Consider the following 72089-nt stretch of genomic DNA (forward strand, 5'->3'; position numbering starts at 1 on the left):
ATAAAATGTTGTATAAACTAAAACGTCCATAGCATATTCTAACCGCATAAGTTACTTCAATCCGATTATCCTTTCAACATTCAACTGTTTCATTATTATATCAACACTTCGAAAGTCCGACATTCATAACCTGCACTTTCAAACATACTCAATAATAACTTGGTTAGCCAAACCCGTAATCTCAACATATTCATTTACTACATCTTCATAAAAAGGACGTCAACCATTTAAATGCATCCATTTAACTTATATTCCAAACCCAAGGGCATTATTAGTAACGCTAATTCTCAAATGCATCCAAATCATGCATTCGCACATACTTGCACACATACAAACTTACAATCATACACATCTACATACCTAATATACATTTAATCATACCTACAATCATGTATTCATATCTACGTGTTCCGTACGTATTTTTGTATACATTTACATGTAATACATGTCCAACTTCATTACATACATCTATCACACTCTTATATAAATTACATGAGGCTTAGACTTGGGTTTACAACTTATAATCGTCAAGGAAACACTCGAAATCATGTTTGGGAGGCCCGTCGTAGTTCACGGATAATATACCGAAGCCTACGGCGCATAAATCACATAAATAATATTTTTGACAGAACCTTCACCCGGCCGTGTCAGTTCACCACCCGGCCGTGTCAACTCTGCACTTTTCCTAGCCATTAATCCTTACCGTAACGGACATAACTCTCTCATTTTTCATCCGTTTTGCGTCACGTTTCTTCCTATATGATTGTAATTTAATATTCTATCATGTGATCTTGAAGTCCAACATCCGAGTTAAGGAATTTCTTAACTTAAACGTATTCGGCTTGTTATTCATCTATGAATTATTCGACCCATTCGTGCATTTATCAAAATAATCTATTGATTTGACCTCAACTTCATATGAACTTAATAATTAAAACATTATATTACTTAAACAACTAAAGAAGTGATTATAGAAATCACTTACCTTGAGTACTCCAATAAGTGTATTTGTCACCTTGCCTTATCTTGACCCGTTATCCTCCTATGCTTGAGCTCACCTTGACACGTTCCTATTATCTCATTCCATTACATCCATTCAATAGTTAGTATACGTAATCATACGCATCACTAATCACACTTCTATTCACGTGTCAATCGCTTAACGAGTTCAACATGTATCACAATACTACAATGCTAATCAATTTAACAATTTATCATTCCATCATCACAAAAGTCATACATGAGCTTCTAGCATGCATAATTATGTATTTACATCATGTTCATTATTCTTTCAAAATTCCATACTTAGAATGATAACATTTTCTAAGTTAGGCAACTTGTTTCATACATTAAACATTTCATACCATTTCTTAACACCTTGGTTTTTACACATCCATTCTACTATTTTCTATCAACAACCCGTTTCGATCCGTTGGTGCAATCATATGCATAGACTAGTTGGTAAGTGTTTTAGACACTTAAAACAATCAAATAACTTACTAATAATTTATTAAAATCAGTAGTTCATGATTCATACAAGTGTGCATAACAATACAACTATTTTTACTTAATATTTATACTAAAAATGTGCAGCAACTTTCTGCGCAGCAGCTGTTCACGACACATTTTAACCCATTTATCTTCTGATTCAGTTCTTCATGTTCAAATATGAAATGATCTACACTCAGAGATCTTTCTAAGCATATAAAGATCGTAACAATCGGACATTCCTATGATTTTATATGATTTTTACAAAATCAGCACAGAAGCTGAAATGCTTCCAAACAGCTTGCTGTCAAAACGAATTTACTAACTTTTCATGCTGTTTTGACCCACTAAATCTCATAACCAGCCTCTTATGACCAAATATGAAATGTAATATGCGAAACAACCTTTTCAACGATATAAGGCTCGTTGTCTAACTCTTAATAACGAATGAGATACGGCCTTTACAAGATGACTATCTAAGGCTGTCAAAAGTAACTATTTTACACAAACTTTGTAGGCATTTTATCAAACACTTGGCGTGCATGCCATCATTTAAGCATAAGTACAAGTATTTTATGCATACTCTTCCTAGTTCATAACATTGATTATCAATTTCAACTAGAATTATATAACTTTTATACCATTATCTAACAATTACTTCTTACAATCAACATCAAGTATCAACATCACACAAGCATTGAACATGTATAATCATCCATATCATCATCTCTACTACTACAAGTAGGTTTATAAATTTTTCTTTCAATTTAACTAAAATCAAACATGATTTTCCACTCTAGGGAGTAACCCTAACATCTAATTAACACAAATCATACCACGAATTTATGATTGGGTTGAAACCCTTTTTCTACAATTCACCAAATCCAGAAATTCGACTTACCACTTCACTAGGTATGCTTAGATGATCGATAAGATGGCTCATGCACTGGATTTTCTTATGATTTTAGGCTTCAATTGCTTGATTTCTTGAGTTTAGGGTTTCCCCCTCCTCATTCCTTGTTCGATCGTTCCCCCAGACACACTCACTGTGTTTGGGGTTTAATTTGTTTTGTTTTTTTTTTAACTAATTTAAGTTTAATCACTTTGCACTTTACCCCCTTCACTTAGTTGCTAATTACAAATCTAATCTTTAAACTACATTTCACTACCATCTTGCCATAAATCCTTAATTATGTTAAGTTTGTTATTTATCCTCACTTGTTTTATTGAGTTCTCATTTTTGGGGCGTTACAAATCTACCCCCCTTAAAAGAGGTTTCGTCCCCGAAACCTTTCTCATTTCAACTGGACCAATTCTATTCCTACTTTTTCATCTTTTCATTCACGAGGCTTAACACCACATGGATGTATTCGAGATCTTGGCAAGAGTTTCATTCATTCATAAACGTCTTTGTACGCATTGTCCCTCCGTTCTTAAATCAAGTAAATTACTTTCTTAATCGCATTAAAGTCAGAATCTGATCCAGAGCTCTTATTAGTGTCGTTTTCACTTTATACTGCTAGCTCCTAGCACATACCATCACTAGCGCTTCATTCATCGAATTTATTTCAATTGTATACAATTATTAACCATACAAACTAAGTCTATGGCTTGTTTCTAACATCCTATTTAAGCATATTACATTCATATGTTTACTAATTGAAATAAGTCGATTTATTTCATTCTACTCATACATCATATGCTATCTTTCATTTTGTTCACTATGAGCCATCCTAAACATTCCATTACTATCTTTACTTCTGATTACCCTTAAGCTCATAGGAGGGGTCGATATATTATCATACGCATATTATAATCATTCAAAGACTTATTGTTACAACCAAAATCACCTCTCTTAAACTCAGGTATCCATACTTAACACGAAAACTAAGCATTATTTCCATGGTTACTACTGTTATTTATGCCATGCTTATCTTTTCTACAATGTCTTGTTCAAATGAACATGACCAACAAGCCGAGCATCAAGGTTAGTATTTCTTAATGATACTTGCCGTCTCTTACATTCTATCAGAATTTCCACAGTTACGAGCATTCAAGTTCTATACCACTCGACAATCATCACGAACATACCTGACGGAAGTAAATTCCATTGATTCATTATCCATGCCTTACGATGATCATTCCTTTCCGATTAGTGACATTGCGTCTCTATTCTTCAAGCTCATCTATGAGTATAAAACTTAACAACTCAAATCATTAACTACCGAGTTCAAATGGCGATCGCCATCTGACCCGTATGTCCCATTTAATACTTCTACCATACTTGCATACAACGCATTTGCATAAATATATTCATGTATATATATATATATATATATATTTATATGTAAGTTTAAACATAATTTGGGTCATATTACTTAAGGAATATTTACTTGTTCGGTCCGTAATTACTTACACATTCGAATATTTTCATTCTTATCGTTCTTTTGCTCATTTGCTTTGTATTTACTTAACATGGTCAAGCTATCGACTTCTTCTTATGTAGACTAGTTTCACCCTTTTTATACCTTAAGTCCGCTTCGCGGATTTGAACATTGCATTCATGCCTTTCATTCCTTGAACCCGTCTCACGGATTCAAGCAGTGCATCCATATATTTCATTCTTTGAATCCGTCTCGCAGATTCAAGCATTGCATTCGTATCCTTCATTCCTTGAATCCGTCTCGCGGATTCAAGCATCGCATTCGTATCTTGCATTCCTTGAATCCGTCTCGCGGATTCAAGCATCGCATTCGTATCTTGCATTCCTTGAATCCGTCTCGCGGATTCAAGCATCGCATTCGTATCTTGCATTCCTTGAATCCGTCTCGCGGATTCAAACATTGCATTCATACATTGTTGGTCTGTACTTTTTACGGATTCAACATTTTATTCTTATCACTTGCACTTTTTACCCTTACGTAATACTCTCAATCTCCCGAGAGTCTTACTACTCATTTCACCCATACGCCCACCTGCTACCCAATTCTAACGGACATACCTGTAACAATTACCGCGGTCTCACGAACGTCATATATTTCTTGTGTACTGGCCAGATACACAATCCACGTACTAGTTTCGTGTCTTCGTGTAATCGCCACATTATGCCCGAAGAATTAAGTTTCGGCACGTGTTACATTTTTAAAACTTCCTTACCATGTTGTTATTATATTCATTTAGAATTTTCTTTCACTTGCCTAATCATACCATTTCATACATCCACGCGTTGAGTTTACGTACCAGGGGTCAATTCATCTTATTACTTACCTTGATGTCGGTCCTAGACCGCGTTCACGGATCATCCCTTCCGCCACTTCTGTGATCTTGTTGAATAATGCTTCTTGACGAATAGTATCATCATCATCATTAACGTTGCTTGCATCAGCCATCTACACAATATCATGTTTACATTTAATACGGATCATAAGCTTTCAACACATCATAGTTCATTAGTCCGACTTTACTATATTCACATTCTTATATTCTAGACTTTATCATTTGTTCGTGTCCTTAGACACCTTACTTTCATCTTTTACAATTTCGTTCCATTGTAACCACTATGCGTGGTCTCACATATCTTATTAGGCCTTATATGGCCCTTACATGAGCGTTTAATAGGTCTTTAAACAATTCGGAGACTCAAAATACGATAAACAAAACAAGACAATAACTGAGATTTGTGCATGGCGTCGGCGACGGCCGGAAGGTCCGTCGGCGACGGTTTCTGTAAATGTCCGTCGGTTAGAAAAGCCCGTAAGCAGCAAATTAAGCCGTCGGCCATTTGGGGGCGTCGGCGACGCACAATAACGGCGTCGGCGACGGCCTGTCGAAATGCTGAAACGCTGCTGTGTCATTTTTTTGTTACCTTGTCCATTTCCTGTGCATATTTCCAGCCATACGGTTCTCGAAATCTCCGTATGGCCTCCCTATCTATTCATCTATAAACTTAGCTTCTATTTTGCATTCGAAACATATTACACATACTATTATTCTTACCGAGAACTTAGTGTATTACCTCATTGGCGATCTTGGAGCGAGCACACTTTTGCACGAGCCTTCGGTTTGAGTTCAAGCACTATTACTCTTGCTCGAATCCCTCAAACCTAGGCTCTGATACCAACTTGTTACGTCCGCGTTTGCGTCTAATAAAAGACGACTAAAGGACACTAGAAATATAAAAATTTTCTTAAAAGTGTCCAACTTTTCGGAATTTTAAATGATAATATCAATAACGCAGGTGCATTAATTTAACAAAAATTGGGCATGACCCGTCCATAAAACGAGCATACCCCTGTTTTAAACATAAACAAACTAGATACAATTCTACGATTCATTCGACAAAATACTACTAAGAACCAAAACAACAAATTTTGGACTAAAAACATTTGAACAAGCTAGCGGAAGCGTTTGGTATGACATAACATGAACACGCGCTCGCTCCGATTCTCCAAGTCGCCTGAATTGAGGATTTACCTACATTCAACAACAAAGCTTTAAAAAGTTAGTCATTTACTTATTTACTTATAAAACCGTCACTTTAGTTCCATTCGTGTATGTACTTTCATTTCTCTCACGCATTCGATTACCCAATTAAATGGGTATGACATATATTTCAAACAACTAACCCGTTGGTAGATGATGACGACCAAACATAAAATGTTGTATAAACTAAAACGTCCATAGCATATTCTAACCGCATAAGTTACTTCAATCCGATTATCCTTTCAACATTCAACCGTTTCATTATTATATCAACACTTCGAAAGTCCGACATTCATAACCTGCACTTTCAAACATACTCAATAATAACTTGGTTAGCCAAACCCGTAATCTCAACATATTCATTTACTACATCTTCATAAAAAGGACGTCAACCATTTAAATGCATCCATTTAACTTATATTCCAAACCCAAGGGCATTATTAGTAACGCTAATTCTCAAATGCATCCAAATCATGCATTCGCACATACTTGCACACATACAAACTTACAATCATACACATCTACATACCTAATATACATTTAATCATACCTACAATCATGTATTCATATCTACGTGTTCCGTACGTATTTTTGTATACATTTACATGTAATACATGTCCAACTTCATTACATACATCTATCACACTCTTATATAAATTACATGAGGCTTAGACTTGGGTTTACAACTTATAATCGTCAAGGAAACACTCGAAATCATGTTTGGGAGGCCCGTCGTAGTTCACGGATAATATACCGAAGCCTACGGCGCATAAATCACATAAATAATATTTTTGACAGAACCTTCACCCGGCCGTGTCAGTTCACCACCCGGCCGTGTCAACTCTGCACTTTTCCTAGCCATTAATCCTTACCGTAACGGACATAACTCTCTCATTTTTCATCCGTTTTGCGTCACGTTTCTTCCTATATGATTGTAATTTAATATTCTATCATGTGATCTTGAAGTCCAACATCCGAGTTAAGGAATTTCTTAACTTAAACGTATTCGGCTTGTTATTCATCTATGAATTATTCGACCCATTCGTGCATTTATCAAAATAATCTATTGATTTGACCTCAACTTCATATGAACTTAATAATTAAAACATTATATTACTTAAACAACTAAAGAAGTGATTATAGAAATCACTTACCTTGAGTACTCCAATAAGTGTATTTGTCACCTTGCCTTATCTTGACCCGTTATCCTCCTATGCTTGAGCTCACCTTGACACGTTCCTATTATCTCATTCCATTACATCCATTCAATAGTTAGTATACGTAATCATACGCATCACTAATCACACTTCTATTCACGTGTCAATCGCTTAACGAGTTCAACATGTATCACAATACTACAATGCTAATCAATTTAACAATTTATCATTCCATCATCACAAAAGTCATACATGAGCTTCTAGCATGCATAATTATGTATTTACATCATGTTCATTATTCTTTCAAAATTCCATACTTAGAATGATAACATTTTCTAAGTTAGGCAACTTGTTTCATACATTAAACATTTCATACCATTTCTTAACACCTTGGTTTTTACACATCCATTCTACTATTTTCTATCAACAACCCGTTTCGATCCGTTGGTGCAATCATATGCATAGACTAGTTGGTAAGTGTTTTAGACACTTAAAACAATCAAATAACTTACTAATAATTTATTAAAATCAGTAGTTCATGATTCATACAAGTGTGCATAACAATACAACTATTTTTACTTAATATTTATACTAAAAATGTGCAGCAACTTTCTGCGCAGCAGCTGTTCACGACACATTTTAACCCATTTATCTTCTGATTCAGTTCTTCATGTTCAAATATGAAATGATCTACACTCAGAGATCTTTCTAAGCATATAAAGATCGTAACAATCGGACATTCCTATGATTTTATATGATTTTTACAAAATCAGCACAGAAGCTGAAATGCTTCCAAACAGCTTGCTGTCAAAACGAATTTACTAACTTTTCATGCTGTTTTGACCCACTAAATCTCATAACCAGCCTCTTATGACCAAATATGAAATGTAATGCGAAACAACCTTTTCAACGATATAAGGCTCGTTGTCTAACTCTTAATAACGAATGAGATACGGCCTTTACAAGATGACTATCTAAGGCTGTCAAAAGTAACTATTTTACACAAACTTTGTAGGCATTTTATCAAACACTTGGCGTGCATGCCATCATTTAAGCATAAGTACAAGTATTTTATGCATACTCTTCCTAGTTCATAACATAGATTATCAATTTCAACTAGAATTATATAACTTTTATACCATTATCTAACAATTACTTCTTACAATCAACATCAAGTATCAACATCACACAAGCATTGAACATGTATAATCATCCATATCATCATCTCTACTACTACAAGTAGGTTTATAAATTTTTCTTTCAATTTAACTAAAATCAAACATGATTTTCCACTCTAGGGAGTAACCCTAACATCTAATTAACACAAATCATACCACGAATTTATGATTGGGTTGAAACCCTTTTTCTACAATTCACCAAATCCAGAAATTCGACTTACCACTTCACTAGGTATGCTTAGATGATCGATAAGATGGCTCATGCACTGGATTTTCTTATGATTTTAGGCTTCAATTGCTTGATTTCTTGAGTTTAGGGTTTCCCCCTCCTCATTCCTTGTTCGATCGTTCCCCCAGACACACTCACTGTGTTTGGGGTTTAATTTGTTTTGTTTTTTTTTTCAACTAATTTAAGTTTAATCACTTTGCACTTTACCCCCTTCACTTAGTTGCTAATTACAAATCTAATCTTTAAACTACATTTCACTACCATCTTGCCATAAATCCTTAATTATGTTAAGTTTGTTATTTATCCTCACTTATTTTATTGAGTTTTCATTTTGCGTTACACTTACCTCTGGGTTGCCACAGTTAGAAGGTTTGAGCGTCAAACAAATTTAATTATGGGAGCGCTATTCCAAAAAAAAAAAAAAAAAAAAAAAAAAAAAAAAAAAAAACCAGCATAATGAGATAATCCGGAATAGTAAAAGGAATCTAATGAAAAATTGGAGCGTACATGTGTGGGTGATCATGTGTCGTCCCAACTCTCTTCTTGTGTCTAAAGAAAAATAGTTCTTAGCGAGGTGCACTAATAGTCACGTGATACAAAATATTACTAGTAATGATTGTTTCCCAACACATCACCTAGATGGTATGTCATGTGAACCCTATGGCGCTCAAGTATTCTTAAATACAGATGTAAGAAACGGTTGCCACCAGCTTCGGATGAGAGAAGGAAATGAAGTTCGCATAAAAGACCAAGCACGACTTATACAGTTAGACGATGATGCATTCAAGACTAAATATCACTTTTCAGTTATACTCCCTTCTTATACGCCATAAGAGACCGATAATGCTTATCATTCAAAGAGGCCATTCGTCTTCATGGTGTGCTAAGGAGCCTTGTATATAATCGGGACTCGGACTTTCTAAAGTCTTTTTTAACCGACATTGTGGATATTTTTACAAACGAAACTATGAATATGTACATCTCAACATGGGTGGCCAAACTAAAGTTACCATTGTGATCTTGGTACATAATTTCATGGATTACAAAGTAAAACCACTAAAATTTGATGCAAGGATTTCTAAATAAAGAATTGAAGATTATATTTATCATTTATTTGATTTTTAATATGGTTTATTGTTTAGGGAACTTTTTGGTTATTAATTATAGTAAGACCATAGGTAATGGTTAATGCCCACTAAGGGGCATTTTTCACCACATCATCATCATAATGCCCTTTTAAAAAAGGTGTAATTGTTAATGCCCATTTCATTTATTACTTTCCATTATTTTTCTTCTCTTTGGGCATTATTATAGAAATGCCCCTCACTCTTCATGCCCCTATAATGCCCATGAGTAATGGTGTAAGGGCATTATCAAAATCTTTCATGCCCTTATAAAGCCCCATTACATATGGTCTAAAGAACACCTGTGAGGTTTATTTGAACGATTTTGTTCATTAAGTAATCACTGAGTTATTTAAGACATTTGATTGTTACTCGTTCCCACATCATTTGGTATTAGAGCTCTAGGTTAATAAAATCGTTGTTCGGGGAGTTCGATCCCACCGTGACCGTAGATCCATCAAACGAGGCAACGATAATGGAAACCGTGATTCATGGGATATTAAGATCAAAAGACTCTGACAACAGGTCTGTATTCTTCAAATACAACTAGTGATCAAACGGCTCACATGTGAGTTCAAGATCTTGAGTTACAGTGGGAGAGGCGTGGTAAAGAAACAAAATAGGGAATTGTTGAATCCCTGAACAACATATGATGATTCCGTCGCCGGAGATCCACAGTCGTTCGCCACTCATTGGAAATATCCTACAAAAAAACACTGTTAGCCTCGTCACAGAGGACCCGGGGGGTGGGGGTAATCCGTGACCAAGCCCCGGCATGAGAATAAGTCTCGTACCTTGGTATTGTAACACCTCGGAAATTAATGATGAATAATATGGCAACACGTGTCCGGAATACTCTCCAAATATTCTAGATTTGTTGGAGGAGAGGGACAAAATTCATATATATGGAAGATGTGTAGGATCGTTTCGCGACCCGAATGAGTCGATCAGAGGCGTTTTCGTTAATTACAGGTGCAGAAAACAAGTAATCAACGTAGGAATAGCTTGCGATTCACTTTAAACTCTTTCTTTATTGATTTGACAGCGATTACAATCAGTTCTCGATCCGGCAGCACTTCGGTACGAGATTCAGCAAACGTTACAAATGAGATCGCTCAAAGGCTATATATAGGCCACTGGGATCGCTTATTGGACATGCCCAATAAGCGGTCCAGACATGTGACACTCGAGCGGTCCTACATTATGTCATATGAGCGATCCAGACATGTTCATTCGAGCGGTCCATGTTAACTGTCGTTCGAGCGGACCTCACATATGTCCGTTCGAGCGGTCCAAACACTAATGGGCCTAATGAGCAATCCAACAAGCCTAACTCTATACAATCTCACAATTTCTCGTATTTCGTGCCCAGATCTAACATCCTAAGACTATGACTCGATACAAGACGTAATCAGCAGATGTAATGCACCAACAGACTCCCCCTCAGATGTTGATGGAGTCGACTATCGAGTCACAACAATGTTGTGTCTTCACATCTTCAGTCTTGATCAGTCTTTGGGCTTCTCTCTCTCTATCATCAGACTCCCCCTCTCGATTTACTGGTATTCCTTTGTTCTTCAGTAACATCTTCAGGATCGTTGTCTGGCTTTCCGTCTAACAGCTTCTTATCTTATCCTGCATAAGCTCTACCTCAAAGATAAGATTTATGATAAACGTTTAAGCATAAAATCATCACTTTTTACAAACCAATCAATCAATCAGATACTGATGAACCACTTGGAATTGTGACATTTTTCTTTTTCAAAACAAACACAAACACCCAAACCAATTTTTCATCATGTTTAGCACTTCGAATTTTGAAAATCAGCTTTTCAATATCAGTCGTCGAAAATCTTTTTGACTTTTTCAAAAATTTATGCTAAAACACCCGAAATTCTTTTTGAATTTTGAAATAAAGAAACTTGAAATGCAGTAACAAAAAATATTTACAGACAATATTTTTGTGAGCTCGTGCAAGAGGATCATATCAGTTTTTGAGACAAATCACCAACACCGTTAAGCTTTAAACATACTCAGTTATAAACAATTTACCTAGATTGTCAGTATGTTTGTCCACTTAAATTTTCACACAGACTTCAATTGATTCGATATACGATATTAATGTTTTAGAGACTTAAACTTAATTGTGTATCACTCCACTTGAATATACTCCTGTATCCAGATCCCAAATATTCAGTCTTACAGGTGAGTATACCACAGATGATATCTGTAAAGGGGTAGATGCGAAACCGTGAGAGCTCAGGTCAGAACTTCCGTTCAGCAGAGAGATGACGGCTCGACTTTTGGTGGGTCCCCTTTAAAGGATCTTTTTTTACAACAGCAAAGATTATCAATTTTATTGTTTAATCAGTTTGCTGAGGGCGGCGCTATGTTTCAAGCATTTTGCAAAAAGCATTATCCGGGGACTAGGTCAGTACTTCCATACAGCAGAAGTCCCGGGATAATACCCCAGATATCACTGAGTATAAAGACCTAGTATCTCAGAATACGGGACCTTTCAAACAAGATTTCGGGGGTTACCCATATATTCAAGAATAGTTACCCACGAATCAAGCAAGTTTGATTTAGGTTTATATCTCGTTTCAATTTACTAAAATGTGCGAAAATCTACTGACACATCCGCAGTAAGATTGTTTATCACTTTTAAACATTTCATATCTTTAGCGTGTTGTGATAGTCCACTGATGTACTATCATTTCCTCTTTTTTCGCAACAAAACTCATTTTTGATTTTATCATGTTTTTTGTTTTTTTCAAATTTTCTAATGTTTTTGGATTTTCTGAAATTCTTACTCCCCCTAAAATTCAAATACATCTAATGAAAATTGAAAACAAACTGTACAGAAAATGACAACTGATATCAAATCACCTCAAATCGCCATTCACTAGGCATAAACAATCAGAACTCCCTCTATCAACAAACTATTTTCCCATTTAGATTTCAAAACACTTAAGTTTGTTTTAATCAAAATGGTTTTTCCAGAAAATAAGTTTGATTGATTTTACCAATTGTAGGTTACCATTTGTACGTTTAACAACCAGTGTTCGAGGGTGTGGTTCATCATCTTGTCTATCGACCAATGTAGGAAAATACAAGTACAACTTAATGTCCTTGATTTACCATTTTCAGTTCAGAAACCTCTGTACCAATTGTAAAAAATACACAAACAAACCTCTTTACCGTTTGTATGATTGACGTTACCGAATAAAACTTTAAGAAAGATGCCGATTCATGCCCCACGCTTACCAACCTGGGAGCTCCGGCAAGTCCTGAGACTTATTGTTCGAAATATGTACCATCCCAGTCACAAACCAGGGATGGTTCAATTTTTTCTTTCTCTGTTTTCTTCTCATAAAACTCCTTAACCCCTTTGACTTTTCGATCAATCATTTTGCCAAAGATGTGTTTTACCTTGGGGTTAAAGACCTTCTCAGCATCAAATTCCTGTTCATCATGATAAAATTGGTTAGAAGTTTCAACTTTACCAATTTTCTTTTTATAATTCTCAGCCCGAAGTAATGAAACTCCTCATCATTCACAATCGGAACTGAGTTCTCATCTTTTACATCAGCTTCACATTTTGAAACAATTTGTGGCTCAACTGACTTTGTGGAATCAGTTTCATCGCCTGAAGATAACTCCTCTGATTTTGATCCATCAGAATCATCGCTAGAGCTTTCACCAACCTTCTTAACAACCCATTTCTGATTGTCAGATTTGGCTTTCTTCTTGTAAAACTTGTTCGAACTCTCACCAATTTCAAAAATAGAATCTTTAAACAATTTTGTTCTATCAAGTGGTGATTCGAAAGCAAACACTTTATCTGTGATTTTACGAAATACTCCCTGTTTTGATTGTATCGCATTCGAACAATCTTTTGCAATATGTCCCACAGTGTTGCATCGGAAACAGGTTCTCGTATCTCCCTTCTGCTCAGCTATCTTCTTCAACTCAACTTGCTTCTTCGTCAGAAACTCACTGTTTGATTCTTTCCAGAAATTTGTCTTTTCTTCTTCATCAGTTGATGTGCCTGAAACAAATGACATTTTGGATTTAAAATCACGAACATATTTTTCATTTTTCTGTTTTTCTGTAGGAATAAAACCTAAACCTTTCTTTTTGAAATTACCGTTATGGTTTGATCTCTTTTGGAAATCTGAACCAGAACCGTAATTCTTTTTCTTGTTTAATCTCTGTTGAAATCTTGAGGTGTAAGGTTTAGGTTTATCAATAAGACATAAGCCTTTTATTTCAGAAATATTGATTTCTATGAGTATGAAAACCTTTTTAATCAGTTCAGTTTTGACACCTCTTATTGGAAATTCCTCATCAGAATATAATTTGTCCGAATTATTCAAAGTATAAGCAACTTTAAACAACCCATCATCCAAATTAGACTTTGATAACAGGAATTTTCTATCATAAACTAATTTTCCCTGTTTTTCTGTTTGCCCCGGAGTTTTTGACTCAGATTTTGACTCTGACGCGGACTCCGACTTTGACTCTTCACTGTCATCACTATCTAACACATGATCCACGACTTTCTTCATCAATTGAGACTGTTGATCAGTGTCAGATGGTGTAAACATAACATCAATATTATCTGGAAGATTGACCGACGACTCAGACTCCCACTGTAGATTTGTGGCCTTTTTGACTCTTTCATCGTTAGGATGTCTAGGCAAATATCCATTTTCCAGCGGGGGTGGACACTTGTTATAACTGACACCTTTCTTCTTACCAAATGGCGTCTTTTCAGTGTCTTTTTTCTTGTCATTCTTCTTCTTGTCAGCATTTTTTTTCTTTTCAACAAGTTTTTCATCAATACTAACTTCAGCTGCTTTCTCTTTAGTTATCTCATCTTCTTCCCAGACCTTCATGCTTTCAACTGTAGGATAAATCCTGTCAATCACATAGGAAGTACATGAGTAGCTTTTTAATAAACGATTAACTCTCTCCGTCTCGATTCGTTGCAGCTCAAGCTTTTGTTCTAAAGCAGCACACTTTTCAATGTAATTGTTTACAACTTTTTGTTTTGTCATAAACGCTCCCTGAAGTGTCTTCATAGCAACTACTTGTTCTTCACTCGTTTGATTGTACTGATTCATTGTCTTGTTCAGTACATCATATGACTCCTTCAGACTGTTTAAGTTGTAAATCAACGTGTTGTTCTGCTTTTTCACAATCTCACAGTTTTCACACTTCACCGGAACCTCTTTTGCATCAACACCTTCTTCAACCTTGAACTTAGGCACTTCTTTCACAATATGCCTTTTCACCACCGGCACTTCTTCATCATCACTACTCACCGGCGTTTTGATCTTTTTCTTTTTCTTCTTTGCTCTTTCATCTTCACTGTCACTCTCAGCAAGCAACTTCATATCTTCTCTGTATTTTCTCGCCCAATATTCTGTATCATCATCACTATCATCTACAATATTTGCTGTAAATGCAGTGTAAGCTGTGGTTTGATCAGGAATGTAATCATCCCAAGTGAAATTTGCCCAGCTAAAACCTTCTGCTAACTTTTCATCTTCTTGATCAATCAAACAAGCTTTTCCATTTTCTGGAATGTAATTATCCCAGTTAAACGACTGTTTTTGATTTGGATTAACTACACATGCTCTTTTTCCGGTATCTTCAATCACATCTCTTCCATGTGCAGTCTGAGCTTGATGTTTTTGTTGATGAGATGATTGAACAACTTGGTGATAGATGGCTTTGCGATAGTAATCGTTGTTGTTGTTAAACGGATTTTGAGCTCCACTTGCTTCTCGGTTTGTGCACTCCCTCTTGAAGTGTCCTTTTTCCCTGCACCGAAAACACGTGACTTTAGATTTATCAAAACCTAAAGTAGAAACATTCGCATCACGAAGATCATCTCTCCCCGTGATTTGTTTGAACTTCTCAGCTCTCCGTAAAACACTAGCCATACACCACTTTATATCCATCAGCTCCATCTCTTCAGCATCTATCTGGTCGTAGTCTTCTTTGGTCAACATTGGATTGCCGATACGACCTGCAACAAAACAAGTGTAAGATTCCAAAACCATTCCTAGTAAAGACATTTGATTTTTGGCAACTTCCTCAGAATAATCTTGATCATTTTCAAGATTCAATACAATGTTGCACTGTAATCTTCTCCCGTTTTTAGTTGCTGAAATGTTTGGATCAAATGATGGAAATGAAGTAAAACTGGTTTTGATGCTTGATCCAGATGATGGACTTTCAGATGAACTTTTGGCACTCATACCAGTCACAATCTTTGGAGATAAATTGGATGATTTCTCATTTACCCCAGCTTTATAATATAACCCGATGTCTTGTTCCCCATCGAAATCTTTCATTCTAATCACTTTCCGTTGTTCCATCTCTTGAGCTTCGATCTTTTCGATGAACTTACTGAGCGTCAGATTGCTAAAACATTTCTTGTTTCTGAGCATCATCAAGTATGTGCCCCAACTCTCATATGGCAACGCATCAGCAAGTTTTTCAATTAACTCCTCATTACTCTTCTCAATACTCAATCTTTTCATATTTGCAAGCAGATTACAATATCGTTCAATAATTTCTCTCGTACTCTCGTTTTTCAACCCTCGGAATAAATCGAACTCTTTTTTTAGAAGTAACTTTTTACTCTTGACCATCTCCTCACTTCCTCTAAACTTCGACCGTAACGCTTTCCAAATTGAGTACGAAGTTCCATTATGCTGTAGAAGAACCATGATATCTTCCTTCACTGCCTGTTGTAAAAGACTAAGCATCATTTTCTCATCTTTATACTTTTTCCTAGCATCAGCAGTAAGATCTTTGATCGGAACGGGTTCTTCATCATCATTCAGTGGTCTAACATATTTTGTCTCGACACATTCCCAAGCATCAAGATAATTCGCTTGCACCCAATTTTCAAATCGACCTTCCCAACCCTTATATTCTTCGATGTTCATTAGTTTAGGAGGTTTTTGCATCGTCCCTGTTTCGTTTTCTAACATTGTGGTTTGAATAGCGGTGATTGGGGTACTTGGAGTAGCGAATGCATTATAAAAGTCCTCGTCCATTTTCAAATTTTCGAAAAATTCAATAATCAGCCTAAAAAGCGAACTGAGGATGTCAACTGGACACAAAAGCGGACTAAATGTTCAAATTGTCACAAGAGCGGTCCAATAGAATCAGATGAGCGGACCGGATGGGTCCAAATAAGCGGATCAGATAAGTGTTTAACCGAGCGAATCAAACTTGTATGTAAAAGCGATCCAAACGAGCGGTTCACAACAATGGACACAAGAGCGGTCCAAACAATGTCCGTTCGAGCGGTTCACAACAATGTCCGTTCAAGCGGTTCCAAACAATGTTATACGAGCGGATCAAAGATGTATGAAAGAACGGTCCGGATGGTTTAAATTGACACAAAAGCGGTCCAAACAGAATCCTATGAGCGGTCCAGTACAACTGTGAAATTACGAGCGGTCCAGAAATGTTCAGAAAAGCGGACACAATTCGGACATCATTTTGACCCACTTTTCCTTTGAATTTCGACACCAAACTTTCAAGGGTTAGACTCTATGTAGATGCGCACTATCCCTGAGATTTTGAGCTAATTCTGACCGTTGGAAGTGTTTGAATCTGAAAAAGAAGGTGTAGAAGATAAAAATAATGAAGAAACTCAGCTATTCTCTGTAGAACTCCTCCTCCTGAAGCTCTGATACCAATTGTAGGATCGTTTCGCGACCCGAATGAGTCGATAAGAGGCGTTTTCGTCAATTACAGGTGCGGAAAACAAGTAATCAACGTAGGAATAGCTTGCGATTCACTTTAAACTCTTTCTTTATTGATTTGACAGCGATTACAATCAGTTCTCGATCCGGCAGCACTTCGGTACAAGATTCAGCAAACGTTACAAATGAGATCGCTCAAAGGCTATATATAGGCCACTGGGATCGCTTATTGGACATGCCCAATAAGCGGTCCAGACATGTGACACTCGAGCGGTCCTACATTATGTCATATGAGCGATCCAGACATGTTCATTCGAGCGGTCCATGTTAACTGTCGTTCGAGCGGACCTCACATATGTCCGTTCGAGCGGTCCAAACACTAATGGGCCTAATGAGCGATCCAACAAGCCTAACTCTATACAATCTCACAATTTCTCGTATTTCGTGCCCAGATCTAACATCCTAAGACTATGACTCGATACAAGACGTAATCAGCAGATGTAATGCACCAACAAGATGAAATATAATTGAGGGATCAATATTGAAAAAATACCAAAACTCATGTTCTAGCGGTCCCTTATGGACCGCAAGCCCTGACCCTTTCGGTCCGTAAGGGGTTTAAAGGGGTTTGCGCCCTAGAGGTCCTTAGGGTCCTTAAGGCCTTCGCTGGAAAAAGCAGACTGCTGCTCCTGCCACCTAGCTCGCAATTGTGCCACTTTTCTCCTCCTCCTTCTATGTGTTGAGACACTAATCAACACCTCAAAGCTTGCTTCAGGAACACTTGGCACAACCTCCATCATCCTCCATCACTATAAATAAAGGTGTTCAAGAACCTTATTCCTTGTACCTTTCAATTTCTTTCTCTCTATCACTTGGAGCTCCTTCTGATCCATAGAGGCCTCCTTCCTGAAGTTATAAACATCTCTTGAACACAAGTAAGTGTTCTTCCTTAGTCTTTTTTTCCATTATTAGGCTAGTTATTAGCCGAAAGTCAAGCAAATTGACTTTTGCTTTGACTTTCGGTCTGACCATTTTGGTCGAGTCAAAGTTCAAATCGAACTTTGCAACGTGATCATAATAATGAAGGTGTTAATCCCTTGTGATTACACACTTTGATAATCACGTTAAGTAAGTGAAATGACGAGTCAAACATGTATAAAATAAAAGTCAAAAATGCAGATTTTATACATTATGATAAATGAACTTCTAAGAATCAAAACTCTAAAATTAAACATCATACCAGTTTAAATAACATATTAGGACATGTTTTATCATGTCTAACTCGTCATTTCCAATTTAGGGCTCATTTCATAGTCGAAAGTCAAAGAGTTTGATTTCTGCTTTGACTTTTGATTCTAACCCATTTGGTCAAACTTAGAACCCGATTAAGGATTGTTATGTGACCATAGTCTACCAGGGAATAACCATCTGAGGTTATACCTTTTGGTAATGTAGTTTGATGGGTCAATTGACGAATCAACATTATATACTTTTAAAATGTCAAAAATGTCCTTATGGCTTAAAAATGGTTTTAAATCCTACAAGATATATAATCTGACTTTGGAACTAATCTTATAACATTATGAAATATGTTTTGACATAACAGACTTGTCGTAGACCTACTCGACGACTCGATATCGTGCATACGCGTACGACTAGTTTAAATAAAATAAAATATATAAACTAGTCGAATCGGGTCAAAACCTTTCAAAATCATTTCAAATCAGAATGTTTGGTTATTAAACTCATATTATACAAGTCTTTGCACTCGGAAGGTATAAACCAGATTCTATCCAGTCAACGCTTAATCTAGCAAACCGAGCGTATCATTAAGTTAACCGGTCAAAGAGTTATAAATGACCCGTTAACATTCTAACGGATAATATTTCCATTATTTCCAGACTAGAAGCCTCTAGTAGATTGCGCCTAAGCTGAACTGTATTGAATACGGTTGTGCTAAATATATATATTGATATTATAAAAGACTAGCACAGGTAAATACTCCAAAATTAGAATCATCAGTAGTAGATGCAATCAAAGATATGTTTAAGACTGTGGTACAAAACTCCAGAGTTACACCCACAAATGCAGAAAGTGCAAAAGAAATATGGACACATGCAAGCATGCATCTACAACTTCAAAAGCAATCTACTGATACAACTCATAACATGCAAATGGAGGTTATCAGAAACATGGTGGATGCAAGTTACAATGATACTGAAGCAAAGATTAAGGCCATCAGAGACCATCTTCTTCAAACCATCGGTACTGCTCCCACTCTCTCTAAATACACAGACGATGATGCCAAAAAGGGGGAGAATGACAGCATGAGAAAGTTTCCTCCTCTTGTCAAGAAAGCTCAAGAGAGACTTGACACATCTGCAGCCAAAAAGTTTAAAGGAGATGCACTTGAAAAGGAAAAGAGGAAAGATACAAGGGAAGACAAAGATATGTCGACAGTTGAAGAAATCCTTGAAAGAAATAAAATTCAAGAGAATCAAGGTTCCTCGACAGATGTTCTTAAAGAACTGTTCCAACCACAACATCTGCTCCCATTGCTCAAACATCTTTTGGCACTTTAAAAGTGACAGCAGATGTTGCATCCACAACAGCACTTACCATACCTCAACATTCCCAAGAGGCCCCTACATGTCTACTTATCAAAAGAAAACTACCAACAAAAACCCCATTACCAACAACAAAAACACCCACACCACAAAGCAGGTCCGGAAAAACAAAATTTGTCATGCAAGATGATGATGAAGAAACACCGGAAGCCTCACCCATCAAAACCACCACTACCACAGAACCATCCACAACCATCACATCCCTTCCATTAACTTTAGTACTTTACCATCAACCACCACAATCACAACTACATCAGCACATCCTTTGGAGTTAGAAACTATTAAAAAAGAAATATAGTCTTTCTACTCCTCAACAGACCCAAGCCAACTCTCATTTCCATCTCTTTAAAATTATCCAAAGCCTACCAATGTGAAAGAGTACTTGGAGCTAAAGCTAAAACAGGCAGAAAGGATTGTAGCTGAGAGAAGTCGAGGAAAAGGATATAAAATGGCTCGGAAGATCTTATCTGAAGAATTCACCAAAGTGAATATTGCCTCCGTCAATCATGCCTATAGTTGTCAATGTATTAAGTCGTAGTTGATTGTATAGGATTTCGTATCAGATAAGACGGGTTTGTAAAGTATATACTCTATCGCACGAAAGGGGCTTTCGTACGAAAGGGAAGACTAGTCGTCCTAGGCCCATTCGCGAATAAAGTCCCAGTCGTCCCTGGGTGTTTGGACAAGTTGGCTCTCCTATAAATAGGGGTGTTTGGGTCTTGTCATTTAGAACTATACGACTTGAGAGGGAAAACTCTGTCCATTTGGTTTCACGGTTTTGTACCTTCGGATAATCAATAGAAACCAGTTTAATTAGATTGTTCTTGTGTTTGTCACCTTCATACTCGGATTCCGCACGAGATATGAAGACTTTCTGACCGGTCGGAGCATCCGGGAGCCCGAAACGGTCCTCAAAAGTGGTATCAGAGCCTGGAGACCGGTTTTAACGACTGATAGCACAAGATACCAGCAGATTCGAGTAGAATTGGATCAGATTTCTTCATATTTCTCATCACATCTCGTCTACTCCTATTCTTTTTACTTAAAACTCAAAATTGAAGCTGAATTCATGGACAAAATTTTCTGATTTTTAAACATATTGTGCGAAAACATGAAATAATCAATCCTTGAAAAAATCAGATCAAAATTTAAACTAATTCATTGAAAAATCTTGAAAAAACCATGAAAAACACAACTTGAGTTTGGGACAACAGGGCGAGTCATCCGTGATGCTTTCGCACGAGTTGGTATATCATTTTGGACGAAAGGGACATTTAATTTGTTTCTGAAAGATTTGTCCCTCTCGCACAAAAAAGCCTTTCGCGCGAGAGAGCCATATTGTTATCTGACTGTTTCAACTTAACCCACTCGCACGAGAGGCAATCCCTCTCGCACGAAAGCAGTTTATATCTTTCATTTCAAAGTTTGTTTTGACCATTTGTTGATTTTTGCAAGAACTTTTCGAGTACTTCAAAGTTGTTGAACATGGATTCCAAGTTTTATAATGCTTTTGCAACAATGCCTGATCGGGTGGCTCAGACTTTAATGTCAGAAAATGAACATGGAATGCAACAAAAACCACCTAAATGGATGAATATTGATGAATATAAAAAATGGGAAGAATGGTTTGCAAATTGGATTCAAGCCTATCATATGGGATGATAGTATGCAATCTTGATTGAATATGATGAACCAGTAGGGAATTATGGTCAAAAGAAATCACTGATGATATATGGTGAAGAGGAAAAACTAAAATTCAAAAATGAAAAGAAAATGATAAGTTTTTTATAGCAATCAGTGAAAGACAGTATTCTATCCCTGTTACAGGACAATGGAACTGATTATTCAATCTGGAATGCATTGAACATAAATATGAAGGAAATGAACAGATGATGAAAAGAAAGAGAGCGTTAATGAAAAAGGAATTTGAAAATTTACAAGTTTAAAAGGTGAAACAATAAAACAATTAACAGAAAGATTTTGTTATCTGATTAAAGAATTGAAGGTGTTAGGGATTGAAAAGAATTGAGAAGAGTTAGTAGATAAGCTCGTAGATGCGCTTCCAAATGAAAATGATTGGTCCACATTTATTTTGATCATGAAAAATAGTCTAGAATACAAGACTATTGGATTTAACAAGTTAATCCAAAAACTGGAAGCACACAAGTTAGAATTGAGAAAAATAACAAAGATAGAGAATGAACAGCAAGATGTGAGTCTATATTACAAAAGTGGTATTTCATCAGATATTCAGAGTTAAAAGGTACAGACAGCATATAGTGCAAATAGTTCATCAGGATTTTTTGGTTTTTCAACAGACAGCAGTTTAAGCAGCAGTGGGTTTACAACATTCTTAAGTTATGAATCTAATTCTTCTACTCCAAATTCTAAATCTTCACAAAGTTCAAACTCATGTTCGAATCAAAATAATACTCAGTCTCATATGCTACAATGCAATGTTTCAGTAAATTTGCAAAATGCTCAAGATTTGAATGAATCCACAGTAAAACAGCAGATGGCGTTTCTGGCATCAGTTCTTGAGTCATATGATAGTCTAATTGCTGGAAAAATCGGAAAATGTAATATGATAAAAGAGGACTATGATCAGATAGATCCAGAAGAGTTAGAACTGATGGATATCATGTGGAACATGGCGAGTATTTTGAGACGAGCACACAGATTTGCTGAAATTACAGGGAGACAATGTTTGTATTAGATACTAAATTGGGTTTTGACAAGTCAAAAGTAACTTGTTTTCAGATGCAAACGGAAAGGACATTTCAAAAGAGAATGTACAAATCAAGAAAATCAAGATAATATCAATCATTTCAGTGATTATTATAAACAAGTAATATATCACAAGTAGTAAAGGCCACAAATTGAAGCTGGACCTTCAAAGTCGAAGAACAAAGCATTAGTTGTCATACAATAAGATGAGGGTTTTAACTGGAATAGTATGTTTTCTCAAAATGATGGACGAGCAATGCTTGCTGAAGTTATTGAAGAACCTCAGCAAACGGATAAAGAAGAAGAGTGATGTTTTGATAGACTTTCTGAAAATTCTAATGGTTCTTATTCTTTAGCTGATGAGATTTATAATAATTTTGCAGAAATGTATTACAGCAGTGTTGGAATTGGCAGGGAGGAGAGAGAGAAAGATGTTGAGGAAATTGTCGAGAAAGAAAAGGTGATGAAAGAAGATCAGGCAATTGCAGCTCAGTTGGTTGAAGAAGATAGAAAGACTAATGCAGAAAATGAGGAATTTTTTAAACAAAAATGCACAGTTCTTGATAAAAAGGAAGATTTTCTAAACAAAATTTATTTAGAAGTTGCTAAAAAGGAAGAATTTCTTGAACAAAAATGCAAAGAAGCAGTTGAATATGAAGAGTTTTTAAATCAAACTCACTCAGAGTTTGAGAAAAAGGAACTGTTTCTAAGACAAAATGCAAAGAAATTCTTGAAAAAGAAAAAGTTTTGAATCAATAAGAAGATGGTTTGACACAAAAAATGCAATGAACTTAAAAAAGAAAATGAAATTTTGAAGAAAAAATGTTCAGAAAAATGCAATGATTGTGTTAAAAAGACAAATTTTCAAGAATTGCAAAAAGACAATGATGTGTTGAAATTTGATTATTTTGCAGATGAAAAAGGCGTAAGATCAGATGAGTCATAAAAATAAACAACTTGTTGAATTATGTCAAAAAGATGCTGATACTATAAGAATGCTTGAAGCCAATTTTAAAGATAAACAAGTGACAGTAAATTTCTATCTTGATCAAATTGCATTGCTCAAGCATGAATTGGCAGAAACAGAAAAGAAGAATAAAAAATTAATGAGTTACTTATCTTCATCATATATTCTTGATTGTATTTTTCAAGTGACAACAGAAGAGAATGAATCTGAAAATACGGTTGTTAGAACTGATAAAAAGGTTGGGTATCATCAGGTTCCACCTTCGATGATGGAAAATTATTGTCATAGAAAATTTGAAAGGGTGGAAAAGGCGTTGAATATCAAATTAAAATCTGTTTCAAATGAAGTTAATCAATTGCCTGATGATATTAACGTGACTTATACCAAATCTGATGTTTGTGAGTCAGCATCGGTAAATGATGTTGTTGAAAAAGTTTTTGATGGAGAAAAACAAAATGATTTTACCAAAAATGAGAATTCCGAATCAAAATTTGAAGATGAAGAAAGTTTCACAATAATTATCTGAAAAATTCAAAATATGATTCAAAAATGAATAATGATCCAATAAGGTTGATGTACCAAATGGTTGGATCTGACAGATTATTTTCAGATATTGAATTTTCGATTCAAAATGTGATTGTGGAAAAGCTCGAAAAAGTGTTCAAATTGGTGGAAATCAAGTTATCAGAGGTTGAAAATCTTGCAACTGATGCAAGAAATTGGAAGAAAGGAAAATCCTTTTTATAACAAATCAAGAAACTCGCACCATCAAAAGAAAAATGAAAGAATTGGTTTGGGTTATAAAAAGAAGAAAAATCAAAACAAAAGTTTTAAAAAGTTAGATTTTCAAAAAAAGATGAACTTTGTTCATGGAACAAGTTCAGAAAAAGAGAAAGAATCCCAATTTAGTCGACAGACTAATGAAGAATTCTATTCTCAAAAGAAACAACATCTACAGGCTAAGGATATTTCAAAGAAAACATGTTTTAAATGCAAACAAATTGGACACATTGGTCGCAAATGTCCACACTGAAGCCTGTTTATGTTGAGAAGAAAGAGAAATCTGAAGTTGATAAGCAGAAAACACCAAAGTTTGTACCAAAACAAGTCTCAAAAGGAAACACTCAAAATGCTTCAAAGTTTTATGTAAAGAATGTTTCAAAAGGTCAAACTTTGGTAATAAAAAAGAAACTAATTTCTGATGTTGAAAGGAAACTTGGTTCAACTGAGAAAGTTGAAGTCAAGAAAAATGGGGTTTTTAAGAAAACTAAAAAAAAAATCCGAGGTTGAATGAAGCAATTCATGTCCAAATACCAAAGACTAAGCAGGAAGTGATTGGGTTGCACTGTTCAAATAATCGAGTATGGCATGTGCAACGGAGCAGTCTGGCTCATGAAGAGATCCTGTTAAAAACAGGAAGTGACTGGTTTTATTTGAGAAAATTTAAATTTTATGAAAAATTGAAAAGTCAATCGCCGAACCCTCACGGCTGAATAAACAAACATGATAACACAAAAATTGAAAATGCTTTTCAAAATGTAAAATATCAATGTTTTGTGATCATGAGGGGTGAAAAAGAAAACAAAGAATGTAAAGCAGAAACGGATGGCGAGATAAAGCTGTCTACATCGATTTATCAAATTTTCTTTAAAATGTTTTGGACTTTAGGGGGAGTAAGAAAAAATTTTAAAAATTCAAAAACATGAAAAAGATAAAAGAGGTTTTGTGTAAAATGAGGAAATGATAGTACATCAGTAGACGATCACGGCATGCTAAAGAAATGGAAAGCTAAAAAGTGATAAATGGTCTCACTGATGATATGCCAGTAGGTTTTTACACGCTTAGTAGATTGATTTGGAGATATAAACCTAAATCAAAAACTTTCTTAATTTGTGGGTAACATCTCTCGGATATATGGACTTAGTACTCCGAAATTTCGTTTGAGAGATTGCTTGATTCTGAGATATTAGGTCTTTATACTTATTGATATCAGGGGTATTATACAAGATCTTCTGATTTTGCGTCAGCAGTGACCTAGATCTTGTAGAATACTTTTGCGCTTAATCCCCAAAACGGCATAAAAGTTGAAAATATCGAAAGATATATCAAGTGTAGTTCAAAAGATTCTTAAGTGGAACATACCTTAAGTCGAGCCGTCTGAACGGTAGTTCTAACCTGAGCTCTCAAGGCCTCGCACTAACCATGATACAGATATCATTTAGGTATATTCACATGTAAGACTGAATCCAGGGAATCTTGATACGGGAGTATATTATGAGGTGGGACACACGATTAAGTTAGTTCCTAAGACATTAATCTCGTATCTTAAATCAAATGAAGTTTGTGTAAAAATTTAAGTGGATCAGTATACTGACAATCTAAGTGAATTGTTTAGAGCTTACAGTTTAAATAGATCAACGGTGTTGATGATTTGTCAAAAATTGATTTGATCCTCTGACACAAACTCAACAAAAATATGTCAGTAAATATATTGTTGTTATTACATTTTATTACAGATAAAATCATAAAAAGATGTTAGGAGTGTTAGCATAAAGTTTGTAAAATACAAAATGATTTTGTTTCACTTTATGTTTCGACAACTGATGTTGGAAAGCTGAATTTCAAAATCTAAATATGCTGAACATGTCTAGATAAAATCACAAGTTTATTAATTTGAAACTTGAATTTGAAAATGAAAAATTTAAAGTTGTTTAAAATTGTTATCCAAGGTCATCAATTTGAACTTGGTAGATAATTAGATAATTAAGGTCATTAATTTGGACTTAATTGTCTATGAGGGTTATTGATAATGATCATGTTTAACTTGGTAGATGATTTATGAGGTGGGACACTTAAGTCCAAATTAATGACCTTAATTGAACTTGGTAGATAATTAGATAATTAAGTCAAATATGATGTTTGATTTGAAAATTTTCACAATCTAAAATGTTTATTTGAATTTAGTAAGAATTGATATGAAGCTGAAAGTTAGGGAGAGCTTGATAAACAATGTTAAATGGATATAAAGCTCAAAGACCAGGAAAAGATCGTGGAACTGAATTGTCAAATGAAACAAGTGATGGAACATCCAAGAGGGAGTCTGAAGATAGGGGGAGTCTGTGATACAGAAAAATGTCAAAGATTTTGAAGACTCTGAAGACAATGAAGATTGACTACGACAAAACAAAGATTGTCTGCAGCAATATCCAAAGAGGAGTTTGTGAGTGCATTGTGTCTACTGCCTCCGTCAATCATGTCTATAGTTGTCAATGTATTGAGTCGTAGTTGATTGTATAGGATTTCGTATCAGAAAAGAGGGGTTTGTAATGTATACTCTGTCACATGAAAGGGGCTTTCGTACGAAAGGGAAGCCTAGTCGTCCCAGGCCCATTCGCGCATAAAGTCCCAGTCTTTGGGCGAGTGGGCTCTCCTATAAATAGGGGTGTTGGGTCTTGTCATTTAGAACTCTTGTGGACTTGAGAGGGGAAACTCTGTCCATTTGGTTTCACGGTTTTGTACCTTCAGATAAAAATAGAAACCAGTTTAATTAGATTGTTCTTGTGTTTGTCACCTTCATGCTCGGATTCCGCACGAGATATGAAGACTTTCTGACCGGTCGGAGCATTTGGGAGCCCGAAACGGTCCTCACAAATATTTTGGAAGATTTTGCTAAGGATATTAGCAATAAAGCTTCTCGGGGTCAACTAATTCTGGTGGGAACTCAGATGATCCTATTAACTTAGATGATGGGTTGAGATATCATGAATTGATGGAGAGGATAACAAAATTAGAGTCATCAGTAGATGCAATCAAAGATATGTTGAAGACTATGGTACAAAACTCCAGAGTTCCACCCATAAATGCAGAAAGTGCAAACGAAATATGGACACATGCAAGCATGTATCTACAACTTCAAAAGAAATCTACTGATACAACTCATAACATGCAAATGGAGCTTATCAGAAACATGGTGGATGCAAGGTACGTTGATACTGAAGCAGAGATTAAGGCCATCAGAGACCATCTTCTTCAAACCACCGGTACGGCTCCCACTCTCTCTAAATACACAAACGATGATGCCAAAAAGGGGGAGAATGACAGCATGAGAAAGCTTCCTCCTCTTGTCAAGAAAGCTCAAAAGAGACTTGACACATCCGCAGCCAAAAAGTTTAAAGCAGATGCACTTGAAAAGGAAAAGAGGAAAGATACAAGGGAAGTCAAAGATATGTTGACAGTGGAAGAAATCCTTGAAAGAAAAAAATCAAGAGAATCAAGGTTCCTCGACAGATTTAGATGTAGTTTTCGTCCCTTGTAGACGAAGAAAAAGGAGATGTTTTGTTGATAGGAACAAGAACATGTTTGTAGTCGAAGCGTTGTAAACAAAAATACTCATCCGAACCGAACTTACTCCTCACGTGGGGGACAGTTACGGAGAAGGTAACGGGCATTAGGACCATGGGCGGAGAGTACTACCAATTGAAATGGCAGGGACCCAAGGCGTTAAGGTGGGATTGAATATGTTAACCGAGGCAAATCATAGGGACGAAAATTGAAGTTTACTCAAAATACAAAATGGGTTTATCCCACTAAACTCTTATGAGAAGCCTGTTATACCGAAGACACAAGTTGTGGTTTAACTATTTGAGAAAGTGAAGTCAATAGTGAACAGGAGAGGGTCCAGTGCCCCCATTCGACCCAGATGATACAAGTCTAGAGTCGAGCCAGATGATACAAGTCTAGAATCGAGCGAGACAATCCGTGAAGTTGGACTGTTTGGGTGGCTCATGACAGTAGTGCACAAGAATCAGGTTAATATTCTTTTAGATCCATGTAGCTTTGGTCTAAAGGAAAAATTCCAAGACTGGGTCTTTTTTTCAAAAAATGGAAGTGTAATGTAGAAATATCTAATCTAAAGTTAGAATTTAGAATTATTTTATCATTTGTTTGAATTATAATTTTCTAGTTTATCTTTTTGTGTCCTAACTGCACTATGTTTCCTACTTTATAAGGGTGTGCGGGGTGCCTTCGACAACCCCACATGCCACACGGCATGTCCACCGCCATCACCAAGTTTGCCGATCGAGGTGGGTTTTTCGGGGAGAGTATGCCGCATGCGGTGAAGTGTGGGAGAGGGGATAAAGATGGGGCCCGCTACTTCTCAACCAATCACATGTTTTTTTTTAAACTAGTTTGCCTAATCTTATTTTAGTCATGCAGCCCGTATGTTTTTTGGGCAATAGGCAAGAATGAGAGAGAAATTACATGGCACAACATGATTGGGTGGTGGAAAAGTTTGCCTAATCTTAATGGACATGCACCCCTTACACCGTAATTAAGGTCTATGGTTAATTATAGGGGTGGCAAAATGGGTGGGTTGGACAGGTTTGGGTAATGAGTTAGGATGGGTATGGATTTGGGTTAGGATGACTTTATTAAGAAATGGGTTAGGATGGGTTTAGTTCAAGATGGGTTTTTGTCAAGATGGATTTGGGCATGATAAGCTAAAAATATAAATAAATAAAAAAATTAAAAAATCAAAGAATCAAAAAATTAATAAAATAAAAAAAAATTAAAAAATTAAAAAAAAAGGTTCAGTGTTTTTTGAGGATTGTACGTCACGATGAACTTCATTTGGTACCGGGTACCGGTACCGAACCCATTTTGACCATGACCCGGTATATATGAGCATGCTCTGTTGTTGGTTCAGTATAGAAATCAACAACATGTGCTCTAAGCCTCTAACTGAAAGTAAAGAACTGAAACCGACATAGTATTTGCTATAATTATTTAAACTGCTTAAAGAGCTAAACCTACACTATTTACTTAATATTCAGATCTACTGCAATTGAACAACTAAAAATCATAATAAACTGCAGTAGATTAAACTAAAGCAAAAACTACAAACGCTCTAATCTGAGTACAACTAAAACTCACAGATCTAACGCAAACACTTCCGATTCACAACAGACAACCTAAATTCAGTTCACAAACAACATGAAAATCATAAGATCTTACATAAAATACTCAATTAACATCATACAAACTGGATCTACTCTAGAAAAAACAATTAGCAACACACGTAACCGTAACTCGACTAATAGTTCATCCGGATCACCAAAATCATCAATAATTTACAGAAAAAAACAGTAGAAATATTTATTTGGGCAAATTACATCAGATAGAGTTCTAAGGACTTTGAGAAGCATAAAGTAGGTGAATGTTTTTCCTAACAAACTGTGGAATTGAGAGTATCCCTGAAACAAAACATATCTGACCTAAGCAAGCTGCTTGTTGTATGCAACTCAAACATCACTGTAAAGACTCTTGTTTTGCCTACTACAACTTATCAAACAGTTTTGTTAATGAAACTTTAACTTATATTCCACTGAGGCATTTTATCAAACAGATCAAAAAGAATAATTTTTGTTGGACAATTCAACCCGAAAGATGACAAATTTCACAAGATGTAACTGAAGTAAACAAGATCTAAACACTTACGTAAAAAATCACCTGAATTGGAGAGGAACAAAAAGGTATAAAATCGAACATACCTGTTGTTGATGAGGGGCTGCTGGTTAAGGGTTGAATCCACGAAGGGGATTCAAAAGCGACACAAGTCACACAACCGATATCCCGTTTCCATGAAGTCTGATGCGTTTTAGGGTTAGATAGTTAAAAACCCATCTTGACCCATGTTAAAATTTAGATTGGTATTTTAAAACACATCCTAACCCATCTTGACTAAATCCCCAGCTCATTCTAACTTATTTGATTATTCCCTTTTTAAAAGAGGCCAAAAATAACCCAAATTATCATGGTTGGGTTTTTGTTGCACCCCTAGTTAATTGTTTAGAGAGCTTTGGGTTATTAGTTATTGTAAAGAACACATTTGGGGTTTCTTTGAACCATTCAACTTATTAACCATTTGATTTTAATCACCGAGTTATTTGAGCTCACTAAGCATTTGATTTCAGTCACCAAGTTATTTGAGCCTTTTTTTTGCTATTCGTTCCCGCATCAAAATCTAAGATGTTAAGTTCATCAACGTTGAATTTGCTTACAATAGATCTCTAACTCGTCCTACTAAAGTATCACCTATTAAAATTGTTGTGTTTTTTTCGTTTCTATAACCAAAGTTTCAAGAGTTAAAAAGGATCCACTTTGACCACACAACATAAATCTCGTTTAAATCGACCCCTAAAAAACCTAGATTATTTACTTTACAATTTTCTTACATTATTTTAAGTAACAAAGCAAATGTTTAAAGGAACATTCCTTGGAGATACCGATCAAAATTATCCACTCCATCGGCTTCCCCATCACCTGCTGCGGACGACTTTTTTCCTACAAAATTGACAATCAAAACGTTAGGCTGTCATACAAAAACAAAAACCGACTGTAAAGCGGGCGCAGGTCAAGTCAGGTTGGGTTGACGAAGAAACAGTTAATCTTTTATAAACAATTATTGTCTCCGCTACGATTACGATTACAAAAGGTATTGTATTTCAATAGTAATATTAACTCTTTATAAGGTTTTGTGCATTTTACACATCTCGCATATTGCATCTCCAGTAACATCTATCACTACACACGGCCAGCATTCGCAAGTGACACATAATGGAAAGCTCTAAACTTAAATGTGTATATCTATATAGGGGCACTTTTAAGTAGAGAGCTGCGAGAATCGTATAATACACCTGTAACCAGTGCTTTTCGGAGTTAACAAGAGAGAGGGGAGAGGTAGGTAGCCCGAGACATAAAGTTAAGACAGGATAAAAGCGTTTATGCAGTTCTCGCGGTTCTAAACTTAAAATTGATTTTGTATCGAACGTCCCTAGGTATAAATCACTAACCTTTGCGCTTCTCATAATCCTTGCTTGTATCATCAATTTCCTCCCTTTCTCTGAAAATTTTACAAGATACCAGAGTATATTGTAAAACCATAATCATGGTAAAATAGCAACTGCTCTAACGAGGGAAAAAATTTAGGAAAATAGAGGAACATGACATACCTTTTCTTCTTTCGGTGCTCTTCTTTTTCTCGTTTTTTCTCTTGTTCATTTTCCTTTTCCTTCAATTTTCTGTAAAGAAGTTTCTTTGCACATCTGAAATGCAAATAACAGATGTCAAAGTACTTAAGAACTGAAATTTCAAAGAGCCATTAATAATTTTGAAAGATGTATAAAAGCAACTAAGAAACAAGTGATAGTTGTTATCAAACCTCTCACAAGTTACTAATTTCACCAGAGCCTGCTTGTTCTCTCCAGCTTCAAAATAGGCAAAATTCACCTGTAAAAAAACAATAACTCATTATTGATCAACAAGCATCATATGGTTAACAAAAAAGATGAAGCTTGAACCGGATAAAGCCAACTGTTTTCAAATATAACCATTTTACACACTTGCCTCGTAGCTTGCTAACCCTTCTTTTTCATTGCAGTGTTTGTTACCACATACAAACTGCCCTGACAATCAAGACCAAAAAGTTAAAACTCCGTTACATACTCCGGTAACATCATCAGCAATCGACATTTTCGTAAACTTCTTAAAAAATAAACGACATAATTTACAACGAAGTTAGGTAAATAGAGGTTACACATTGAACTAAACTACTAAAGTTAGATTAGTAATTAGAACTAGGTCTCGCATAGTACGATGGCACAATTTCATTATCAGACAGCATTACCCATCTTGAATGGCATTACATAACCTTCTAGTGTATCCTGATGAAACAGTTTGTTATCAAGTTCTTCACTTTCCTACATCTCATCTACCATGCCTTATCTGATTATCTTTTTGTAGGGATCTAATTCACTAAATCATATTTTAATCCTCTCTATAGGTGCCACCACCAACTTTGCTAAAGGAGTATGTATTATATAATTTGTGGTTCTACATGGATCTATGGTTTTAAGACAAGCCCACGAACAAAACAACCATTTGATAGAAGCCATATGCACAAATAGCAAACAAATCAACCGTTTGATATTTACATATCTTTAGTTCACTGGTAATTGGCGGGTCTGTTGAATGAAGCCGCGTGGACACAGGTTTGAATTATCGAGAGATCAAAATGAGATTTTTTTTCTTTTTCTTTTTTCTATATTACTATTTTTAAATCACCTTTTTATATTACTTTGCTTAAATTCTTTTTCTTTGTTACTAACTTTTTAAACGATTTTATCTTTTCAATGTAAGCTAATTTTGCGTCGCAAAGTGCGAGACATAATGTTCATTCTTATGTATGTTTCGATGTGTTCTTTTAATGTACTTAAGTCTTAACCATGTTGTCACAATGCCCGTAACACGTACGATCCCGCCGCAATGCGTGGGTATCATTTTCTCGTTATAAATAACAAGCAAAGATCATATAACCAGAGTATCAAAAGTACCTTTTCCAGATATTACTTCTTTCTCGGTTCTCCACCTCAATCCAACCTGAGAGTAAGCAAATAGTTACGGTAAATCCGTCCAATAAAGCATGTTATAATGTACAAGAGTACATGTGTATTAGTTATTTGGTTGTAACTTTAATGTGAGCAACATCAAAGTGAAATGTAATGGCTACTCAAGAGCATACCTTGCCTGTCTTATATTGTGACATGTCAGCAATACAATATCTTTAAAAAGGGTTAAAGAAAATGTCAAAATCATAGTTATTAAAGGCGCAAGGAGCACTCAAAATCATAGTCAAAATCATAGGCCTCGCATGGGGCCTAGGTGCAAAGCGCAAAAAAGCGAGGGCCTAAGAAAAAAGAAGCGCACAATGAAAAAAATTAAAAATATATTATGTATTAGAAAAATAGTAGTATTCTTCAAATAAAATAAACAAAAGCTATTATGTAACATTTAATATCATCTATTTAGTACCAGAAGTTCTAAAATGTTAGTGTATTAGTGTAGAACAGTAGTTTTCCTTAGATAACAGTAGAAATTTGGCTGGAATCTAGCCGGAATTTAAATAATTTTTCCGGAAACTCTCTGGAATCTAGGAATCTCGCCGGAATGTGCGCTTGAACCTTCACCTGGAGACTTAAAGCGCAATTGTCTCGCCTTGCCATAAAAATGGGCCTAGGCGCAAGAGGCGATGGCTTTTAACAACTATGGTCAAAATAACTTCGGCCTTTAACGATGAATTATAATCCAACAACAGCTTAAAAGTAAATAGTTTGAACAGCATACATAATACTTCTACAATACAACAAAGGATACTCTTTAAAAAGCTTATCATAGTAACGCTTCACCAGCCTTTGTTCCCATGAAGTATCCATATCATCTTCCTCTGAACGTATGAACCTTCGAACAAACAAACAAAAAAGTATAAGCTTTTCTTCATATTAACAAAGAGCAATTTTATTAGTTACACAGATCAAAAGACAAATGAAATATTAGAATTCCAAATGCAAAACACCGTTAACACCGCAAATATTAACCATATTTGAAGTCTGTAGAAAGCAAACTGAATAATAAATAATCATTCTAATAATAAATGACTAACTGTTAACGACTGCATTTGGATTCTAATTGTGTTCTTAAAATATTCCGAGGAAAACCTCACCAAAAATATACTACTATTAAACAATGATATATGAAACATCGCTATACACCTTTTACTGAAGGGACAACTTTATATAGAGAAAACTAAAAAAAGCAAATGACCTTAATAAAAGGAGAGAAAAGAATGTAAATGACTATGCGTAGAGACAGAAGGAACACAGATAGAGCAGATGAACATACCGATAACCATCTCTAAGTGTGTCTTGATCAGTTTTGATAGGTAACTTTTCTTCTTTTTGCCTATCTCCCCCATAAAACCCAACTGCAAAGAAACAAGTTTCCACACATGAAAATATATTGCAACAGAAGAAATGTTAAAGGTTTAAAACGAAACAGACACATCAGCCAACTAAGAAAAGTTAAAGGCTTCCATATCAACAGAAGTATGTATATTTTTCGATTAGGATAACACACTAAGTCACTAAGCAATCTACAGAATACAACACAAATGGAGAAAAATGACAAAATGCTAAGATAAACCATGTCTCCAAATTGAATCATAACACATTAAGAATGGTTTTTTAATTGAACAATGTAAAACTGAAACAATGCGCTTTTTCGACACATATGTACACAACCGCAATAAACTAATTAGTAATGCCAAAAACAAATGTATGAATGACTGTAGCCCCCTACCTTCACTTATGCGGCGGGAATTGTTCATCGTTCAAGTCCATTTACTTTAGAACATCAAGTTTTGGCAAATAAACTGCTCACTATTTGCACACTTCCTTGATATCCAAATCAAACAATTCATAATCACACAACAAGTTCAAATTCAACCACATAAACGCAGTTAAACCCTAAAAACCAAAACCTACGCATCAAATACATATAAATCAATCAATTACATCGAAAACTGTGCTTACATTTGAAAAAAAAACTAACAATTGAATGAATTCAGAAACTAACCGTACTCTTTGAGGAACTTTTTGTGGCGATCGTATGCGTTGAGCCCTAATATGTGAGCTTGATATTGCCTGCAAAAAAAACGAAGATTGTGAGGTTAAATTCACGTTATAAACAGGAAGATTGTAAACGATTTGATAGCAAAAGGTGTGAATCGCACTGTTTCTTTTCTTCTCTGTCGAATATTGCAGACCTAATTGATCCAAAAGACGCCATTTTCACGCTGCGAGCAGGGAAACCCTAACTAAATAGATATGACGTTATGTTACGTACCCGGATCTGGATATGACCCGGAAGCTATGATTCGGTTAGGTTCAGTTCAGTCCAGTCAACTAGCACGTTTACCGTTTACAATTCGACGTCGTTTTATACGGACACTAGACGGCTTCGTTATTTCAGAACTTGAACAGGCGGCGAAATGATCATTTACTGGTTGAACTCGATTTAAGAAACGAATAATTGGTTAGACGGGTTGAACTGGATTTAAGAAACGAATAATTAGGGGTGCAAACGAGCCGAGTCGAGCCCGAGCTCGACCAGACTCGAGCTCGAACTCGTTTAACATATGAAAGCTCGAGCTCAGCTCGATTCGAGCTTTATTTCTGAAGCTCGAGCTCGATTCGAATGTAATTTTTCAAACTCGAGCTCGGCTCGGGCTCGACTCGATTAGTATTTATTAACTAATTTATATTAATTATAATTATTATTATACATATAATTTAGTTATTTTTTTATATTTATATAAATGGTAATTATTATTATATAAATATATGTTTAATATATTAATAGAAAAATATATAAACAGAAAGCTCGATTAGGCTCGTGAGCCGGCTCGAGCTCGATAAGCGAAGCTCGGGCTCGGGCTCGTTTACTAAACGAGCTTGTTTTTAGGCTCGGGCTCGAGCTCGAGCTCATTTAAGCTCGCCTCGTTCGAGCTTTTTTTCGAGCCGAGCTCGCAAGTAGCTCGGCTCGTTTGCACCCCTACGGATAATGTTATAAGTTACATTAAATTTAAAATAGTTAAATGTCATTTTAGTCCATGTGTTTAAGGCTATTTTGCCATATTAGTTCAAAGCTTTTATTTTTCGTTTGTTGTACTTGTGGGTCTAAAAAGATTTCACCATTACCAGTTTAGTCTACTGGATTAACTTCATCCGTTTTTTCTGTTAACGAGAAGGGAAATTTAGTCATTTTACATGTAATTCTGTTAACTTAATGGCCGAATTTCTTTTCTTAAAAATGGATAATGTTAACCCAGTAGGCTAAAATGGCAACGGTGAAACATTTTATGACCCACAGACAAAAAATGAAATCTTTGGATTAAATTCACAAAATGACCTAAACTATAGAGACTAAAACGGCATTTAACTCAATTTAAAACAAAATCTGAAACTTATTTATATTTTGGTATGACTTTACAACTTTGATAAACAATTAAAACTTAAATAAATAAAATACGAATTCTCGAGTTATATGAATCAAAAATTTAAGATTTTGCAAGAAGAAAATACATAAATTTGAAAACAGGCACTAGTGAATGGGAAACGATTAAATAGATTTTTATCGGACTAATTTCATGTCTAGTTCTCCGATCGTGAAAACATTTTATGTCTATTTTAATATACTCTTGCAAGGAACAACAACCTATATCATAATTAGAGAAACCGATGGGTTGGTTAAACTTTTACAAATGGTTAGTTGTGGAAGTAAATCACTTGGACAACCTGATATTTTTACGTTAGTAAAAACGGATAGGGTTAACTTTCGGTTAGTATGAGATCACTAAAGAAAAATATGTTTAAATTTGAAATTGTTGGTAAACATTTCATAAGTTGGAATTAATCTCGGGTAATAGGTCAAAGTTATAATTATTAAAATCCAAATTTTCTTATATATTTATAGTGGGATTTGGATATAACCCGGCTGCTCTGATAGGTCCAGCCAACTAGTTTTTTTCGCCCAGAACGTGTTCTTTATGGACTTTTAGCCATTCAATTAATTTGAAATGTTTTCATTAATTGTTCAAACGTTTACAACCAGAATTAATCCTTTCCTCGTTCTTTAAATCTTTCAGAAACTCCTTTCTTTCTATCTCTCTCTATTTCGTTTCCCACATCTTTTCAGAATTAATCTCGTAAGCATAACAGATTCTGATGACATTTTGATACTGCATGGCTTGTACTTTGTCTTGCACTTCATAACATATTTTGTTGTAGTACAAACATTCAATATCTTTCTCTGATAATTTCACCCGCCACATTGGATCTAGAATCCTTATCACCCTCCAAATACCTTCAGATTTCAATACAATCACCGTTTCACCCGTCTCTCGATCACATTCCCACCATTTAATATCTCCATGAAAATCTTGTTCCAACTTCATCAGTGGCATGTTCTTCATGGCTTGAGGACGTTTAACAATTAGAGTCATATCAGGAATTTGTGAAACAGGATCAATCTTTGTAATCTTCTTTGGATAATGTGGTTCCAGTTCGGAAAGTTATTTCGTGCTTCAAATCTGATAAGCCTCCACAACTTTTGATCTCCTGGTTTCATCTGGAAATTAATGCACTTTGTTTGGCACAACTCCTGCACATCCCACCACGGCAGAGTTTTAATATCAGATAAATATCAAAAGTATTGAACTCCGAATCTTGTTTAATTCCAAACACGTTTAGCTTTGGAATCTAGCCCCAGCTATTAATATCTCCAAGTGATACGTCTGGATTTCTTGTGAAAAACGCCAATGGTCTTCTGAACTTTCTTTCTTTTGCCATCAGTTTAAACCAAGTCTTCCGAGCTTCTCTAATCTCATCTTTGCTTAGCCTCGGAGACACACCATCTTTGGTCGTTTCTTCTATTTTTCTTTTCAACAAATTCTGAGTTTCTTCATCAAACATTTCTTGGAAAGTTGGGAAATCATCAGTTCCTTCACCAGAATATTTTGTGATCTCGTCGTCTGAATCATATTCCACGACAACATTATCATAATTATCAGCCTCTGGAATGTAGTTGAATACGTAATCATCAGGCTTTGCAATGTTAATACTGTTCAATTCTTCCTCGAAATCAAACTCGAATGAGTTTTCATCATGCCCATCCTCTTTGCAATTTCCTCTTTAGTATAGTTGTGAATGAATTCACCGTCTTCTAAATCATGGCAAAGATAAATCGTTTTTTGTTACTTTCAGGAATAGCCGTTAGAGGAACAACGTCTGTGAAGAATCCTGAAGTATCATCATTGTTCACGGGATCATTACCATATCCCCCTCTCTGTCAGCATCCTCTTCATTTTCATCGTCGTTCATATACTCATACTGAACATTATCTTTAGTTAGTCTCCCCTCATACACCAATAAACCAATACCACCCAGATTATCATCATCATTGTCATCACCTTTATCATCACCATCATGATCAGAACCTTCAATATCCACATCTACATCGTCTTCTTTATCATCGTCTTCTTTATCATCGTCTTCTTTATCATCATCTTCTTTTTCTTTCTCTGTCTCATATGGTACATCGTAAACTTCACCAATGAGAACGAATATTATGATATCTACTGGTTCAAATTCAGGTTCTGTTTCAGGTTCAGGTCTAATTTCTGGAATAACATCAACCTTTTTCCTTCCCTTTATCAGCATTAGCAACCTCTGATTCAGCAGCAGCTTTTCGTGCCCTTTTGTCAGATCTAACTTCAGCTTCTTCAATTTCTATTCGATTGAATTCTGCTTCAAAATCAATTCCCAATTTCTTTTCCAGCACTTTGTACAAAATATCAATCTTTTTATCTTTCATTTTCTTATCAGCTTCTAAATCGCTTGATCTCTTTCTCAACCTTTCATTCTCTGATACAAGACTTGCTATCACATCTTCCATTTGAACTGCTTCACTCTCTAGCTTATTTACTTTGCTTTCTAGTTCCTTTGTCTTTTTATCATTTGGATCATTTAGAAAATCCAAATTCATCGTGTCAATATTAGGAAAAGGAAGATCATCATCGAATAAGTTGTAAGAAGAACCAGGTTGTTGTCGAGGTGTAGATCTCGATCTTGGATTCGATTGAGGTTGAGGTTGAGGAGAGATTGGTTGTACAGGAGTAGTTGGTGTTGGTTGTGATGTCGTTGGTGTTCGAATAGGAATAACATTCTCAACTTCAACTTCAAAAGTTGGTGCACTTGTAGATGTAACTACTGGTTCAACAGTTATCGTTTCCTTGATAGGCTCTGCAGTTCTCTTTCGTTCTTTCTTTATCATTATAGACCCTGTTTTCTTTACACTAGTAGTGTAACGCCTGCGTCCCTGAACTTATGGCTATTGTCATTTTTGGCCCCTATATTATGTAATCTTGACTCTTTTGGTACTTGAATCTCGATTCTTGATGCTTAATGCTATGAGACTTGATACTTAATTCTAGATAATTGATTCTTGATGCTTAACTCTAGACACTTGATTCTTAATACTATGAAACTATGATTCTTGATACTTGATACTTGGGAAACTATGATTCTTGATACTTGGAAACTATGATTCTTGATACTTAATACTTTGGTGCTTGACTCTTGAGACTCGTGAAACTTGAGACTTGGTTGAACGAGAGACTGGAGACTTGTCACTGGCGGAAACTATGAAACTTGGAAACTTTTGTGTTAATAATGTAATCTAGTTATGTGATAGTATTACCCAATAATACGCAATGCAACGCTTAATCTAACTCGCAAAACGAACCAAAGACGGGAACGCGGAAAGGATGGGATTGACCGAATGGCAATCTGATCGGATGACCATCCGATCGGAGGGCCACTCGATCGAAGTGCCATCCGATCCGCTGCACACCGCCTTACACTCCCTCTCTGACACTATAAATAGGCTTGTCACATCATTCTCACTGATGTGACAGCCTCATTCGATCAGAACGCATGCCCTCTAACTCTCAAGCCCTTTTCTTCCATTTCTCGACGATTTCGTTACGTTTTACACTAGATTCTTGTACGTCTTTGATCTATACACTATTCTCTATGTGATTCTCCTTTGAAATCACACTTTTCACCATGAAATCTCTGAGATTTGAGCTCTTGAAGGTGACGTCATCATGGCGGTTTGTACCAAACTGTTGTGTGATGTCATTCCAGTCAAGATCTAGCTCAGATCTAAGGAACTTCATGCATCTTTTCACCGAATCTTTACTAAATCTAAACTTTTCAGCTAAAACTTATGTTTTTCTTCATCTTTTCTTAAACTTGTACTTAGAACGGTGGAATCCGGACCCGAACGGACTATAGACTTGATGATTAGTCTGGAGTTGGTTTGGAAATGGATTGTTGTCGGAGAAGATGACCGGAGTACGGATTCCGACATAAGCACCGTCACGAACAGACGACCGATTGGACTGGGGTGATTCACATCCGATTAGACCGGCTGAACAATGATGTGTTTACCGTTGTCTCAATACGTACCATGTCGTCTCAGGTAAACTCGAAAATAGAAACTTTACAAAAGTGTGAATGGGACAAGGCCCTCCCAATTGAATGGCAATCCGATCGGACGACCATCCGATCGGAGTGGTATATGCCTCATGACCCTTAAACACTTAGAATCTTTTTTAATTAGAAGCTTTGACACTTTGAAACTTTGGAAACTTCCATAATCGAATGGCAATCCAATCGCACTGCCGTCCGATCGGATGACCATCCGATCGAAGTAACCTAATTTGAACACTTGGCTAAACATTTGGAATCTCAACACTTGGATCGAACGACCATTCGATCGAATGGCCATCCGTACGGATGACCATCCGATCGGATGGACCTAAGTCATCTCTATCGAATGGCAATCCGATCGGACGGAACAGCCATCCGATCCAGTGACTGATCTGACACTTTGCGCAATCTCGTTATTCTTATCTGTTGTAATCTAATCAGGCTAACCCTAAAGAGCTCCCTTTGATCCAATAACAGTTAAACTGTTAAGAAATCACTGTGAGTATACTCGATCCCTTTTTGTTTTAAACTTTGGGATGCAACATGTATTCTATTAAACTATGAAACTTGATACTTTGGAATCTAAACTCTATCCTATGTGTATGTGAAACTTGTGATTCTTGATTCTTTATGTTATGTGAACGTTTAATCCAGAGTGTGTAGTTCCGCCTTAACAATAGTAGCGCTATAGGAAGATGCACCTCCCCGTTATTCTTGGGGGTATTGTTAGGAGGATTCTAGTGTTCCTTGAGTCTTGGGAAAACACCAAAGCATCGGGACACTTGGGCTATCACTTGGACTGCGAACACTAGCATGGCTGAAACTATTTTGTTATCATTTACATGATGGATATGAGTCTTTTTAATCTATATGCTATATACTCAAACTTGTGTACTCGCCGGTACATTTTTGTACTGACTTTATTTTAATACATGTTGCAGGCTGATAGGATGCTATGGAAACAAGTGAAACAAGCTAGGATTGATGCTTAGAAACTCGCCTAGTTTAATCTATCAAACTTGAAACAATGTTTTGTGTTGTATTTGATACTCAGTTTTGGGTTGATGTTTTAGACAAATTTTGCATGAAACTTATTTAATCTATATCGAAACTATTAGTGTTATGGAATCTCGTGAACAATCTGAACGCTTAGTGTCGCGCCCTGATGTTTCCGCCATCGGGTAGCAGCTTTGCTCTTTTGTCTCTTTGATGGTTTCTTAACTGTTTCAGGATCAGAAGGCACATATGGTTCATCGTCACTATCTGTTGCCCTTTTCTGTCTCTTGCTCCTCTTTTAAAATTTAGCTCTTTGATCATGTGTTGTAGGAGCCATCTTAGTAATATCAATGCCACTGTTACTTTTAGTCTCATCATCATCTACTCCCCCACCTGTAACCCCGAAAGCTTTTGTTTCAATGTTTTCAGCAATCTCGGCTGTGTCAGCAGTACTTTTTTCAGCTCATTCTCTATCAGACGTAGCAGAAAATACTTCATTTTCACTTTCTTCATCCCGAAGCATTGTTTTTGGTGTTTTCTTCATCGTCACTATCCCGAACCATTCGACACTTATCTCATCCGACGCACTGTTTACACGTTGTTCAACGCTTATGCTAGTGTTCTATGCTCAGGCTAACTCCACGCGCTCCCTTCAATCCAATACAAGATTGTGTTTATCTATTAAACACATACTGTGTGTATACTCGAACCCTTTTTTCGCTTAACGCACTTTTGGGTGTTACATACGTTATCTATATCAAAACACATCAACACACAACGCAACTCTTTTATAAACGCTAACCGCTCTTGCATGTTATACATGATTCGATGAATGCTTGTATGTTATGTTTACACAGTGATTGTTGCCTGACACCTTAGCAACGATAGTACTATTGTTTGGACTCAGCACCTGTCATGGACAGGGGTTGTTAAGGGTTTTACTTCACATGGTCACAGTGGTGATAATGTGTTGCGCATTCTACACTCGCAGTCATGTCGGTTGCATATGTCATTGTCGATAGCTTACTTGATTCACAATTCTACGTGTTACATGTTGGTTAGCGTAAACGCTTTCGCTATACTATATGCTACTTAAACTTGTGTACTCACCTTTACATTTTATGTATTGACTTTATTTTAACGTATGTGACAGGTTGATAGGACGCTATGCTAATCTTTTGTGGAATCAAGATAGGCAGTCTAGAAACTACATCAAATAGAAAATCTAGGTTGTCGGACGTGTTTTGTTTGAGAGAAACTCGTTATCTATAATATTTATTTGTAGAATATTTGTTGATTGGTATGGGACAATTGACCTTAAAAATATTGGTAACATTTAGTTGTTATGGATCTCTTGAGCAATCTGGTTCGCCTAGTGCCACGCCCCGATATTTCCGCCATCGGTTGGCGTGTGACAGTACAAGTGTCAATAGGTAAGAAGTATGATGAGACTTGCTAGGAATAAGAGGTATAAAAAACGCGAGGCGTTACAATTATGTTTTGAAGTGATTATTTGATTATTGCGTTTGTAAAACATAAATAATCTAAAAAGGTTTTTGGATGAAAAGGTGATTATCTGCCTCCAAAACGCAGTTTTGGAGAAGCATGTACCTACATGTTTTTTCAAAACGAGTTTTGAAAACGCACAATCTATTTTGAAAACGCATAATCTATTTTGTAAACGCAACACCAAACACCCCCTACATATCTTTAGCTTGCATTGATAGTCTAATGATGTAGTATCATTTCCTCTTTTTGCACAAGTAATCTCATTTTTCTTTTTTCAAAGTTTTTGACATTTTTGAGATTTTCTATTGTTTTTAGCTCATTTTTTAATTTTTATCTATCTGAAATGATTTTCAAATGAAGTTTTTCAATTTTACGAAAATTTTGGTTTTTGACAGTTTTAAATTTTTTCTCCCCCAAAAATTGGAAACATATTTTCGAAATCGAAAATAAAAAATCTTCCATGTTACACGATTTTTTTTACGAATGTGAACGCGAGACTACCATTTTGTTTGCGTGGAACACCATTATTCATTTCTTCAAATTTTGCACGAACAACCACTGCTTCTGAATAGACGTTTGCTTGAAGCTTGGTTATCCTGCACATGTAAATGAACTTTAATTAGTTTTGAATTGGAACCCAATCCATTCTGGATTTAGGTTTACCAAATTCATTAGTAATAGTAACAACAGTCCATTCACAATCTCTTTTATCATCAAACAATTTGATAGATATTTCATCTGAAAATCTAACTTTCTATGTTTGATGAACAATTCTCTTCTCCACTGTTCTCTCTTCGGTCATTAGATTTGTATCTGATGAACTCGTTTTACTTGACTGATCTTTCTTTGGAGAGTAAAACGATTCTTCAAAACTAGTATCTGAATCAACTATTGTATCCGAGAACAAAATTTTCTCTAGATACTCTCTAACTTTCTTTTTCTTCTTTCTCTATTTGTCTTTTTGCCCTTGTGATAATTCTATTTTATGTTCTTTGGGTTTTCTTCTATCTTTCTCTCTTTTTTGTTATTCTTAAACTTTTCTCGAGATTTATCTAATGATTCTTTATTTGAACTCATCCTAAAGGTCCGATCTATGATTACAAACAGGTATGGGATGAAAACTTTGGGTTTTCTTGCTAAAAAGTTGAGTTTTCCGGCCAAAAAGAAGTTTTCTGACAAAAAGGAGTTTTTCTGGTGACCTTAATAATTGAGACTTTTTACTATAAAAGGTTCCTAAAGGTGCGTAATAAGGTTACAAAGAGGTTTGAGCCGAAAATGCTGAGTTTTCAGGCCAAATGGAGTTTTCCGGCAAAAAACGTTTTTCCGGCGACCAGAGACTAACGACGTTAGGGTTCTGTTAGTCAGGATCCATTGAAGACCAATATGTGAAAAGATGAGACCACAGTGGGAATTTTTGAAGTTGGGACCGTTGCTGGCCAACGGACAATAGTTGAGATTATTAAAATCCATTATTCCTATTTACTGTAAACTTGTAAAATTCCGTCACGTAGTGCGGCATGATTTCAGTATCGATTGTATCGGTTTATGTAAGGACCTGCACGAAAATGCCCTAAAACACTCCGTAAGTAAAAACTCGGACCCCTAAAACCCAAATCTTTATGAAAAATCAAGAAAATCAAAGTTTATCACTTGGTCGCGGGCCGCGAAGGACTTAAGTAAAGTCTACGCAGGGCGCGACAGCTCTGCAGATCGCCGAATAAGCTTTAGGGCCACGTGTCGCACACGTGGCAGGTCTAGGGGTTGACACAGCAGCCCTAGCCGTAGCTAGGGTGGCCCTCGCGGGCCGCGAAGGATTGCCCTTCAGGGTTACGCGGGCCGCGAAGAAGTCAAAACTCAACTATAAAAGGGACGTGCATGGGTAGTTCAAAACTGTCGAAAATTTCTTTCAAAACTGCTTCCTTTCTGCTAAAAATAATACGTTTTAGTGTCGAGACGCTGCTACGATAATAGGGTAATAACTCGATCACGCCTACGATACAATGTCTGATCGATTGAAACTGATTCGATGGATGTTTAAGTGCTGCCTGAACTCAGGCTATACTTTGTCATTCGTCGTGAGGGTTTTGATTTCGTGAGATTATCATAATTGTTGTATTAAGTTAATAACCTAGTTTCGTTTGCATTATTTAACTAGGTTACCAGGCTTAATCAGTAGGCAGACTCTGTCCGTATAAACTTGCAATGTGAGTCATTCTCTTTTTATCAAATTGTTTCCAAAACCTTATTTATTTTCAAAGTTATAATTACAGGGATTAAGTCTTTGGATTCTTCAGCTGTTGCCGGTATGTGGGGTTTTGTATACATTACTTGATAACCGTCACCATTGGACAACGGGTTAGCCAATGGGTGATATAACCATAGTCACAGATACGGTCGAGTGACAAATACCGTTTGGGTAATTGGTAGATATAAACATTGTAATAGCTCTTAATACTGTATATTATGACAATGTGTCTTTTGTACAAATTGAATGACTCGCCAGTATTTCCCCGCTGATAAAAATCGTTTTAAAAATGTTTCAGGTGATTTACTGTGAACAAGGAATAGTGTAACAACCCGCACGTTCGTGCGCTGTTACTACTCGTTATACTCATTACGCCTAGCACCAGAGATTCGGATCATAATGTACCTATAGCGCATATATCGCTATATCGCAGTGTTATCGCATAATTTCGCATACTTTATCACTATCACATCACATTGTACTTGCTGACAACCACGAAGATGTCAAGTGAGGACCAATTCTACCCTCCTTGATAGTTGTGATGTGTCGCAGTGCAACTCAATACTCAAAAACGCACTCGCAGGCACGCGTAACTCGATTATCGCAAGATTTGAAATATAGATATGTATATACGACCCAACGTGACTAATTATAATAAATATATGAAAATGTGGATGAAAATGTGTAACCAAACTATCGCAGCGCTTAACGATCGAAACGAAACGCCGAAATACAACTCGCTGGATGCCACCGATGGACTGACCGCTCGTTCGGATGGCCACCCGATCGAGGTGCCACTCGATCGGACAGCCGTCCGATCCGATTCACTGCACCGCCCTCCTCCTCCTCCTTACCTATAAATACCCCACTTGTCACATCAACAACAGTTGATGTGACTGCTCTCGCTCGACCAGACGCTTTCTCGCCATTTTCGCCCGATTTCTCACGATTCTTGTAAGTTTCACCCTAAATCTTGTACTTCTATGATCAACGCGCACTCCTTCATCTTTTTCACCATCAAATCTCAGTTTCTCACCGTTAAATCTTCAGATTTGAGCCGTTCTAAGGTGATATCATCATGGAATTCTTAGGAACAATGAAGTGTGACTACATCTCATCAAGAACAGTCCAGATCTGCTAGATTCAACGGTATATAAACACTAATCTCAGCTAGATCTAAGCCAAATCTAAGTTTTTCAAGGTTTTCTTCAAACTTTCTTAACTTTTTACTCAAAAACCGATAGAACCAGAGCTCATTCAGATCTTCTACTCATTCGCTAGTGATGTGTCGGTTTGAGAACTGATTTCTGTCAACGAGTCGACCGGCTTAGCGAGATGAACACGAATGACCGTTCAGAACAGTTAACTGATCGGATGGGGTGATTCCCATCTGATCCGATGACTTGGGCTTGGTGGAGTTCCATTGATTAGCTCGTAGTCATACCGTCTCGATCAAATCGCAAAACTTAACAAAATACTCAAGTTACAAGACGATCAGATTGTAGGACGGACTGCCACCCGATCGACCTGCAATCTGATCGGGTTGCACTTGAGGCCCCACACTTAGTCATTTTTCAAACCCTCTAAAGATCTGGACGTCAAACGAAATGCCACCCGATCGGGTTGCCACCCGATCGAGTGACCAACCTATTGGATGACATTTGGATCTTCAACACTTAGCATTTCCAAGGCCTGCAGTTCCATCGGATCGAGTTACTAACCTAGTTTCGTTTGCATTATTTAACTAGGTTACCAGGCTTAATCAGTAGGCAGACTCTGTCCGTATGAACTTGCAAAGTGAGTCATTCTCTTTTTATCAAATTGTTTCCAAAACCTTATTTATTTTCAAAGTTATAATTACAGGGATTAAGTCTTTGTATTCTTCAACTGCTGCCGGTATGTGGGGTTTTGTATACATTACTTGATAACCGTCACCATTGGACAACGGGTTAGCCAATGGGTGATATAACCATAGTCACAGATACGGTCGAGTGACAAATACCGTTTGGGTAATTGGTAGATCTAAACATTGTAATAGCTCTTAATACTGTATATTATGACAATGTGTCTTTTGTACAAATTGAATGACTCGCCAGTATTTCCCCGCTGATAAAAATCTTTTTAAACATGTTTCAGGTGATTTACTGTGAACAAGGAATAGTGTAACAACCCGCACATTCGTGCGTTGTTACTACTCGTTATACTCGTTGCGCCTAGCACCAGAGATTCGGATCATAATGTACCTATATCGCATATATCGCTATATCACAGTGTTATCGCATAATTTCGCATACATTATCGCTATCACATCACATTGTACTTGCTGACAACCACGAAGATGTCAAGTGAGGACCAATTCTACCCCCCTTGATAGCTGTGATGTGTCGCAGTGCAACTCAATACTCAAAAACGCACTCGCAGGCACGCGTAACTCGATTATCGCAGGATTTGAAATACAGATATGTATATACGACCCAACGTGACTAATTATAATAAATATATGAAAATGTGTAACCAAACTATCATAGCACTTAACGATCGAAACGAAACGCCGAAATACAACTCGCCGGATGCCACCGATCGACTGACCGCTCGATCGGATGGCCACCCGATCGAGGTGCCACTCAATCGGATAACCATCCGATCCGATTTACTACACCGCCCTCCTCCTCCTCCTTGCCTATAAATACCCCACTTGTCACATCAACAACAGTTGATGTGACTGTTCTCGCTCGACCAGACGCTTTCTCGCCATTTTCTCTCGATTTCTCGTGATTCTTGTAAGTTTTCACCCTAAATCGTGTACTTCTATGATCAACGCGCACTCCTTCATCTTTTTCACCATTAGATCTCACTTTTTCACCATTTAATCTTCGGATTTGAGCCGTTCTAAGGTGATGTCATCATGGAATTCTTAGGAACAATGAAGTGTGACCACATCTCATCAAGAACAGTCCAGATCTGATAGATTCAACGGTATATAAACACTAATCTCACCTAGATCTAAGCCGAATCTAAGTTTTTCAAGGTTTTCTTCAAACTTTCTTAACTTTTTACTCAAAAAACAGATAGAACCAGAGCTCATTCAGATCTTCTACTCATTCGCTAGTGATGTGTCGGTTTGAGATCTGATTTCCGTCAACGAGACGACCGACTAAGCGAGATGAACACGAACGACCGTTTAGAACAGTTAATTGATCGGACGGGGTGATTCCCATCTGATCCGATGACTTGGGCTTGGTGGAGTTCCATTGATTAGCTCGTAGTCATACCGTCTCGATCAAATCACAAAACTTAACAAAATACTCAAGTTACAAGATGATCAGATTGCGGGACGGACTGCCGTCCGATCGGACTGCCACCCGATCGGACTGCCACCCGATCGACCTGCAATCCGATCGGGTTGCACTTGAGGCCCCACACTTAGTCATTTTTCAAACCCTCTAAAGATCTGGACGTAAAACGAAATGCCACCCGATTGGGTTGCCACCCGATCGGGTGACCAACCTATTGGATGACATTTGGATCTTCAACACTTAGCATTTCCAAGGCCTGCAATTCCATCGGAGTGCCACCCGATCGTTTGCCATCCGATCGAGTGACCACCCTGTTGGAAACTTGTTATCTTTGAGGAATGTCTCGATGATCGGATCACCGCCCGATCGAACAGCCGCCCGATCGGATTGCCACCCGATCGACCGACCACCCGATCGGATTGCCATCTGATCGGAGTACTGTCCGAACCTTTGACACTTTACACCGTTTAACGCACTATTCAACGCTTACGCTATCAATCTGTAATCATGCTATCCTCAGACGCGCTCCCTTCAATCCAACCAAGTTGTGTTTGCTTGCTGAGCACCGACTGTGAGTATACTCGAACCCCTTTTTATCGCATTTTGGGTGTAACATACGTTTCTATTAAATCGAAGTTATCAAAATGAATTAACCAATCAAACTGTTTTCACTTGCTAATAACTGTTATGCATATTTACACGTGGTGCTAGTTACATATGTGTTAGGACTTATACTCGCGAGGTCCCGCCTTAACTAGTATAGTACTATTGCACCCGACGGGGTCTAGTTAGGATGATAGCAATCGCAATCGCAGCTCGAGTGACTTAGCTGGTAGTATCTGTCTTGTATGCATATATGTTAAGGTATCTCATTATGTATTTGGTAATTCGCAGCACTTTTTAACTATTTCTCGCTACTATCAAAACTTGTATACTCGCCAATACTTTTGTATTTATGTTGTTTTAACGTATGTTGCAGGTTTAGTCGCAGTCTACATCAAATCAAGCTAGGAAGTGTAGAAACTCACCTAAAATCTATGTTGTTGGATTTTCATTGTTCGAGAGGACAAGAAATCTTTAATAACCTATGTGAATGTATTGTTTGTTAGTATGGGATAATGAACGCATTAAATACTGTCGCAATTTAGTTGTTATGGATTCTCTTGAGCAATCTAATTCGCCTAGTGCCGCGCCCCGATGATTCCGCCATCGGTTGGGGTGTGACAAATAGTGCCGCGTAGCACTCCAGCTTGAATAAAGTGGCTCAGTAAATAAATAAACATGTTTTGTAATCGGGGGATTTCCCAGTGAAATTCCTTTATTGTAAAATAAACGGGGTTTGTCCCGAAACTTATAATAAAATAATCGGGTATTTTTCAATTTAAACGATCCTGTTAAAATTTGCGCTGCCAAATAAAGACAAATACCACGGGTTTCTGTCCTGCGGCTTCCGGACCAGGCAAACCGGGTCGGGGGCCGTGACAGAAAAGGTGGTATCAGAGTCACTGATTTAAGCCAATTAAGTGTTTGAAAAATACTTAAGTCTCCAATTTGCCATTTTGTGATTCTGTGAAAATTAAAATTACAATAAATAAAAATCTTAATTTGGATTTTTTTGTGTTTCTTCATGTGTGCTAACAGCATGAATGAACAATCGGAAGCCCTCCGAAATTTCACAATCCATGCAACTGATATGGATACAACAGGAACCTAGTCCGATTATCAGGCTGACACCGAAGAACCACTAGTCTTTCAGGCCCAGCCCATGGAGAAACCAAAACCCAAAAAGAGAAGAAGACTTCTAGACTGGAAACGAGGACGAAAGAAGAAGCCCGCTGCCCAAAAGGTGAAAAAGACAGAGGATCCAAAGGGAAAAGGAAAGGAAGTAGGGGAGAGCTTTGGTCAAGCCCAGGAGTTGCCACCTTGGGAAGAACTGGATAGAAAACTTGCAAAGTGTGACCTCATCGGACCTGCTGATGAAACCCTTTTCAATTTCCCCACCCAATCCGAACTTCCTATCTATTTGGAACCTGCTATTCCAAACCCAATTGTCAATCCACAACCTTTTACAGGGCCGTTGGAAGAATGGTGGACCAGTGACTGGCACTTCCAGAACTTCATGAATAATCCAAATGTGTACTTTCCCTAGTTTGAACCTAAACCTGCTCCTTTTCGACCCATGAACCCGGAGAATGTTGATGAACTACGCCGCTACGACGAGGAACTGGTGGATGCGGGAAATCGGATTCGTGAAGTGAGAGAAAACATCACGTGGAAGTACGACGAGAGGGAGCGTCGTTTTTGAAGGACCAGTTAACCAAAGTTAAATGTTTTGTATAATAATAATTTGTGAATATATATATATATATATATATCACCTATAAAATAATGTATAATATTGTGTAATAATCATAAAATAAAACATTTGTAAAATATCTGGCTTGTACGGATGCATAGTAATATATAAAAATATAAATGTCGCAATGTCGACGATTTTGGCTACATGTGTTGACTTAATTGTGTTTGTGATTGCCCTATTGTGTTTAGTTGCTATCCATTTTGTGACAATAATTTATATACATATTGTTAATTATTCAGATGGAAAACGCAATAAACCAACCGGCAAATGAAGTTAACCCATCTGAACCCAATAATGAAGACCATTTTCTTAATATACAAGATATAGAAAATATCGTTGCTCAGGGAATAGTCAATGCTATTCCGGCAATCGTCGCTGCTATTAAGAATCCAGTTGAACCGTCCCAAACCAACCATAGCAAACGCACCCATGACGATAATTTCAATAATAATGTGGTTCAAGCCCCATTACTTAAGAAAATGAAAGTGGCAACGACTGGTTGCACTTACAAAGAATTTCTCGCCTGTAAGCCAGTCGAATTCGCAGGCAATGAAGGAGCGACTGTCGCACTCCGTTGGTTGGAAAAGACCGAAGCTGTGATTAAAATAAGTAAGCGTCCAGAAGAAGACAAGGTAATGTATGCATCCCACCTTTTCAAGGAAGAAGCGTTAGAATGGTGGAATACAGTCAAGCTAAGGGAAGTGACATGGCTTATGCCACGAGTTGGGAGGAATTTAAGGAATTGGTAGAAAGAAAGTTTTGTCCCTCCTACGAAAAGGAACAGATGTCAAATAAGTTCCTGAACCACCGGATGGTGGATGTTGACTGTAGAGGGTATACTTCGAAATTCTTCGAGTATGCTAGAATAGTGCCAACTCTGGCCTCGCTAGAACTGGTGCTTATTTCTCGCTACATTTGGGGGATAGTTAGCGAGATTCACGACATATTCAAGGCTGCGAGACCTCGCACAATTGACGATGCGGTTGAATTGGCCAACACCTTAACCGATGGGCTGGTACGCACAAGAGAAGAGAACAGGAAAAAGGAATTGGCCCAGAAGATTACCCAAGGTTTCTGTGGGGGTAATAACAACAGTAACTTCAAGAAAAAGGGAACTGGGCAATCTTCCACACCTCCATTGTCATACCCCGAATTTCCACGTGTCACCGGTGGGCCCGGTGTGGGGTATGGTGACGTAGTTGATAACATCATAGTCAAACAACACAATTTATAAATGCACAGCGGAAGCAAAAGATGAATATATTACAATCCGAATATAACGTAATATCAAGTATTACAACGGAAAGTAGAGGATCCACAGGCGGATCTTAAAACTTAAATATTGTTCAACAGACTTTAGACGCCTAGAACTTGCAAGATTCCTTATTAACGCCCTGAGCAGCTTCCAGCCTATTACGTACTTGTACCTGTCACTTAGACTTTGGAAAATACGTCAGTTTTCACTGGCAAATACACTCAGCTGACTCATTTGAAAAGAGTTTATGAAAATTGGTTTAGGCGCACAAGGCACAAAACTATTTTGACACTCGATTAAGATGCACAAGGCAAGATTAATCTTTTATACTTGGGACAAACTATATCTCATGTTATCAGTTTTACATAACTTGCTCTACATACGGGGCCCGGTCCTATGCCGGTTCAAGATTAACCGACACACCACTATTCCCCTATTGGGAATCCCTTATTGGGTATAATCAAATAATAAGCATAAAGCATCTGTCAGGTGTATGCCTACACCCCGTGCTTAGGTCGTGGCCATTGCAATTAATGAGTCAAGGATATCCAGGACACGGTCGCATTAACCCCCAATGTTTCAGTCAAGCAATACGAATTAAAACAGGTTATTTGGATTTCCCGACACATTGGTCTTCGAATCCCATACCTGACCATGCGGTATTTATATTACCGTATCCCAAGCCCGTAATAGGGAAAATAAGTTAAGAGTATTTACCTGAGCTAGCTCCTGTCTTAAATAGCAAGAGTTATAACTCAGCCGTATTCCTAAGTAAGCGTAGGTACAATTTACCGGAAAGCTCTAGTCTGGAACGATGGTATAAATAACCAATTAGACTGCTAACGGGTCTTTAATTAAGCCTAAGCTTAGACCGGTTAGTCTTAAAGAAATATACGGTTAAGACGCATGATTAAGCGAAAGGCCGGATAGAATGTGATTTAGACCCGACAAGTTTGAATACTTGTATAATGTGGGTATACTAAATACATTCTGGATTTTGAGATAAAAATGATAACGTTTGACCCGTTTCGGTTAATTTACGCAAACTAGTTACGTAAACCGAACCGAATGCAAAAAGGGCGTTACGGGTAACCAAAAGAGTCATATGCAAGTTCCCTGAGATAATATGCTTTAATTATGATATAATATCAGCAAGTTATGTCCTATTATGCCCCGAATGTATTTAAACTCAATTTACGCCTCATAAGGGCATTTTGGTCATTTAAAAGATTATGAAAGAGTCAATTTGGTAATCTGAGTTACAGGTCTGATTTATACAGTAAATATACTTAATTTGCCATATTATAACAGTAGGGTATGACCCGTAGACAAAACTTATCATTTAAAATCAAACTATGCACCGTAGGGGTATTTTAGTAATTTCACAAGGGCTAAAAACGACAAAACTGGAAATCTGAGTTCAAAATCTTATACTTACTGTTATTATATGAAAATATGCTAAATACATCAGTAGGTATGAGTCTTATATGTTTAATATGAGTATAACGCTTACAATGCGCTAAAAACGCTAAAAATGCGATTTAGAGCCGTTTCCGGGTTTTTAAAAGAAAGCTGAGATTTTTATATTTCCAGAATGCCCAAAATAATTTATTTAACAAATAAAATCAGTAGAAAAAGGTTTGGGGTCAAAAGAATGTATAAAACTCATTTTATGGCTTAAACGGTCAAAACCGGCATTAACCGAATCGACTTAGCGACGTATGATCCGATCAGCCAAAAATTAAATAAAAATCTTCAAAAATCCCAGAATATTATATAACATCAGTGGGTAAAAAGTTTTACATCGAAAAGTGGCCTTAAATAGGTTATACGCTAAATGCGCCGTTTATTAAACATAAAGATATAGTTTTACGCTATCGGCCATAACTCAAAATCTGGACCACCAACTGACCTCAAATTTTCGGTGCAAGTTTATAAATTAATAATAAATATTTCTACTCTTTCACTTTTCCAAAAATCACGTTTTATATCAAAAAGGGCAAAATAGTCAACTTTTAAGCATAATCGGTAACATGCATATGAATCGGTTAAGCATAGACTCAAGTTGTAAAAATTCTAGAAGGTTATACATAAATAAAAATGGTCAAAAATACACTCTAATACAGATCTCAAACATGCATGCACGGATCCGAATCGATAGTCTACGAAAAAGTCGTTTTATAAGACTTTCGGTTCCGATCCGAGTTTATACTAAAGATTGTCGAGTTGATTATGATAAAACACATTCTTATATTCATTATAAGTTATTTTTGATGATCAAACTGATTGCATGTCATCTACATTACCATTTATGCTATATTTCGCAAAAACGATTTCTGTTGACTTTTTAAGAACATCTTTGACTCGACAAATAGCATGCTTAGAGTGGGAATCAGAGAATACCCTTTTGAGGGTTTGTTCCCCACATAAATACCAACTTATAAGTGGTTTCAATTTGAGAAATGACAGAGCCAATTTCGTTTAATCGAAAAGTCAAACTTTATGAACAACGGTTTGACTCTTAACTAATAATCTATGCTAGAACGGATTTGAGGATGATATGAATGCTTACAAAGGTCCTAATGAAGCCTAGAAAACACTTGGAGGCTGCCTTGACGATCAGATTGCTCCTGGAAATGCTTTGAGAGTTCTTGCAAGTTGTGGGTGTTCATGTTACTATCACAAGTGCCTCAAAAAGTGATGAATTGATCAGATTTATAAGGGAAATCAGATGTTGTGAGAGGTCTCTAGGTGTCTATACTTGCATGTCCATCCATTGGTGCACTTAGGAGGTGATATTAGCTGTTATGCACTCAAATTTCGGACCAAAACAGCAGCTGATCGCAAAAAGCTGCACCTGGGTTTATTGGCAGCTCCAAACTTTGTTAATTATTGGCAGTTTTGGTCCCTGTCCTTGCACGCGAGGTTTTGGCTATGAATCTTGACTCGTAAACCCTCAAATCTGGTTTTTAAGAACCTTGGGACATTTACCAACATGGTAATGTCCTCGGATAACTTTGCGCTCACCCGAAAAGTCATGAAATTCGACGTTGACGCTTTTAACCCCTCAAGTACGGTTTTGGCCATAACTTTCTCATACGATAACGAAACTTCACGAAATTTTTACCACATATTCTAGTGAGTATATTTTAGCATTACAAAGCTTCGGGTCTGCCAAAAGTTCACTCAGAGGTATAAATTCAACATGTTGACACTTTTAGCCCCTCAAGTACGGTTTTGGCCATAACTTTCTCATACGGTAACGAAACTACGTGAAATTTTTACCACATATTCTAGTGAGTATATTTTAGCATTACAAAGCTTCGGGTCTGCCAAAAGTTCACTCAGAGGTATAAATTCAACATGTTGACACTTTTAGCCCCTATAGTTTGTAATTCCTCACTTTTGTGCAATTTCCGCTTCGTATGATCCATGATCCATCCGTTTAAGGTTATAAATATTATGTAGGGTTATTATGGAGTCTATTTAGCCATTGTTGACACTTTGGACCCTTATGTTCCATAGTTTCCACCGTTTGTCAACTTTAGTCCCTCTAAAGTTTGTTTTTGCATATGCAAAGTCTATGACACGTGTCAATACATCATTGGACGTAAATTTTCGAGGTGTTACATCCTCACCCCCTTAAAAGAAATCTCGACCTTGAGATTTACTGAAACAAATGAGGATATTTCTCTTTCATCGTGGATTCCACTTCCCACGTGTATTCGGGACCTCTACGGGCATCCCATTTGACCTTAACAATAGGCACGTGCTTCCTTCGAAGCTTCTTCACCTGTCGATCCTCAATCGACAATGGTTTTTTTTCCACGAACTTCAAATTCTCGTCTATGTGTATATCTGTATGCGGTATAACCAGTGATTCGTCAGCGAAACACTTCTTCAGATTACAGATGCGGAACACATTATGTATAGTGCTAAGTTCTTCCGGCAAGTTTAACTTATAAGCAACTGACCCGATACGTTCGACAATCCTGAAGGGTCCTATGTACCTCGGGCTTAGCTTGCCTTTCTTACCAAATCGCATCGCTCCCTCCTAGGGCGATACCTTAAGTAACACTTTATCACCTACATTGCAGTGAAAATCTTTGCGCTTTGGATCCGCATAACTTTTCTGCCTATCCCTGGCAGCTTTCAAACGATCGCGAACCTGAACGATCTTGTCTGTCGTCTTGAAAACGATTTCTGGTCCTGATAGTTGGACATCTCCAACTTCTGCCCAACATATAGGCGATCTACACTTCCTACCGTATAAGGCCTCAAAAGGCGCGGCCCTAATACTAGTATGGTAGCTATTTTTATAGGAGAATTCTATCAAGGGTAGGCGGTTATCCCAACTGCCACCTAAATTAATCACACATGCTCGAAGCATGTCTTCCAATGTTTGGATGGTACGCTCACTCTGTCCGTCCGTCTGCCAACCGTTATGTGATAGTGCTCCTTGACTTATTGGCAGAACATATCCTTAAATCCTTAGGGTGCAATACATCGCGAGCTCCACCAAGCTCCTTAAATAGGTTTTAGCTCATAAGTTATTTGATCTTGATATATTCGATTACTTCGAATGATTTCATATATTCAGAGCTTACTAGCCTGACAATTAACAGATTGGCACACCTTTCCAGGGTGATATCTTTTGTTGAATCTTATTTCTTAACAAGAACTTAGGAGGTTTGCTATTTCCATGGATCCTTGATTCTCTGCCGAATACTGGCAACTTATAGATGGTTATGGATTTGATCGATCTTATTCGTTGTTTCCAAGGCAACTTTTAGATCCCGATAATTGGACTTACCAATTTTCTGTCTAGCAATAGATGTTTAACATCTTATCTATACAAGGTCTCCCAAAGGAGCAGCGTTGATACTTATACAACAATTATTACCGAAAAGCTTATCTTAAGGCGATATGGTTATTCCAATCACTGCTTGACTAATCTCAAAGAATAGTTGTTCCTTACAGCTAGTCGAATAAATCGACGATCCTGGCAGCAATTTGGGGATTTCTAGTTATTGCCTAAATAGGGTTGCGGTAATCAATGCATAAGAAAGATGAACCGTCTTTCTTATTTACTAAAAATCGGAGTTCTTAGAACCTTGAATTTTGGCTTTACGAAACCTTATCCAAAACTTATTTATTTGGCTCTTAGTTCTTCCTATTTCGTTGGTAATAACAGATATAAGATTCTTACATTAACTGCAGCCCTAAGCGGGATGTTTGTCCTAACATCCTCTTGCCTCTCAGAAGGTAAACATGGTAATTCTTATAAAGAAGCTAATTATGACACATAGAGATGTCAGAGATTTCCGCATTCTCAGGCTTTGGCTCATCTATCGCTGTCGGTGTCAGATAAATGACACATTCCCTTTACCATTGCAAGGATGCCCTAAGTAGAGATACTTATAAGGACATTTTTATATTGGATATCTTCTTTGAATACTACTAGTCGACTTTAGTACAATATGATCATTGGGATATCTTCGGGGATCCCATGCATTAAACCTCCATACTGATCAGGCATGGAAGTAATCTATGGGACACACTAGGATACGCAATTCCTCATATGGTACTCTTATCAAACATAGTTGGCATCCGCAGACGATAGAAAACAATGAGAAAATAATAAAATAAAATAAATAATATATATTGTCGTACTCTTTCTGGGGAAGAGTACTCCAGATTCTTATGAAAGGATTATCTCCGAGGATGGGAGAGAGGTCATTAAAGATTTCATTGGTAAATTATACATCATATTTAATATATGGAGTCCTTATGAGTGTAATTCATAGTTTGCTAAGCTTATGATTTGCTAAAGGTTTATTATCCCTTGCATCAATGTAAAAATACTTGTCAGTCACTATCAATGCTAAACGGTAAAGGACGTACCTATTGCTACTATCGATGTGCACTGTCTCAGGTATTCAACCGGTAGTCTAGGCGGTTCCTTTCTTATCTTTTCCTGACCTAGCTGCTCCTTTCTTGGCAGCCTTAGGGCAATTAGTACTGATGTGCCCCTTTTCACCACAGCTGAAACAGTTTGCATTCTTCATGTCCCTACATTCGTGGGACTGGTGGCCAGCTCTTTTACAGATGCCACATTGCTTTATCTTTTGGTTTAATCGACACTGCCCCCAATGTCTTCTTTTGCAGGTTTTGCATGTAGGCTTTTTGTTGGAATCCTGTTGGTTGTTGTTGAGCTTGGATTTGCTCTTCTTAGAATTCTGAGAGTTATTCTCCTCCCTTGGTCTTTTGTCATTAGTTTCATTCATGAACGACTTTTGTCTCACTACATCTTGAGTGAGAGACAAGGATAGATCTACAGCTGATCTGTAGTTGATTGGCCTTGAAGCCTTAACATCCCCTTTTATTTCTGGTGCTAAACCACCGATGAAACGCGCAATGCGTTTTGGTTCCGGGGTAATTAAGTAGGGTACCAGTCTAGATAGGGAGTTGAAGTCGGTAACATATTGCTGACAATTTAGGTTTTTCATTGTGAGATTCAGAAAATCTGTCTCCACCTTTTCCACTTCGTGCTGTGGACAGTAGTTCTCTTTGATAAGGTCCGCAAACTTGGACCATCCCATAAGGTATAGGGGAATTTTCCCCGTGGACTGCATCATGGCCTTCCACCATACAAGAGCCTCTCCTTTAAAAGATTGTGAAACAAATTTTACTACGTCCTTATCAGCACAATCGCTGATGTCCACAACCGTTTCCATTTCCTCAAGCCATTCCATAGCATCAATTGCTCCTTTTTCGCCATTGAAATCTCTGGGTTTGCATGAGACGAAATATTTGTAGGTGCACCCGCCCTCAGTTGAACGGGGCTCATCATAGAGTACTAACTCCTGAGGTTTGCTCTTTTCATCTGAAGAGTGAACGGAGCTCTCCTTTCGAGCTGATGTACGCGTTTCCGTATGGACCTTTGAGTGAGTGACACTCGGTTCCTTTTTGTTCTCAAGTACCTTATCCACAACTTCACTAATTGCTGCGCTAATCAAGGCCTGAAGAGTCGTGCCATTAACATTTATATTTATACTTGCATCCTTGTTTTTAGCCGCTGCACTGCTGTGCGCTTCGTCAGAAACCTCCATTCTGGAGCTTTGGTACTAACACCAAAAATAACGTATGCTTAGATGCAAGTTATTATGAAATCATCGTAATGGATGATTTATAAAGCCATGGCATTACTAAACCACAATGGCTGTTAGGTTTATAACTTCCTTATAGTATGCTACTAGAAAGTATATCAATTATATTTAGCCTAGGTCAAAAAGGACCTTCAATTGTGTTTATGGTTTGGACCGAGTCCATTACCTTTTGACTGGGGATCACAATGTCACAACTGCCCTTGTCATAACGACAATCTTTAGATAGTTGGAAGGCTTGCCATGAAGGACATTAATAATCATAGGCCCGAAGGCCTTGTCACAAAGGACATACAAAATATGGCACTTAAGGAATTAATATATAAGCTGCAATCTTATTGGATCAGAGATCTTAAGGTTCGAACATAGTTCTTCACCTTTGGACAGAGAGTCAAAGACTACAACCGTCATCTTTTGGAAGATAATTTATTTTGCCACAAAGGCTAGTCAATTGTACATCATTCTGACTAACTGGATGATTGTGAGTCCCAGAGGAGTCAGCCGTGATAAAGCTTTGAAGGCTAACTAACCATGGAGTAATAGCTTACTTAATTATAGGGAATTGTCGAACTTGATAATTTAAATAGCCATGGTGCAAACAACCCATATAGGCCAATAGATAGTATTTAGTTTATTTGATCATGTTTTGCCTAGATTTTTTTTAAATAAACCATCTTTGGCGTTTAAATGGAATAAATCCTTTATACTTACTAGACAGGGGACATAAGTCACGACTGTCAATGTCATAGCGACATCTTATATAGCACAATGGCTTGTTCCATAGGACTTTTCGATGGCCCAGATGCCTTGTCACTAGGGAAATTTTAAAACATAATCAATGATTCCTTTGGATCGGAAAATTTCATAATTCATTGTCTTGACAAGAAGTTGTGAAATAAAACTATCGTTTTCATGTATGCATCTTTGCCCGTAGGTATACATCCCAGGTGGATGTTTAGATGTGTACATCACGTTCGACGTTTATTAGCCATGATTCCCATCGATCATATAGGCTAATTAAGGGGTTTGGACGTTCCTAATATAGAGATGACAATCGTGATTTTATCGCATTACTGTTGTCGGGAGTGTTAACACGTTTTCAAGTGTTGATCAGGATCTGAATCTCTTCTATACAGGTTTTACCATCTTAGCAAGGTCTTCAATGACATTCAAGCTAGGTCAACCCTTTTAAGATTCTCTCTTAATACATACACTTAACAGAAAAGGAATAATATTTATTTTATTCAGGATTTTTATCATGAATCCTAATTTATACGATAGTAATGGCACAAATGGCCTAGTCGAGAAGACAAGTTTAATTTATAAGTCATGATTTCTGAGAATCGAGGCATTACAATTTATCCTAGTTATAAAACATTACGGATATTGAGGTGGCACCAAGGCCTAGTCACAAGGACATTTATAAATTGTAAGCTAGGATTTCAGAGAATCAAAGCCTTGAGGTTTGAACCTAGTTCATTACCTTTTTCTGACGGGGAGTCATAGGTTACGACTGTCTTTATTAAAATTTCTGGCCCGTGGGCCTATCAATTGACATCTCGTAAGATGTTAAGACATATAGTCATTGTACTGATGATACGTTCAGCGGTCACAGTAATGACATGACGCCATGATCAGTGTCATTAATTTAATCAACTGTCGTTCAGTGGTCATAATGATGACATGACGGCAGGATTAGCACTTAATTTAAATCAACTGTCATTCAGCGGTCATAATAATGACATGACGACCAGATTATCGTCTAGAGGGCTTTTGAGCATAGCTCACCCCCTTAGGACAGGGAATCTCAAAAGATTCACAACTGTCGATGTCGCAATCGGACAGTGTATTATAGCTCGTGGCACTTCATCCTTAAGGGATGATCATTTTACTTACAGGGAATTCTAAATAAATCCCAATTTTCAAATTTATTACCCGTAGGCACTTCATCCTTAATGGATGGCTATTTTACTTGCAGGGAATTTTTAAATAAATCACAATTTTCAAATTGGGCCTGTGTGATTTATACTGCATCACAATTTGCCTAGCATGTTAATATATTTTCAGATGTTAACATAAATTTGGAATCTTTTTGACAGGTTCTACCATCTTGGCCATGTCTGCGACGACACGTGGCTAGGTTTCACCCCTAAGATTCTCTTTTTAACATAACGCAGATCAACCCTAAGTTGAGACGTTAATTATGGATCTGAATCTAATTATGGAGATACCATCTTGGCTCTGTCCTAAATGACACCCGAGCTAGGTCTTGTCCTTTTTTAGATTTTGCCATCTTAATATAATGGTAGATCTTATAACAGAATTGTTATTTTAATTTACTTCATATATTATATTCATACATAATGATATAAATGAAATCTAGATAAAACATCCCAACGATTTTAAAAGGGGTATAGAATTGCCCAAAAAGGGACTTAAAAGAAAGGATGTTGTCCTCAAAGGGACCAGAAGATAAATATCGCTATAAAGACCTTTAAGGAAACGATCTTCAGTAAAAGGAGTCTCTTCTTCATTTTTGTTCTGAATGTCCTCTCCTTGGTCGTACGTTAATCCTGGTCGCGGTACGAAGCTCAGCCTTCCCGAGGCTTCTAATGGGGAGAATTTCCATTATAGCTTCTTTGCTTGACGACACATCAAGAATATATATAATTGAAAACAAAAATTCTCCGAATAGGGATGAGGGTATTCCTATGTTAAGTCTAGACTCAGAAGTTTTAAGGAATGTGCTATTGTGTCATTGAGGTTAAACAAAAAATGCTAGTGTTTAATTCACTCAATGTTGGCTCTGATACCAACCTGTCACACCCCGAATTTCCATGTGTCACCGGTGGGCCCGGTGTGGGGTATGGTGACGTAGTTGATAACATCATAGTCAAACAACACAATTTATAAATGCACAGCGGAAGCAAAAGATGAATATATTACAATCCGAATATAACGTAATATCAAGTATTACAACGGAAAGTAGAGGATCCACAGGCGGATCTTAAAACTTAAATATTGTTCAACAGACTTTAGACGCCTAGAACTTGCAAGATTCCTTATTAACGCCCTGAGCAGCTTCCAGCCTATTACGTACTTGTACCTGTCACTTAGACTTTGGAAAATACGTCAGTTTTCACTGGCAAATACACTCAGCTGACTCATTTGAAAAGAGTTTATGAAAATTGGTTTAGGCGCACAAGGCACAAAACTATTTTGACACTCGATTAAGATGCACAAGGCAAGATTAATCTTTTATACTTGGGACAAACTATATCTCATGTTATCAGTTTTACATAACTTGCTCTACATACGGGGCCCGGTCCTATGCCGGTTCAAGATTAACCGACACACCACTATTCCCCTATTGGGAATCCCTTATTGGGTATAATCAAATAATAAGCATAAAGCATCTGTCAGGTGTATGCCTACACCCCGTGCTTAGGTCGTGGCCATTGCAATTAATGAGTCAAGGATATCCAGGACACGGTCGCATTAACCCCCAATGTTTCAGTCAAGCAATACGAATTAAAACAGGTTATTTGGATTTCCCGACACATTGGTCTTCGAATCCCATACCTGACCATGCGGTATTTATATTACCGTATCCCAAGCCCGTAATAGGGAAAATAAGTTAAGAGTATTTACCTGAGCTAGCTCCTGTCTTAAATAGCAAGAGTTATAACTCAGCCGTATTCCTAAGTAAGCGTAGGTACAATTTACCGGAAAGCTCTAGTCTGGAACGATGGTATAAATAACCAATTAGACTGCTAACGGGTCTTTAATTAAGCCTAAGCTTAGACCGGTTAGTCTTAAAGAAATATACGGTTAAGACGCATGATTAAGCGAAAGGCCGGATAGAATGTGATTTAGACCCGACAAGTTTGAATACTTGTATAATGTGGGTATACTAAATACATTCTGGATTTTGAGATAAAAATGATAACGTTTGACCCGTTTCGGTTAATTTACGCAAACTAGTTACGTAAACCGAACCGAATGCAAAAAGGGCGTTACGGGTAACCAAAAGAGTCATATGCAAGTTCCCTGAGATAATATGCTTTAATTATGATATAATATCAGCAAGTTATGTCCTATTATGCCCCGAATGTATTTAAACTCAATTTACGCCTCATAAGGGCATTTTGGTCATTTAAAAGATTATGAAAGAGTCAATTTGGTAATCTGAGTTACAGGTCTGATTTATACAGTAAATATACTTAATTTGCCATATTATAACAGTAGGGTATGACCCGTAGACAAAACTTATCATTTAAAATCAAACTATGCACCGTAGGGGTATTTTAGTAATTTCACAAGGGCTAAAAACGACAAAACTGGAAATCTGAGTTCAAAATCTTATACTTACTGTTATTATATGAAAATATGCTAAATACATCAGTAGGTATGAGTCTTATATGTTTAATATGAGTATAACGCTTACAATGCGCTAAAAACGCTAAAAATGCGATTTAGAGCCGTTTCCGGGTTTTTAAAAGAAAGCTGAGATTTTTATATTTCCAGAATGCCCAAAATAATTTATTTAACAAATAAAATCAGTAGAAAAAGGTTTGGGGTCAAAAGAATGTATAAAACTCATTTTATGGCTTAAACGGTCAAAACCGGCATTAACCGAATCGACTTAGCGACGTATGATCCGATCAGCCAAAAATTAAATAAAAATCTTCAAAAATCCCAGAATATTATATAACATCAGTGGGTAAAAAGTTTTACATCGAAAAGTGGCCTTAAATAGGTTATACGCTAAATGCGCCGTTTATTAAACAAAAAGATATAGTTTTACGCTATCGGCCATAACTCAAAATCTGGACCACCAACTGACCTCAAATTTTCGGTGCAAGTTTATAAATTAATAATAAATATTTCTACTCTTTCACTTTTCCAAAAATCACGTTTTATATCAAAAAGGGCAAAATAGTCAACTTTTAAGCATAATCGGTAACATGCATATGAATCGGTTAAGCATAGACTCAAGTTGTAAAAATTATAGAAGGTTATACATAAATAAAAATGGTCAAAAATACACTCTAATACAGATCTCAAACATGCATGCACGGATCCGAATCGATAGTCTACGAAAAAGTCGTTTTATAAGACTTTCGGTTCCGATCCGAGTTTATACTAAAGATTGTCGAGTTGATTATGATAAAACACATTCTTATATTCATTATAAGTTATTTTTGATGATCAAACTGATTGCATGTCATCTACATTACCATTTATGCTATATTTCGCAAAAACGATTTCTGTTGACTTTTTAAGAACATCTTTGACTCGACAAATAGCATGCTTAGAGTGGGAATCAGAGAATACCCTTTTGAGGGTTTGTTCCCCACATAAATACCAACTTATAAGTGGTTTCAATTTGAGAAATGACAGAGCCAATTTCGTTTAATCGAAAAGTCAAACTTTATGAACAACGGTTTGACTCTTAACTAATAATCTATGCTAGAACGGATTTGAGGATGATATGAATGCTTACAAAGGTCCTAATGAAGCCTAGAAAACACTTGGAGGCTGCCTTGACGATCAGATTGCTCCTGGAAATGCTTTGAGAGTTCTTGCAAGTTGTGGGTGTTCATGTTACTATCACAAGTGCCTCAAAAAGTGATGAATTGATCAGATTTATAAGGGAAATCAGATGTTGTGAGAGGTCTCTAGGTGTCTATACTTGCATGTCCATCCATTGGTGCACTTAGGAGGTGATATTAGCTGTTATGCACTCAAATTTCGGACCAAAACAGCAGCTGATCGCAAAAAGCTGCACCTGGGTTTATTGGCAGCTCCAAACTTTGTTAATTATTGGCAGTTTTGGTCCCTGTCCTTGCACGCGAGGTTTTGGCTATGAATCTTGACTCGTAAACCCTCAAATCTGGTTTTTAAGAACCTTGGGACATTTACCAACATGGTAATGTCCTCGGATAACTTTGCGCTCACCCGAAAAGTCATGAAATTCGATGTTGACGCTTTTAACCCCTCAAGTACGGTTTTGGCCATAACTTTCTCATACGATAACGAAACTTCACGAAATTTTTACCACATATTCTAGTGAGTATATTTTAGCATTACAAAGCTTCGGGTCTGCCAAAAGTTCACTCAGAGGTATAAATTCAACATGTTGACACTTTTAGCCCCTCAAGTACGGTTTTGGCCATAACTTTCTCATACGGTAACGAAACTACGTGAAATTTTTACCACATATTCTAGTGAGTATATTTTAGCATTACAAAGCTTCGGGTCTGCCAAAAGTTCACTCAGAGGTATAAATTCAACATGTTGACACTTTTAGCCCCTATAGTTTGTAATTCCTCACTTTTGTGCAATTTCCGCTTCGTATGATCCATGATCCATCCGTTTAAGGTTATAAACATTATGTAGGGTTATTATGGAGTCTATTTAGCCATTGTTGACACTTTGGACCCTTATGTTCCATAGTTTCCACCGTTTGTCAACTTTAGTCCCTCTAAAGTTTGTTTTTGCATATGCAAAGTCTATGACACGTGTCAATACATCATTGGACGTAAATTTTCGAGGTGTTACATCCATTCTGCAGAAACTGTAGAAAGAAACATTTTGTTAAATTTCAGGAAAATTGTAATTTCTGCAAAGCACCAGGGCACCGAGAGGAGGAGTGCAGGAAGAAATCCAATATCTGCTACAATTGCGGAGAAGCTGGGCATATCTGCTACAATTGCGGAGAAGCTGGGCATTTTAGACCAGAATGCCCTAAGCTGGTCAAGCCAGTCGATAACAAGGCAAAAGCAACTGAAGGAACTAATAAAAAGAATGCAAGAGCCTTCCAGCTTATTACACAAGAAGCATATCTGATTCCGGATGTGATAGCTGGTACGTTTCTTGTACATGATGTTTACGCAAAAGTATTATTTGACTCTGGTGCAAACCAAAGTTTTATAAATACTTCATTTTGCCAAGCTCTTAAGCAACCCCTAACCAAACTTAGGTAAATTTATACGGTAGAAACAACGTAAGGAAATTCTGTTAAAATAGATAAAGTTCTTCAAGAAGGAAAAATAGAACTATTCGGACTTAAATTTTCTGCAAACCTTTTACCTATGAATTTAGCAGGGTTCGATGTCGTGTTAGGAATGGATTGGTTAGTAGCCAACCATGCTCGAATCCACCTTGATAAGAATTCTATAGAAATTCATACACCAGCAGGAGAAGTAATTTTGGTGAAAGGAGATAAGCCGTGTAAACCAATGAAGTTTATTTCAGTAATGAAAGTTGCTAGTTATGAACGCAAGCAAGGAATAGTGTACATGATTTCGGTAATCATTAACACTAAAAGCAAGGAACTTAAGGAAATTCCAGTAGTATCGGAATACCCTGATGTATTTCCAGAAGAACTACCTGGATTACCGCCATATAGGGAAGTAGAGTTTAGAATTCATTTAATTCCGGGAACTGCTCCAATAGCTAAGGCACCTTATCGGTTAGTACCCATAGAAATGTTAGAACTGAAAAAGCAGTTAGATGAATTATTAAGCGAAGGATTCATACAACCTAGTTCATCCCCTTGGGGAGCACCTGTGTTGTTCGTGAAAAAGAAGGATGGTTCGATGCGATTGTGTATCGATTATAGGGAATTGAATAAGGTTACCATTAAGAATCGATACCCATTGCCTAGGATTGATGATCTTTTTTATCAACTTCAAGGAGCTAGGTATTTCTCTAAGATAGATTTGCGCTCTGGATATCATCAGTTAAAGGTACAGGAAGAAAACATACCTAAAACTACCTTCAGAACTAGGTATGGTCATTACGAGTTTACAGTCATGCCCTTTGGATTAACGAATGCTCCTGCAGCATTCATGGACATGATGAATAGAATCTGTAAACCGTATCTGGATAAGTTTGTAATTGTCTTCATCGACGATATACTTATTTATTCTAAAAGACAGGACGATCATTGTGAGCACCTGCATGCACTCTTAACCTTGTTAAGAAAGGAAAAGCTTTACGCCAAATTCTTGAAGTGTGAATTTTGGCTACATGAGGTGCAATTTCTAGGACACATGGTAAATCATGAAGGCATTCACGTGGATCCCTCCAAGATAGAAGCGATCACAAAGTGGAAGGTCCCGCAATCAGCCACGGAAGTTAGAAGTTTTCTAGGATTAGCTGGATACTATAGGTGCTTCATCAAAGATTTTTCTAAGATGGTTGTTCCATTAACTAAGCTAACCTGTAAAACAGTTAAGTTTGAATGGGGACCTAAGCAAGAAGAGGCCTTTAGGATTTTAAAGCAGAGGTTAACAAATGCCCCAATTCTTGCTTTACCAGAAGGGACAGAAGATTTTGAAGTCTACTGCGACGCTTCTAAGCTAGGATTAGGATGTGTACTAATGCAACGCAAAAAGGTAATTGCGTACGGATCAAGACAATTGAAAAAGCACGAAGAAAATTATACGACTCATGACTTGGAATTAGGATCATAATTTTTGCCCTTAAGATTTGGAGACATTATCTGTATGGTAGTAAGCTCACTGTTTATACAGATCACAAGAGTTTAAGATACATATTTGGGCAAAAAGAATTGAACATGAGGCAAAGAAGATGGATGGAGATTTTAAGTGATCACGACTGTAATATCCTATATCACGAAGGAAAAGCAAATGTAGTAGCAGATGCCTTAAGTCGTAAGTACCATGAAAAGCAAAGGCTAGTTCGTGCTCTTAGATTAAATCTACAATTGGATTTAATGGAACAATTGAAAAAGATTCAGGAAACGACAATCAAGGATGATGCTGAAGGAATGAAAGGACAGATAAAAGAATTAGAACAAGGGAATGATTGAATTTGGAGATTCCATAAGAAAAGAATTTGGGTACCTAGGAAAGGAGATTTAAGAGATAAGATTTTACAGGAAGCCCATAAATCTAGGTATATGATGCATCCTGGTAATAACAAGATGTATCAAGATTTAAGAAATAACTTCTGGTGGATATCAATGAAAAAGGACATAGCTAGATACGTTTCTAAGTGCCTCACTTGTTCGCAAGTTAAGGCAGAACACCAGAGACCCTCAGGTTTACTTCAACAATTAGATATGCCTGTATGGAAATGGGAACTAATAACAATGGACTTTGTTACTAAGTTGCCCAAGACCATGAAATGTAACGACGCAATCTGGGTAATTGTAGATCGATTAACCAAATCCGCTCATTTCCTACCAATGAAGGAAACCTTGAGCATGGAAAGATTAGCTAAGTTGTACGTAGACGAGGTAGTGTCACTACATGGAGTTCTGCTCTCCATTGTGTCCGATAGGGATAGTCGTTTCACTTTGCATTTTTGGACAAGCTTTCCACAAGCCATGGGGACACGATTAAATTTAAGTACTACATACCACCCCCAAACAGATGGACAAAGTGAAAGGACGATCCAAACCCTAGAAGACATGCTCAGGACATGTGTAATAGATTTCGGAGGAAATTGGGATGACCACCTACCCTTAATAGAATTCTCCTATAACAACAGTTATCATACCAGCATAAATGCCGCGCCGTTTGAAGCACTATATGGACGAAAGTGTCGAACTCCTGTATGTTGGGCAGAAATAGGAGAAAGTCAATTATCAGGTCCCGAAATTGTGCAAGAAACCACCGACAAGATGACTCAAATCAAGGAAAGACTGAAAACGGCTCAAGACCGCCAGAAGAGTTATGCAGACAATCGACGCAAGCCGTTAGAGTTTCAAGTTGGAGACAAGGTACACTTGAAAGTTTCGCCATGGAAAGGGGTAGTACGATTCGTTAAGAAAGGAAAGCTAAGTCCTAGGTATATAGAACCATTTACAATTACCCAACGAATAGGACCAGTTGCCTATCAATTACAACTACCAGAAGAACTAGCCGGAGTACATAATGTGTTTCATGTATCTAATCTTAAAAAGTGTTTGTCTGATGAATCACTGGTAGTACCTCTTCAAGACATAGAGGTAAATGAAAAGTTGAAATTCGTTGAGAAACCTCTTCAAATAGAAGACAGAAAGGTTAAACACCTTAAACACAAGAGATTGATACTGGTCAAAGTTAAATGGGATTCGAAAAGAGGACCTGAATATACATGGGAACTGGAAGCAGAAATGAAGCGAAAATATTCTTACTTGTTCCAATAAATCTCGAGGACGAGATTTTAAACAAGGTGGAGAGGATGTAAGGACTTGCACAAAAATGCCCTAAAACACTCCGTAAGTAAAAACCCGGACCCCTAAAACCCAAATCCTTATGAAAAATCAAGAAAATCAAAGTTTATCACTTGGTCGCGGGCCGCGAAGGACATAAGTAAAGTCTATGCGGGGCGCGACAGCTATGCAGATCGCCGGATAAGCTTTAGGACTACGTGTCGCACACGTGGCAGGTCTAGGGGTTGACACGGCAGCCCTAGCCGTAGCTAGGGTGGCCCTCGCGGGCGTGAATGATTGCCCTTCAGGCTTACGCGGGCCGCGAAGAAGTCAAAACTCAGCTATAAAAGGGACGTGCATGGGCAGTTCAAAACTGTCGAAAATTTCATTCAAAACTGCTTCCTTTCTGCTGAAAATAATACGTTTTAGTGTCGAGACGCTACTACGATAACAGGGTAATAACTCGATCACTGCTACGATACAATGTCCAATCAATTGAAACTGATCCGATGGATGTTTAAGTGTTGCCTGAACTCAGGCTATACTTTGTCATTCCTCGTGAGGGTTTTGATTTCCTGAGATTATCGTAATTGTTGTATTAAGTTACTAACCTAGTTTCGTTTGCATTATTTAACTAGGTTACCAGGCTTAATTAGTAGGCAGACTCTGTCCGTATAAACTTGCAATGTGAGTCATTCTCTTTTTATCAAATTGTTTCCAAAACCCTATTTATTTTCAAAGTTATAATTACTGGGATTAAGTCTTTGTATTCTTCAGTTGTTGCCGGTATGTGGGGTTTTGTATACATTACTTGATAAGCGTCACCATGGACAATGGGTTAGCCAATGGGTGATAGGGTTGTAAACGAGCCGAGTCGAGCAGAGCTAGACCCAGCTCGAGCTCGGCTCGAACTCGATTTGAGCTGGCTTGGCTCGAGCTCGAATTTCAAATCGAGTTGAGATTTGAGGCTGGAGCTCGGTTCGATTAGAATTCGAGCTAGCTCGGCTCAGCTCGATCTAGTCCAAACTAAAAAAGAACCGCAAAATTTATTACTTAAAAAGCCCTTAAAATGAATTTCTTCATAGTATAAGGGCCATAATTTCCATTTAATTTAACCATATGGCTAAATATACAAGTACAAATAGTTAATTCACTTTCTCCATTGTCTTTACCTTCTTTTATAGGGGAGATACTCCCTTAGTTTTTGTTTTCTAAGCGACGTGGGACAACAAAATGAAGGATGTAAACCTTATCGAGCCAGCTTACGAGCTAACGAGCTGAGCCAGGCCAAGCTCGAGCTCGGCTCGTTTACAAACCGAGCCGAGTCGAGCTGGCTCGTTGACAACCGAGCCAATTTCGAACCGAGCTTTCTTCAAGGTTTTTTCGAGCGAGCTGCGAGCCACGAGTTTTTTGAACACCCCTAATGGGTGATATGACCATAGTCACAGATACGGTCGAGTGACAAATACCGTTTGGGTAATTGGTAGATATAAACATTGTAATAGCTCTTAATACTGTATATTATGACAATGTGTCTTTTGTACAAATTGGATGACTCGCCAGTATTTCCCCGCTGATAAAAATCTTTTTAAACATGTTTCAGGTGATTTACTGTGAATAAGGAATAGTGCCGCGTAGCACTCCAGCTTGAATAAAGTGGCTCAGTAAATAAATAAACATGTTTTTGTAATCGGGGGATCAGTGAAATTCCTTTATTGTAAAATATACGGGGTTTGTCCCGAAACTTATAATAAAATAATCGGGTATTTTCAATTTAAACGATCCTGTTAAAATTTCCGCTGCCAAATAAAGATAAATACCACGGGTTTCTGTCCCGCGGCTTCCGGACCAGGCAAACCGGGTCGGGGCCGTGATAGTTTAGTTTGCTACGAAACTGTTACAATAACAGTACCGGTATAGTTTACGATACCAAATTTGAATACATCGCCAACCGAAAAAACAAAAAGATAAAGTCATATTAACTTTATTAAAAAAAAGTTAACGAACACAAAAAAAAATAGATTAGAAACATATATTATTAAAAGGGGTAGGCTAAATGCACCTCCTCTTTTTTACTTTTTATACCTCCCTTTCCATAAAAATCAGTTTAAAACTTTTCAAATTTAACCCTTTTAAAAATTCTTTTTTCTATAGTTGATCCTGAATTTGTTTTGATTGGAAGATAAATCCCATATTAAATAACCATTATTTATATATATTTATTTAGTGTGATACTCGTATTATATTCTTCATTTTGAAGTAATTTTGGTTTTTTGCACATAATGCCTTCTCATTATGAATACTATATTGCATTAAATGTTTTTGTAAAAACCTTTTTAGTTGTGAAGATATTAATAATAATTAATAAATACGAATAATAAATTAATTTGTTTAAATTGTCCATTGTGTTATATATCTTTCAGCATGT

At 37.0% G+C, this 72089-nt stretch overlaps 2 protein-coding genes and 1 long non-coding RNA gene across 7 annotated transcripts in view; all 3 read right to left on the reverse strand.

Annotated features, from left to right (window-relative positions):
• LOC110872191 overlaps positions 1-8838 on the reverse strand; it is a 9288-nt gene extending 450 nt beyond the window's left edge. Inside the window, exons 1-6 of one of the 4 annotated variants that reach the window (XR_004892588.1) lie at positions 8527-8705; positions 7125-7209; positions 6114-6269; positions 3580-5961; positions 986-1070; positions 44-130 (exon numbers count right to left, since the gene is read on the reverse strand). This is a non-coding gene — a long non-coding RNA (uncharacterized LOC110872191). Of the gene's footprint in view, positions 1-43; positions 5962-6113; positions 6270-7124; positions 7210-8526 lie in introns of all 4 variants that reach the window. The other 3 variants (XR_004892589.1, XR_002554260.2, XR_004892587.1) reach the window with 3 other exon arrangements.
• A 21914-nt stretch (positions 8839-30752) lies between these two features.
• Positions 30753-35580, reverse strand: LOC110872180 (protein FRA10AC1). 2 transcript variants are annotated; one of them, XM_022120969.2, is made up of 11 exons: positions 35342-35580; positions 35185-35252; positions 34453-34534; positions 33928-34011; positions 33296-33335; positions 33108-33153; positions 32122-32180; positions 31937-32004; positions 31728-31820; positions 31569-31618; positions 30753-31059 (listed from the first exon to the last, which is right to left on the reverse strand). In XM_022120969.2, exons 1-11 carry the CDS (start codon positions 35395-35397, stop codon positions 30977-30979), a joined length of 729 nt encoding a protein of 242 aa, XP_021976661.1. In that variant the 5' UTR covers positions 35398-35580; the 3' UTR covers positions 30753-30976. The 2 variants fall into 2 exon arrangements, with proteins under 2 accessions (XP_021976661.1, XP_021976668.1); XM_022120976.2 differs by lacking the exons at positions 35185-35252; positions 35342-35580 and adding an exon at positions 34909-35078.
• Positions 35581-37868: 2288 nt separating this feature from the next.
• On the reverse strand, positions 37869-39441 carry LOC110927392 (protein PFC0760c-like). Its single transcript, XM_022171077.1, has 3 exons — positions 38805-39441; positions 38442-38713; positions 37869-38282 (listed from the first exon to the last, which is right to left on the reverse strand). Exons 1-3 carry the CDS (start codon positions 39439-39441, stop codon positions 37869-37871), a joined length of 1323 nt encoding a protein of 440 aa, XP_022026769.1.
• Positions 39442-72089: the final 32648 nt, after the last annotated feature.

This window comes from Helianthus annuus, chromosome 1 (assembly GCF_002127325.2).
Source record: "Helianthus annuus cultivar XRQ/B chromosome 1, HanXRQr2.0-SUNRISE, whole genome shotgun sequence".
Taxonomy (NCBI): Eukaryota; Viridiplantae; Streptophyta; class Magnoliopsida; order Asterales; family Asteraceae; genus Helianthus; species Helianthus annuus.

Bases quoted from the DNA above. Each gene is read 5' to 3' on its own strand.
- LOC110872180 (XM_022120969.2), bottom strand. From the start codon at position 35,397: ATGGCGTCTTTTGGATCAATTAGGTCTGCAATATTCGACAGAGAAGAA. The intron at 34,012-34,452 runs GTATGTTCATCT...GTTTGTTCGAAG, and splicing joins ACACTTAGAGATGGTTATCG to GTTCATACGTTCAGAGGAAG. The intron at 31,619-31,727 runs GTATGTCATGTT...TAAAATTTTCAG, and splicing joins GAGCACCGAAAGAAGAAAAG to AGAAAGGGAGGAAATTGATG.
- LOC110927392 (XM_022171077.1), bottom strand. From the start codon at position 39,441: ATGATAAAGAAAGAACGAAAGAGAACTGCAGAGCCTATCAAGGAAACG. The intron at 38,714-38,804 runs GTTGATGTTATT...TCATTGGTGAAG, and splicing joins TGATAAAGGGAAGGAAAAAG to TTTACGATGTACCATATGAG. The intron at 38,283-38,441 runs GTAATGATCCCG...AATTGCAAAGAG, and splicing joins CTGACAGAGAGGGGGATATG to GATGGGCATGATGAAAACTC.